This window comes from Mercenaria mercenaria, chromosome 4 (assembly GCF_021730395.1).
Source record: "Mercenaria mercenaria strain notata chromosome 4, MADL_Memer_1, whole genome shotgun sequence".
Taxonomy (NCBI): Eukaryota; Metazoa; Mollusca; class Bivalvia; order Venerida; family Veneridae; genus Mercenaria; species Mercenaria mercenaria.
In genome coordinates, this window is record NC_069364.1 from 81,344,014 (window position 1) to 81,416,102 (window position 72,089).

At 34.0% G+C, this 72,089-nt stretch overlaps 1 protein-coding gene across 2 annotated transcripts; it reads left to right on the top strand.

Annotated features, from left to right (window-relative positions):
* Positions 1-2,914: 2,914 nt before the first annotated feature.
* LOC128556483 (uncharacterized) lies at positions 2,915-50,714 on the top strand. Of its 2 annotated transcripts, XM_053541790.1 has the most exons (5): positions 26,705-26,864; positions 28,856-28,937; positions 30,527-30,672; positions 31,490-31,642; positions 49,483-50,714. In XM_053541790.1, the coding sequence occupies exons 1-5, from the start codon at positions 26,804-26,806 to the stop codon at positions 49,500-49,502; spliced, it is 462 nt and encodes a 153-aa protein (XP_053397765.1). In that variant the 5' UTR covers positions 26,705-26,803; the 3' UTR covers positions 49,503-50,714. The 2 variants fall into 2 exon arrangements, with proteins under 2 accessions (XP_053397766.1, XP_053397765.1); XM_053541791.1 differs by lacking the exons at positions 26,705-26,864; positions 28,856-28,937; positions 49,483-50,714 and adding exons at positions 2,915-3,074; positions 11,444-11,525 and having other exon boundaries at positions 31,490-33,758.
* Positions 50,715-72,089: the final 21,375 nt, after the last annotated feature.

Sequence of the window (72,089 nt, forward strand, 5' to 3'; positions counted from 1 at the left end):
TATGCACTTTTTCCAATTTTCCGCAAAGGCTGCGGAGATTTGAGCTAATGGGACTGCCCGGTTTGCATATTGTTTTGAACACTACGGATCAGCAACTTGGGAGCTTTTGGATGAGTCTAACATTGTGTGTGCACACATAAACATTTGCCTACGGGTACGATAAAAAAATGATTAATTGTTTGCCGACTGTGACAATAGGTCGTGAGATAATTGATGCCGCCAGCGTGTATTACTCAGTAAACATGTGGGATTATATGAAGACTAGATTATTGATTTCCGGGCTACTTGATATAGGGTTTTTAAGTACCCCGGCGGGCATGCTCTGAAAATATTTAGTATCCCGACAGAACTTTCTGGTAGCCTCCGGGCTCCGGACAAGGGATTTTTGAAACCCTGCTTTAGTTTAAATTTAAAACATTTGAACTTGCAAGATCCATTTTAGCGCTACACTTAGTGCAAAACAGGAATGGCAGCACACATGACGGTTGTTATATCAGGTGATATAAGATTTTTAAAACATAATTGGTTAAATTAATGTATACTTTGTTGAAATTTCTGACAATGTTAACAATGTAATATGAATTAATTAAATCATAGGGACAGTCTAGATCATTGGCTTAGTTCTGTGTCAAGGCCATATTGTGGGGGTATTATTCGTCACTCCTGTGACAACTCTAGTTTTGACTATAGACATCAACCTCGCACCCTAGCATATTCTAGCAAGGCGTCGACTGCACACCTTTGCAGATCCTAGCGCATGACCACTCTTGAGTAATACTGTCTGTATTTAATTTCTCAGGGTTTGATCAAAATATTTTATTCTGATTATTTTAAGAGTTTTATAAACTGTTTTGAAAAGAGGATTATTATAATAGGACATAAGGAATTACATGTATGTACAATTACTTTGTTTGGAATAATTACTAATAATACTATAGAAACGGTAGTTGACATGTTCAGCATAAACAACTATAGAAAAACTGCTTTCATATAATATATGCATGAACATACAGCATTTAGCACAATGTGAAGTCGTACTCGATTTGTTGATCGATGTTTATTCCGGGTGTTCGGGAAGGAAGAAGCACACGTGAATATATGTGAATAAATCTTTCCAGATATTTGTTTGTCTTAAAATTTTATAAGTCAACTTTAGATCGTAGTAAATGTACAAATAATATTGCGCCAATACATTTAGAATTAGCCTGAGACGTTGTGCTCATCCTGTTCGGTACCTGACGTCACTATAAATGAAATGCACCAGTTTTTGACAACAAAGAAATTGACGGTAGGCGACTTTAAGCTTTTCCCGGAAGTAAAGAAAATGAAAGTAAACAGGTTAAACTTGAAAGCGAAAGTCGCATTTGCATTGGTCTATAGTCAGAGATCACGCTCAGTAGTCTCCCCGTCTAAATGTATGCGCGTTGACTTCTTTTTGTTTTTGCTAATGGGAAGTCAATTTTCAGCAGTTTCTAACGACCTGAAAATACCTGGGCTTAAGCACAACATGTTAGCTGTTCATATACAAAAAAATATTCGAAACAAATTCACAGGGGTCCGAACGGAGCAAGGGAATATGGAGATTTTTGGAACTTCGTCTTATCGTTCAAAACGTCCTTTTTGTTGTTGTCTAAAAGTGACAACATATGCCTCGGATGTTAGATATTTCAGTATTTGAGAGCTGTACAGACCTAGACATTACAGAATATTTTCAAAATAAATTTCGTGTATTAAATATTGACTCTATGGAAGCATGAAAGGGCCATCAGATGCTTATACGTTTTATTACGTTAAAGTGCGAGAAGGATATATAATATTTCCACTTGCCCTTTCTAAAAAATAACATGATAAACGGTAGCAAGTATTGTAATACGAAATATCGCATTGAATGATATGATACATAAAGGTACGCGTAAAGGACTTATTTTCGTTAAATATAAAATCGTTCATAGTTGTGAGTATTTAATGAATTTGAATTTGAAGTTTCTTTGCCTATAATGCGCATTAAATGGTACTATTCAGTATCGTTTAAATCTGAGTCCGGAAAGGATCTACACAAACAGATATTCTCTTATAATTCAATGTTATGAAGCCAACTTTCGTTCTCGATAAGATAATTGTTTAAACATGAAATGATGTATTTTTTCAGACGACATAACAAATTTGCAAATCTTCAATATTATCTCTAGTACAAGTTGTAGAAATAAAAGATATACCTGTCATTTTCAAATTTGCATTTATGAGCAGCCTACAATAGCGTTAACATGCAAGCTTATTTTTGCACCTCTCCTAATATTAAAACCTTTGTACTTATGGGTTTTATTTTTCAAAATGAAACCCAACACCCACGTTTAATGGGAGAACTATCCGATTAAGCAAACAAACTTGAATGCGATCATTTTTCTTTTGACAAACTCAAACAGGTTTCAACTCATTCTATTCTTACCAGGAAGAGGACAGGTCACTAACTATTGAAAACTTGTAAATTTATGTCTCGTTTTTCAGTCCTTGCTGTGATTATCATATTATTTAGATCCCTCTATCTCTGCTTCTATGGATGGATCAAAATCTTGGTTTTCTGTCTTAAGATAACTGGTAACGCTAGATAACTGTAAACTATAATTGGAATACCTATTTAAATAAAACGTAATATACTCCTATAGAAAGCATTATCAGCTTCAGCTTATAGTTTATAATTGTATAAACGCAAGTAAAACTGATGCATTGATGTGCTTCTCGTGGAATTTTAGATTTATTGCTTTGTTTTGAGATTATCTTTTCTTTTACAATTTAGAATTATTTATGAAAACGGAAGCATCTCGAATAATGAATACTGACGGGTATAGACAGTACACCAAATACACTTGGTCTGGCCTTAAGACCATTTTGAATATTTTCAGAAAATCGCTATTTGGATCAATAAATCGTTGCCGAACGACCAACGTGTTCAGGCTTAAACTGAATTTTCTTCAAACGTTTTTAAAGAAGAATTAAGGGCGGATATTACTGCAACATGTATGCAATAATTCAAACAATATGCCTTTGCATATTCGTAATTTTATCAATCATTTCGGGTGAGTAATTTTATTTTATTTTACACCTGGCTTACATCTACACACATTTAATATTATCTAAATTATTATTGTTTGAACTCCCGACAACAGCATTTTGCTATTAATGTAACATTACTTCGTAAGTGAGGCTAACCTATCACGTCAAACAGAAATTTAGTATAGAATGGAAAAAATACATAACTACGTCAAGCAGGTTTTTGTTACTTATTCGCGTTTGAATAAGGAAAAAGTAAAAAAATGAAACCAGTTACTTCTTCCTTATTTCTCGCCGAAAACAATATGACTTAAGAAATAATTTATAGCAAAACAGTGCTTTATCAATATTTATACACGATGGGCGGTTATACGTCGGGCGTAATAATTTCACGAGGGCGCAGTCCGAGTGAAATTATTTCGGACGACGTGTAACCGCCCGAGTGTATAAATAATTTCGATTCTAATATTTTCTTATTGTAAATTTATATCAAATATGATGGAACTGTTTATTCGCGCAAGCATGGCGCCAATAGTAGGTATTTGTTAAAACACGCCGGGACGGGAAACGGTAATACGTCTTGCTGCAGAATTCACTTTGAGCGAAAATTAAAGTTATAATACTGGTAAAAATCACCGTTAAAATAAAGCAAATAACTTTGTAGATTTGTAGAAGACAGTCTAATGAACAAATTCGCCCGTTAGTTAGACTTGGATGGCCAAATATTATTGAGATACGAATGGATATAAAACCATGAAATATTTAATGACCAGCTTTACACTAATTCACTCGCCAGGCTTCGCCGAATTCCGTAACCAACGAAGACATTGTCACGTGACAAAAATTTAAATACGTCGAAAACAACAATGGCTGGTCGGCCGTGATGGATAGGATTTTGTGTAAAATGGCGGATAAATGCAGAAATTTACAAATATTTTGCTTTTCGATGCCATTTCTACAAAAAAATGCATTAATGTTATAAAATTTAGCCTGTTGTTAAATAAAAAGAAAGGCAGTTTACCAGAAAATGCGATACGAATGTGCTAGACATGTTGTTGTTTTGTTTCTTAAAATAGATTAGCGTGGCTCTTTGTACGGTCCCGTACGAACAATCATATAGCGTGGCTCGTATTACGGTCCCGTACGTTTCACAATCAATGTGTCTACATCTGCACAGTAGTCCCTAGCTAAAAGTTCAGCTCAAAGATGTTTATATAATATGCTGGATCTCTGAGCTAAAATGAATCCCGTACTGACACCTAACACCTTCGTTCCAGAAGTCTGTCGTGCTATAATTTTATCAAATGCAATGGACTCACCTTTTACTATACAATATTTCTAATCAATTTTCCTTTTGATCTGGCATAAATAATCCATGCAACAGAATTTGAACACAAGTTTCAAATTGGTACCCCTGTCTGCAATATTTTGTCCGTCATTCAGTTGTCGCCTGGTCAGGGTACTTTTCATTTTGAAAAACCAATAGACAGTAGAGAATCGTTATTTATTGACATTTTCTGAGAAATTGTATGTTGTTTTATAGATTTTATGTGATTATATAAATTCATAAATAGGTAAAATTTTGATACTAATTTTCAAGAATAACCACGTGCTCTGAACTGTTGCATGATATCATGAGTTTCTCACGAGAGACTGTGCGAGATGTTGCGGTTTGATACTGGTTAGTTAAAAAATGGGGTTTCGCCATAACTAAATGAATGCGACCATCAGAAAATAAAAAAAAGTGTCACTTAAGTTATGTTAGCCAGAACTAGATAGTCCCCATTGTCAATGACTGACTGTGACTGTGACTGGGAGGCGACTGTCTGGTCGACACCGATGAGTAATATAATCTGAAAAGTAGATCCCTCGGAAGCACTGAGAACAATACAAACAGTGAAAATTGCAGACTCGGTTTGATTGAGTCTGTTCATGAGCAGTAATGGAAAATGCAACACTGCCCACGCCTCCTAGCACCTAGATCCAGCCTTCATTGAAAACACAGTGCAATATTAAAATAAGCACTATTATATTACAAGTTACAGGTTAAAAGATGATAAAACAGATATTTCAGGTTTGAACAATCTAGGCCACTCCTTGTTGTATTTGGTGTTTATTATGTTATAGATCTAATATAGCCACAGATTGTGTGCTAGAAAGAGAACACAAACACGTGTTGATAGTTCTAAATTTTACTGACTACTGGCTATTCCAGGTATGTGTGGCGGGAAGATACTGAGCATGCGCATTATAACATTCTAAATGTATTCACATATAATTCATTCAATATACAACACTCCTGAACTCTTTAAGAGTAGCACTAGATTTAACATGATGTGGTAGGTTGTTTCAGAGTCTAATGGTTCTTGGGGGAAAAATGAGTTCTCTTGATAACGGGTACGAGAGAAGGGAATATAAAAGTGAAGGTCCTGAGAGTCTAGCCGGTACTGATCTACAAAAAAACAATGGACGAATGACGGATTTTATATAAAAGAATCAGGAATGCAAGGATGTGAAATTTCTCTTTGTTTTAACATTTGCCAGTACAGTTAACATTTCTGTGATGCTTCATCTACAGACATACTTGATTTGAACATATCTGGCGGCAGTCTTTCTTAATCTTTCAATTCCATGTGTTAGAGATTGTTGAATGCCAAACAGTTGAGCAATATCCCAATTATGGTTGAACATGTTTTATACAGAGTTTCTTAAACTTGTACATTTATCATTTGTTTGATCATTTCTTTTCATGTATTTTAGGGTCTTGTTTGTCTTTTTTGTGATCTAACACTGCTGGTTCGCCTACATATTAAGCATTTTTATAGTTTTTAATTCATGGATATGTAGCTTATAGCGAAAAGCAATGTTTTTTATTTCTTTTTATATACCCTAATCACTTCGCATTATCGGCATTCAACTCCTTTGACCGGGTCTTTTTCCACAGCTCTAAATTATGGAGGTACTGCTAGAGAGTCTCACAATCATGCATGATATTTATAGTGAGATAAACTACTGTATCATCATCATCAACAACGAGTCTTACGATGCTTTTAATTGAACCTGGCAGGTGACGGACATGATAAGAAAAGGCAAGGCCTAAGGACATACCCTTGCGGTACCCTTGATACCAAATGTGGCATATCTGATTGAAGACCTTTTGTGTTCTTATTGTATTTAAAGGTATCTGATTTTTGATCTCTCTGTCAGGGGGGGCTTTGTCTCACTCTGTCTCTCTGGTCAGATCGCTCTGTGTCTGTACTAATAGAGGATGAATTATGCGCCCTGTGTGGCTGCATTTGAACTATGTAAAGCGCCTTTGAACGTGAAATTGATCATGAAAAGGGCGCTATATAAATCTGGTATAATAATAATGATAATAATAGACCAGACGATTGTGATCGACTTTGACAAACGATTTGATAAAGTCCATTACTATTAGGTCTGTCTATTTACTAGCTTCAAGGTAATCAAAAATTCTTGACTAAAATTTAATAAAAATTGAGATTCACAACTGTGTTTTGAGCGGAAGCTATGTTGGAAGGAATTAAGCAAATTTTATTATCTAGATGATTAATAATATTTTGATACTAAAACATGCCCCATCAGTTGGAATTAAGCAATTGCAAGTAAGAGAATAGGTTTGTGATTGCTGGCTTTGCTTCTTGGGCCCTTTATGTATACAGGGACAACGATAGCCGTCCTCCAGTCTTGTGGAACACTGATGATACCAAGTGAAGACATGTAAATGTTAGTCTCATTTTTATAGAGGAGCAGTGTTTAAGGTATGGGCGGACATTGTGTTGTAAGCTGTTTTTTGTTTTTCTTTTTTGTTTATTCCCCTTCTGATGAATCTCAGTGAACTCTTTGCTTTTGATGTGATGTTATCAACATATTCTGACCAAATGAGATACATTGTGTACATTTATTTACTTAGTTTTACGCTCAGATATTTAGCAGCGTCTTTCAGTGAGAGAGAGAGAGAGGGAGAGAGAGAGAGAGAGAGAGAGAGAGAGAGAGACTTATTATTGTCAATAATTAGTTCTAGTCTTATCAACCGAAATATGAAAGAAAAAGTAAGCATATTACATGATACTCAAACGATGATGTGAACTTCTATAGATGACATTTTTATTTTTCACACTTACTGCATATGTGTCATACGATGACAACAATATTGCATGCAGACATAAAATAAGCCTTTTTCTATATTCGAAATCATTTCCTGTTTATGTGCGACTGAAAATTAAAGAAAAGTAAAGAAATCAGTTGAAAACATATCAGTTGAATGACTTCAGTACACTGTAATACAAAACTGCCGTACGAATAACCACCTGCGGTTTATTTCACTATTCATACGGGACCGTACGATTAGCCCACTTCCTTTAGCGTAGTCACGGACGTATCCGAATGATGGCGGTTGTGTCACTGAAACCGAAAGGAACATTTTTTATATCCGCCTCCATCGGTGGAATCTGTCAATTTACAGGTAAATTTATCCAGTCAATGTCTTCGTGAACGGATGTTTTATGCGTTGCTGTAGAAAAATGACCTTCCAAAAAAAATTCGCTACGTAATCTTCGCTGGCCAGTATTATAACTTTAATGCGAATTATTCAGCAAATCGAATAACTAACTCAGTATGTGTAAAAATTGATCAAAACATTTGTGCAATGTGACATTTCGTTTAAAACATGTTATTAAGTAAAATATTTTATGAAATTTGAAAGCGCTATTTCTCGATGCGTACATGGCGCTAAATATCACGTTGACGTGACGTCAACATAACATCGTTGTGATGATTAAATCATTGTTAGCCATATTAGAAATGTGTTTAGAACACATTTAGTAGGTCTTATAGTGAGTAATTAAATCATGTTGAAGAAATGATGAATGAGATGGAACTTTGTATGGTATAAATTTGTCTATTTGTTTTCATGTAACGTGTTACTTTTTCGCGTTTGAATAAGGAAGAAGTAACAAAATGAAACCAGTTACTTATTCCTTATTCGACTTTTATCATTTCTTTGCCGAATAGATATGTGTTTACAACACGTTTTATAGGAGATGAGACTTATTCCGGTGTTAATGTGCCTGTTACTTATTCGCATTTGAATAAGGAATAAAATGTGTGTAGTTACTTATTAATAAGTAACAAACTTTCTCGTCATTTTTATATGCCATATGAATATTTTGCACAACGAAACCTAACACGTTTCTCTTTGCGCTTCCCTTTGTTGAAAGAGGTACATCTTCCAATCAACATCAGGATCCCATAAATAAATAAATAAATAAATAAATGAATAAATAAATTTGAAAGGGGTGCACCTTAGAATCAACGCCAGGATTTCAAAAATAAATAAATAAATAAATAGACGTGTATAACAACCTCTTTAACATCAAATAAAACTCAATCATGATGAGACTTTAACTTAATGTCGAACATGAAGACAAATATTGAAGTGAATTCCTTTCAAAGGAGAAAATTCACGCTACCATTTATTTTTTAGTTAAACAAAACAATATAACAGAACGTACTCCATTTTTTTTTATAAAAAGAAACCTACACATTTAAAAAAATAAATAAATAAAAAAAAAAAAAAGCAATAAACCTCCATAAAATGAAGTATTCTTTTTTCTTATAGCATTATGTCTTGGTGAAATATGATTTAAATTTTAAGTCACGATTTTAACAAGTTTGGAGCACCAAAACTAATCCAATTATCAAATTAGCTTAAACTTGCAAGTTTTACCTTTACCTTAAGTGTAATTCAAATAAAGCTTCAGTGTCAAGATCGTAAGGTGAAATAAAATATGACATATATATATAATAAAAACGAACTTCTCACAAGTATTTTGTGGGGCAGTTTGGGGTGGCATGCAGTGATTTTTTTCTTAAAACCCTAACAATTTTTGTGTTTGTCCTATATCATATTTTTCGTGTTTCTTTAGCGGAATAGGTACCGAAGCAGTAAACATGGACTAAATTGTTTTTGGTTCTTGTAACATCTGTATAAATATTGAGTTCTGCTCAACCCGGGGCTAGAGGGTATGGACGGCGGCATGTATTTCCACTACCATTCACGAACAGACTCAAATAAATCAAGCCTGCAACATTACTGTTTTGATCGTGTTTGGTGAACTGTTGACAGTGGAGCTTCTATTTTAAGACTGGTGAACATAAAATCATTTATAGAAAGATCAACAACTGCTGATACTGACAACACAAATTTATTTCATGCGCAGTTCAGATAGTTCCATTATGTATAGCAGTTTTATCCTGGATTTGTTTGAATTGATCTGTTTAAGCCATCTTAAAATCAGGATTTCTTTTAAAGGGAAATATGAAAATAAAAACAGATGTTTTTAAAGGCGTTGATAACTACATATTCAACCTTTCCGTAGTTTCAGTACTTTGTTTTCTACTTTACTATCACAGCAGCGTTTGTTGTGCCGCTTGGCGGCCGTAAAAAAGTCTCCATGTACATTCAGTCAGAGTTGCTTTGTTCCGATCTTTTCAGTTTGTTCAGCACGACATTAACGTTCTGTTAGTGGTACTGTTTAGTTTTCCACCTTGAACATTTTGACTTGGGGTAATTTCAACACTCCGCTTTAAGGTGAATTTTTGTGATCGCTCGATGTCCGGCGTCCGTCGTCTGTCTGTCGTCCGTCGTCTTTCAACATTTAGCTAGTGTATGCGATAGAGGCTGTATTTTTCAACTGATCGTCATGAATAATTACCTTGATGAAATCTAGGCCAAGTTCGAAAATGGGTCATCTGGGGTAAAAAACTAGGTCACTAGGTCAAATCAAAGAAAATCGTTGTGTATGGAATAGAGGCTGTATTTTTTAATTGATCTTCATGAATATTGGTCAGAATGATTACCTTGATGAAATTTAGGTCAAGTTCAAAATGGGTCATCTGGGGTCAAAAGCTAGGTCACAAGGTCAAATCAAAGAAAAACTTTGTGCATGCGATAGAAGCTGTATTTTTCAACTGATTTTCATGAAATATGGTGAGAATGATTACCTTGATGAAATCTAGGTCAAATTTGAAAATGACTTATCTGGGGTAAAAAACTAGGTCACTAGGTCAAATCAAAGAAAAACGTTGTGTATGCGATAGGGGCTGTATTTTTCATTTGATCTACATAAATACTGGTCAAAATAATTGCCTTTATAAAGTCTAGGCCAAGATTAAAAATGGATTATCTGGAGTCAAAAACTAGGTCACTAGGTCAAATAAAATAATAACTTTGTGTATGCGATAGAGGATGTATTTTTCAATTGATCTTCATGAATTGTTGTTAAAATGCTCGCTTTAATAAAATCTAGGCCACATTTAAATACGGGTTATCTGGGATCAAAAACGAGGTCACTAGGTCAAATAAAAAAAAAGCATTATGTATGTAATAGAGGCTGCATTTTTCAATTGATCTTTAAGAATTTTAGTCAGAATGATTGCCTTGGTATAATTAAGGTCAAGTTTGAAAATGGGTCATCTGGAGTTAAAAACTAGGTCACTAGATCATTTCAAATAAAAAATTTGTGTTTGCAATAGGTGTTGCATTTTGTACCAGAAGTTCATGAAATTTGATCAGAATGATTGCCTTGATAAAGTCCAGGTTTACTTCGAATATGGGTCATCTAGGTTTAAACACTAGGTCATCCGGTCAAATTAAATGAACAATCTTGTGTACGCAATAGTGGCTGCATTTTACACTGGATATTCAAAACAATTAATCAGAATGATAGCCTTGATGACATTAATGTAAAGTTTGAATATGGGTCATTTGGGGCCAAAAACTACGTCGCTAGGACAAATCAAAGAAAACAGTTTTGTATATGATAGAAGCTGTATTTTTCAATGAGGTTCATGAAATTTGGTCAGAATGATTGCCTTGATCAAACCTAGGTTAAGATCGAATGTATGTCATCTTGGCTCAAAAACTAGGTCAAATGGAAGAAAATACTTGTTTACATATTTTTAGTCCAGTCTTACTGAAAATTGGTCAGAATATTTGTTTCCATGAAATTACTAGGTCAAACATGTTTACACTATTATGGTGTGTTTCTCAGATGAGCGACCATCTTGGCCCTCTTGTTTTCATAGCTTTGCGTATTGTCTAATCACCCGTTTGATATTGTGCCAGTATTTTAATTTTGTCTTTTTTGGTAGTTTCTGTGATATACAGACTCCATAACCCCAGATCCGCTCTATAAATTCTAGTTTGTCTCGTTCTGCCCATTGTTTTCTTGTTTAGCACAAGCCCAATATTTCAACTTGGGACCATCGCGTTGCATAAAATATTGGTATGACATAAACAAAACAAATCAATCAAACACATTATGTTTGATTTGATAATGCATTTTATATGTTAACTATATCTGTTTTGCAGATGTACATGCAGTGGACTATTGCAATGCCTTTTACTACTGTGAAGACGGATACCATTGTTGTGACAATGATACCCGATGTTGGTAAATAATTTTAGATTTGAAAAATCTTTAGATTTTAAACTTGATTCCCAGTATTGATAGACAGGAAAGAGCCAATATTAGCAAGTTTTATAATGTTATATTGATTGGTCAGAAACAAAGCATAATAAAAATAATGTATATACTATTTAGATTTTTAGGCTCCCTCCATTAGAAATGGGGTTTGAGAAGATAGTGTTACCTTTGTCCGTTTTTGAGTGCGTGTGCGCGCGCGCGCGCGTGTGTGTGTGTGTGTGTGTGTGTGCGCGCGCATGGTGTTACAATGCAAAGCAAACGCTGTTACTTGTTCAGTTCGTTTCGTAAAATCTTAACGTATATCACAGTGATCCACAACCCACAATGGTCTCTATGTTTCTTTCTTTTATATTTTAGCTCTGACTCACTTTTAACGATTGGTGCAATCGTTGGTATAGTGATAGGATGTATCGTTTTTATCATCGGCTGCTGTGTTGCTGTAATATGCTGTGTTAAAAAGCAAGGTCACCGACCTGGTCAGATCGTCCAGCCAGCACAGCAACCTGGTATTTGAACATTTTCACTCTTATTTGCCCAGTAGAACAATAGATTGCAAATACTCTGCGCATATATTACAGGTTCAGACTTCAAAGGTAAAAGTCCTAATTTGCTGTGTCATGTTACAAAACATAGTCCTGACATTGACAAACATCACAACAACTTGGTGTTTCAACAATTCTTAGGCTATTCATCTCTCAAGGAGAGACTCTCTATGGTCAAATATTAGATAAAATATTTTTGTAAAGAGAATTTTTACTGTAGGCATTATTATGTAGAGTAATAGAAGTCATATAATAAGTAATCAGGCATTCTTAATTAGAATGACAAAGAAATGTTTTCGTTTTCGTTTTTTTTTTCTTTGCAAAGGTTTGGTTAACACAATGGAATAGGTTAGATTGTGTAGATAAGCACCATTTACATTTGAATTCTCTTGATTTACAAGACTTACGCGTTTTATCAAAGTTTTAGCCATTCTAGTATATTTAAATATGTAGATTATGTGTAATGAAGCGCAGAGGGAAATCAGAGTTTATGTTCTAATTTCGTTAAGAATTTGTCTAATTATATTCTTCTAACTCGTTCGCCTGACAAATCATCTAGTAACTCGTTCGCTTGACAAATCATCTAGTAACTCGTTCGCCTGACAAATCATCGAGAAACCTTATCTTAGGATTTTGTTGGAAAACGTTACGTAAAGATAAGAACGAGATTAAAATATAAACTTAAGGTATGTCATAGAAAATAATTGCGGGTACTATATATGTCATGCAATGAGAAAAAAGAGACATTATCTTTAATATCATACGAGTACATGTATTAGTTTAACTATTTTGACTGAACAGACGTTATTTAAATTGCTTCTAAAATTACCACACCCGAAGGAGTCAAACTATTTTGTAATGTTATTTTATAAAATTAGGTGTCGCGATAATCTCAACTGGACAGCCACAAGGTCAGCCGATGTACGGACAACCTGTGTATGGACATCAACCATACGGTCAACAACAACATGGTGTGTAGAAGTAACAAAGCAGGAACAAGCGACCCAGTATATCCACCTCCGCCGCCGAGTTATTAGTGCAAAAAGAAGTGTTTGTGTGCGAATTGTGATACGTTATGCTATGTACTTTTTACCATTATTTTAAACACTTTGCATATAATCTTTCTGTTTTAGATAGATACAGTTCAATATCAACATTATATTAACTGTTAATGAAATGATACGAAAAGTCTCGGTATCGTGATTTTGCCCTCACTTTGTCGTACAGAAGTGACTCTCTAGTGTGTCCTTTATCTATAACACATCCTGATTAAAGTTATAATAATATTTTGCTCATCATTAAAACCCAGTTATTTACTATTTGAAATCATTAAATACTGTTTTTTTTTCCGCCAGTATTGCACACATGACTCTTATTACATACACTTGTAGTTAATAGGGTATTTTTTAATTTCTTCAACTCATCTGTACATTTTAATCTTGTTTGATCTAATTTTAATCTGTTTGACATAACTACAGTAATGATTTCATCTACCCTAAAATTAACGCAAAATTATAAGAATAATTAAAAACAACACTTGAGAATTTAAACCGGTTAACTGGTTAATTGCGCGTAAATCCACAGTCCTTACCCTGCTAAATTTCTATGATAAACTTGTCCATTTTTCAATATGGACATTATCATTAACCGTTAAAAGGTATGCTTACCACATATATTCTGATTGAATGGCAAACAGTGCAGATCATGATCAGACTGCACAGATCTAAACTTGTCGCAAAGGTAAAACCAATCGTGCGTTAACACCACCGTGTTCTAAACACGTAGTTTTTCAACTAGACGATTTTTACACTGGATAACCGGCTATCCTGACGCCCACTGGAAATGTAACCCAGCTGGAAATGTAACCCAGCTGTAAGTCGATAGGTAAAGTTTTTCATTTATTTCTATTAAAAGGAAGCCAGTTCTTGCAAATCAACTTGACAGTTTTGCATTTACAATTTCTGGGCCAAATACGATCGTTACGTTTTGAGATATTCGCTAACAATTTCTTCAGTTTGAAAAAATCGAGCAAAAATCCAAAGTTTTGCGCAAATTGTTTTGTTTATGAACAACCTGTGAAAACTTTTATCATCTGATCGAACAGATGTGTCCTTTCGGAACACCTGTGTAAAGTTTCCGGGTTCTACGTTATTCCTGAAAAAGTATATTAGCCGTTAAATAGGCATGGTCGAGAAAAAATGACTGTCGAAAACGGCCGCTAGTGACAGCTAGTTGAACTCGGATGTTAACATTTATAGACTATTAATTAACTCCGACGATTTTGAATATTTTTGTATGTAAAAAGTATTACTGGCAGTGATTTGACGGAAACGTAATTATTTTTAAAAATGGCACTTTCATTTCAAGAGGCTTTAGGACTATATTCCTTCACACACAGGCTGAATTTTAACCTAGTTCACGCGTTCTTGCCATTTTTTCCGCCATGCGAAAGCCAACATAATTTTTGCAGTGTTCACCGAAGCAATAGTAAAATGCCATTTTGCCAGCTTTTGATGGTGAAGGAAAACCGCTACAGGTGCCTCCGGGCTACTACAGAAAGTAATTTCACCTTGGGTTTTGCAAGTGTAAATGATTGCTTCTGGTCGTCAGTCCTTTGAATTTCGTTTGAAGAATTCAGTATCTTTAATGAATCTCAAATGCCCGTTTTTGTTTTGAAAAGTGTTGTTAGTGTGGTGCTTGATAGGTGTATAATCTTATTTGCTTATACATAATTATTTAACTGCTCCTAATGTAAATCTGCCATTTTGTTAGCTCACCTGAGCACTACTCAGGTGAGTTTTTTGTGACCGCTCGATGTCCGGCGTCTGTCTGTCTGTCGTCTGTCGTCTGTCAACATTTAGCTTGTGAATGCGATAGAGGCTGTATTTTTCAATTGATCTTCATGAAATTTTGTCAGAATAATTGCCTTGATGGAGTGTAGGTCAAGTATGAATATTGGTCATCTGGGTTCAAGAAACTAGGTCACTAGGTCGTCAAAGGAAAACCTTGTGTATGCGATAAAAGCCGTATTTTTCAATTGATCTTCATGAATTTTGGTCAGAATGATTATCTTGATAAAATCTAGGAAAAATTCAAAAATGGGTCATCTGGGGTCAAAAATTAGGTCACTAGGTCAAATAAAAGAAAAAAACCTTGTGTATATGATAGAGGCTGTATTTTTCAATGGATCTTTATGAAATTTGGTCAGAATGATTGCCTCGATGGAATCTAGGTCGCGTTTGAATATGGGTCATCTGGGGTAAAAAACTAGGTCACTAGTTCAAATCAAAGAAAACCTTGTGCATGCGATAGAGGCTGTATTTTTCAATTGATCTTCATAAATTTATGTCAGAATGATTGCCCTGATGACATCTAGGTCGAGCTTGAATATGGGTCATCTGGAGTCAAAAACTAGGTCAAATCAAAGAAAAACCTTGTGTATGCGATAGAGACTGTATTCAGTTGATCTTCATGGAAACTGGTCAGAATGCTTACCTTGATAAAATCTAGGTCAAGTTTGAATATGGGTCATCTTAGGTCAAAAACAAGGTCACTAGGTCATATCTAAGAAAATACTTGTTTAAACTCAAGATACCACATTTTTTTGGTCCAGTTGTAATGAAAATTGGCCAGAATATTTGTTTCCATGAAATCACCAGGTCAAACATGTTTACACTGTTATGGTGTGTTTCTCAGGTGAGCGACCTAGGGCCATCTTATTCATAAATACCTTTTCAACAAATACAAGTTTATTCATGGTCTAAAACTGCAAGTTGTTGATTTATAGAGGCAAACGATTGAAAACGATTGTTTCAAATCTAAATAAGCAGAACTTTGCAATATGTCACATGACTGTTAATCAGTTATTTCTAAACATGGCAGCCACATGTAGCTTTAATCAACATATAACAAGGTAGATCGGAACTCTTCTTTGCTTGTTTACAATCTTACACAGTCAGCTATCAAATAAAACCGCATGGAATTAGAAGTTCTACTATACGACACAATATATTTGAAATTTTGTCTATGCATGTAGGAATTGCCAGTCTGACACAAAATACTTATTAATAGCTCTGCGTTAAAGTTTTTTTTTGTTATACTGACATTGGAGGTGGTCATTAATGAATGGGCCTCACTAACACTTGTATCATCGGTAACTCATGTTTGAAGTTTAAAAATCAATACTTAAAAATCAGTCCATGCATGTAGAATCAGAGCCCGTACAAGACACAGCGGGCGGACGGACGGACGAAAGGAACAAAGCAACTTCTAGACCCTAAACCAAAAGGACAATGATAATGAAATCAACCAGAATTACTCGACATGGCAATAAGGACCATACATAAGTATATACAAACTGTTTACTGACTGCAAGTATACACATTTTACACAAATGAAAGACGAAAGAAATCGCAAAAACACAGACAGACTAAACAGATAAAAAATATACATAAAGAAGTGACACTATGGGGTATATAACATGTCTACAAGGCAGTTTTTTTTTTTACTTTTATACAGCTGTATTCTCGATAGCCGACAGCTGACTTCAACGACTGCCTATTTCAAATACAGCGGCCGTTTTCGACAGTCTTTTTTTCTCGACCATGCCTTTTTCAAGAATAACGTAGAACCTGGAAACTTCACACAGGTGTTCCGAAAGGACACGTCTGTTAAACCAGATGATAAAAGTTTTCACATGTTGTTCATAAACAAAACAATTTGCGCAAAACTTTGGATTTTTGCTCGATTTTTCAAACTGAAGAAATTGTTAGCGAATATCTCAAAACGTAACGATCGTTTTTGGCCCAGAAATTGTAAATGTAAGCCATGGTCATTCCTTGACAAAACTGTCAAGTTGATTTGCAAGAACTGGCTTCGTTTTAATAGAAATAAATGAAAAACTTTACCTACCGATTTACAGCTGGGTTACATTTCCAGCTGGGTAACATTTCCAGCGGGCGTCAGGATAGCCGGTTATCCAGTGTGATTTTGGACTCATGTTAATTAATCAATCTTAATATGAATACACAGCATTCTTTCATTGTTTTTCTTTCTTTTTTATCTATATTTTTTCATTTAATCCTACTTTGTATTTTCATTGATATAATGTACATTAAGTTGTATGCAATGTATATATTTTCTCTGTTTGTGTATATGTTTAAATTTATCAATATTGGAGGAAAAATAAAGATCTATCTATTTATCTGCCTGTCTCATCATGTCCCAAATTTTCAATATTTGAGGAAAAATAAAGATCTATATTCATTGAAATCTTAAACATGACTACCCGCCCAACCAAATAATCCTTAAATTCCTTATGTACAAAATATTAACACCCACGGTTTTATACCGAGTCAAGGTACTATAAATTATTTATACTACCGTTTCTGACAAGCACTGCTTTCAATTCTATTTTTACGAAAATCAAAAGAATGCCTGGTCATTTTCAGAAATTTAAATTTCCTATTTGATATACCGTATTTTAATTATATCCGCACTTAAACCATTATTGGCACAATCTGTTAATCGCCTACGACAACAAGCATTGTGTAAATGACCGTGTCAACCTTTATAAAGTTCATTCAATGTACACCAAAAAAGTTGATTGTAACCATTGCCACGTTAAAGGCGTCGTATGTCAATAGGAACGCGTTCTTTAATGCAATTTAAACCGCGCCATGGGAAAACCAACAAAGTGCGTTTCCGACCAGTATGGATCCAAACCAGCCTGCGCATTCGCGCAGTCTAGTCAGGATCTTTGCTGTTCGCTAACAGTTTCTCTAATTGCAATAGGCTTTGAAAGCGAAAAACATGGATCCTTACAAGACTGCGCGGATGTGCAGGCTGGTCTGGATCCATGCTGGTCGCAAACGCACTATGTTGGTTTTCTCATGGTGCGGCTCATACATGGTTTTTGAAAAATAATAATCTGTGAAAAGCTTTTTAAATAAGCCTTTAGTTATTTTTTTCTAAAAAATATATTTGCTACTACCGTCGGATCAAAGTGTTTATTACTTTGCAATTATTTGGCTGATGAACAAATTCCGTTATAAAGCACCGTTGTTGTTGTTGTTGTTGTTTTAGTTTTCATCTGTGCAAGATAGATCATTTAAAAAGTTATGGGAATGTGGCAATCTATGCAGCTTTAGTAAATGTGTAGAAATATAATTATCCCGGACAACGATGGGTATATATTCTGTAACATGTTTGATATATTTAATAGGTAGTGTTAAATGCAAACAGTTTAATACATTGCTGTACTGATTTGAATATCATATTGAAACCCAAATATACCCAATTAATACTAACGGTTAAAAGTCGTTTCTATAGGTAGGCATGATATGGCATGAAATCAGACTACAATGAAAATACTTTAGTATCATTTCTTCTCCGACTCATTTTCTGTTTAACAGTAGATTCATAACCAAAAACGGAAAATCCTTTCGTTCAAAATATACTTCTCATGGTGCATGCAAAGTCTGTTATATTTATTTGGATTCCACATCATGTTGGTTTTATGGGAAACATAGATGCTGAAATCCCTTTCATTACCGCAGTCTTATTAGAAACGAACATATACTGAATTTAAACTGAATGCAAATGCTTATATTTCATATATATCGTCACGGAACAATGCTTAGTTTAATAAGTTTAGTGACATCAAACATACTTTAGGTGAGTAGCAATTGTTGGCAGGGAGGGGCGGATGGGGTGCAGAGTTGTTCTCGCTGTCGACATTTGTCTCTTTCTTGTCTTCACAAGAAAATCAACCTGAATGTATACTATGTAAAGCACCACCTACTATTATAGCTACTTTCCATAGAATCGCAAGCAATCTTATCATTTGTTTATATTTTCTTTATGGTTTCAGACGACTATTATACATATAAACAATAGTTGTATGTTGTATCAGAATGATATCTAGTGCACGTACTAGCATAATCTTTAGATAGATTTATATGTAAATATATATGTCATGAATACAAATATTACAAATATCACATTATGAGCAAACACCATTACAAACAAACATTCATTTATATCACAGAAATACCGATATGTTATATCTCGAATTGATTTAAAAGAAAAATAAACTAACCCTTTATTTTGAAAAGGAACTTCTGTTTAAGGTGTTAGGCCCATAATAGAGTACCTCATTTATGAAGAGTATTCAATTCCTACCATATACCTACTTTGACTGCAATTTTCAGCGGTGCGTAGGTTCAAGCCCCACTGCGAACACATTTATTTTCCGTATTTTCCTTTCTTTTTAGTAAGTTTTTACTTACTTCAAGACTTGTTATTAATTTATTATACAAAAGTGGGGGGGAAATTCATTTGATAAACGATTTCTTGCTGTTCAAAGTGAATTTACCCTTGAAACAGAAGGGGTAGAGTTAGACATCTTTAAAAATACTGAGTTACATGCTGTAAAAGTTCTCTATTTTGCCTTCACTGTTAAGACAGCATATTATGGAAGAAATGTAGGTAGGTTTTACTTCTGCCCCAAGGTTATTTTTGAATGAAGAGAGCAAAATTCGAAACAGACCAGCAGGATTCGACTTTAATTTTTCAATATTTGAGTTGGAATTCTGTCTCATTAAATCCGTTTACTCGAGACACCCTAGAAAAAATGATCTTGACAGGTTTTATTTTAAGTTTTATGATCGTTTACCAATAGTTTGATGTTTCTTTCATGAAAAATAATGAAATAATAAATTCTCTGCAAACGTTTTAGATAAAGGCCAGCACTTTGAAATTTGTCTCTACTTGAGCTTGAGGAAATACCACAAAACACAAATTTGTAAAAAAACGGTACGGTAAAAGATTTTAAAAATTTGCAACTAAGTGCGAAGCACGGTCAACTGTAGGAATATACCAAGCAAATGCCATTTTTTAAAACATTATTATTAGGGGCCTTATACCTTAATTCCTATTATGTTTTGTTCTGTTCTTATTTCCAGCGGGGTACTTGTGAAAACTTATCAAGGCAAACTTTGGTCTAAGAAAGACAACTCATACTAGCATGAATGGTAATCTTAACAAGAGTTACATTTTTCATTTTCCTTCTCATCAAGTGATATTGTACTATTTGGTGGCAGGGGAGTGCAGATTTGCGAATTCCACATTGACGTGTGGGTACCAGTGTTGAAATATCCATAGAAATCTCGTTTTTGCTTATTTTTCTTTGAAACTACTATGGACCATTGCAGATACTATAGACTACATAAAGACGACTCTTCGGTCCTATACACCTGTCGCTTTCCACGCCAGATGTAGTGAAAATCGGCCAAATCACCCGAATTTTATAGACCAAAAATAGCCTAACCGGGCCTCACTTTGAACTCTACCATTCACCCATTTTGTATTTTTAAATCCAATTTCGTAGCATATATGTATAGTACGAACATAGATGCATACCCAGGTGGTGTGGAATGTGTCTGCCAACCACCACTTTATTTCCCTAATTTTCACTTGAAAAAAAGTGGATGGATGACAGCCGCGCGTCTGGCCCACTTTTTGTTCTGATATTTATGTTTAAGCCTCAACCGGACGTACGGAGCTAGGAATTTTAAAACACCCGCCATGTAGAATCATTAACCGTTCCTCATTCCCCAGATATATTAAAGAATTAATAATGATAAATAACCAGTAAGATAGATATGCCTTTATATCTACCCTGTCATGTTCATACAGAAAATCGACCGGGCCAAAACTACGAAACCGCTCCCCTGCCACCTTAAATTTGACCTGTCAAAACATGTTTCCGGCTTTCATCATATTCTGTTCACGCCTAAATAAGATTAAAATGAAAGCCAGAAACATGTTTTGACTGTTCAAATAAATAGTGAAATAAAGATGTGTACAGCAATACCAACAGAGTTTGGAGAGAATTTTGTTTGCTAAAAGAGGGCAGGACATCGGGAGATAAATGACCAATAAGCACAAAGGGAAAGCAAGTAATCCCTTTAACGGTAACACACTAATCCTGTTTATAAAGAGCTTAACGGCTCAATACAGTGACCGATAGAGAGATATTGTATGCAATCATTTTTCGGTGTTTTTCTATTTATTTAGACTATATCTTGCACCTTCTCAAGTTTGAATTGTGCTTAAATTCTAATTTACCTTTTGTTTACGGGTGTAATTTTGAATTTAGAAATTCGATTATATATTAGACTTATTTTTTGAAAATCGAAGAAACTGTTATAGAGTAACTACGTTTCCGTAATAATTAAGTCGACATATATGCCTATGATTATGAATTTTGTAATTACCTGTAAAAGAAATTAGGACCACACCTTTAGGATATGTAAAAATATATATCATGTCACATGCCCTGGCGCTGCAATAAACATTATTTTATGCAACATGTATTTTAATGTCATACTGGCAATCTGAGTGGAGTGTAAGAGTTAGGCAAGTCAGTAGTGATCTTGAAACAATTTTCAAAGCACCTCTTTTTATCTTAACCTTGTAAGAAGGTTGAAACATGACAGGTAGCGAACAAACAGCAAGAGAGCATCTCCTATGGTTGCTGAATGTTGAAATAGGGTTGATCAGTGTCACGATCAAGTTTCAACGTTGATTCATGTGCATGAGCTTAGCCAGAGTAGTCAGAGTTTCTAGAATTTTAACATGTTAGGATTTCATTTGCTCTGGTTATTCTGGCTGGCCAGAGTGGCCAGAGTGGTCTAGGATTTTAACATGTTCTGACTACTCTGGTCAGCCAGAGTTACCAGGATTACATTTGCTGTGGTTACTCTGGCTGGCCAGAGTAGCCAGAAATTCTAGAGTTTTAATATGTTCTGGTTACTCTGGCTGGCCAGAGTAGCTAGAGTTTTTAGGATTGTAACATGTTCTGGCTACTCTGGTCAGCCAGAGTAGCCAGAGCAAATGAAATCCTATCATGTTAAAATCCGGCTACTCTGGCCAGCCAGAGTAACCGGAGCAAATGAAATCTTGGTTACTTTGGCTACTCTCACTGACCAGAGTAGCCTGAACATGTTAAAATCCTAGAAACTCTGGCTACTCTGGCCAGCCAGAGTAACCAGAACATGTATAAATCCTAGAAACTCTAGCTACTCTGGCCAGCCAGAGTAACCAGAACATGTATAAATCCTAGAAACCCTGGCTACTCTGGCAAGCCAGAGTAACCAGAGCAAATGAATCCTGGTTACTCTGGCAACTCTGACTGACCAGAGTAGCCAGAACGTGTTAAAATCCTAAAAACTTTGGCTACTCTGGCTGCTCTAGCTAAGTTCATGCACATTGTTGATTCAACGTTGTGCCTGCTGGGAATATATCGAAGTTTATTTCTGAAGTTCCAGTTTTAATCTAGTCAGATTTGTTCAGTCTGTATTTTTTCCTTCGTCAGATCACGTAATAAGATCAAGTTTTCTTAAATACGGAAAATGTTTTGCTCAAACAATGTTCTGCATATTTTATACTTCACCGAAATCATATAAAAGTTATATAGAAAGTCTAATCGAGGGATAGTCAAACATAACTATAAACAAGTTAACGGCCAAGGATTCTGTAGTCGATAAAAAATAAAATCAGTATCATGCTGATTTAGCCTGCAATTGGACTCCTGTCGTAATATCGTCCCGTCAAGACGGAATAAAGTAATTTGATAGAAAAGGAAATAATAATTTTAATATAAGAAACATAATTTAGTAATCTGAGTATAAAATACATTCATTTGATAAGCGACCCGATTGTTTCATGTTCAGATTGTAAATAAGTACTTGCGCATTTGTTCATCTGTATCGGAATGCATTTATTTAACCACTTATCATTTGTTTATGGTATTTAGTTTCATGTCACTTTTGTTTACATTGCATTTGAGCACAAACTTCAAAGTTGTACACACTTGTCTCGTTGAAACCGTTCACTCAATTATAATACAATATAAAGTGTATTTGTTTAGAAAATATACGTATAATGCAGGTTTGGTTGTAAACAGAATGCTACCCAGAATGTCTCAGCACAGTTTCTGGCCTCCATGGCCTCGCTGACTTCAATAACTTGCCTCCTATCGATGTAGGTTCGAGCCTCACTTGGGGCGTTAAATTCTTCAAGTGAGGAAGCCATCCAGCTGGCTTACGGAAGGTCGGTAGTTCTACCCAGGTGCCCGCTCGTGATGAAATAATGCACGGAGGGGCACCTGGGGTCTTCCTACACAATCAAAGCTGAAAAGTCGCCATATGACATATAATTGTGTCGGTGTGACGTTTAACTTAACAAAACAAAACAGCACAGTTTCAGGTACCAGAGGACACGTCGGCAATCAGCAAACTATCAAGCCAACATGATACCTTTCTTAATGAATGGTTGAATTCTACATCCCATACAGGGAACAAGCAAACGTACTTACTTGTCAACCAACCTTTCTTGTCTATTTTACTCTTTCTAACCTAAATCTCCACAAATTTTCAAATACGATCAGAAAATATAAAATTGAGGGTGGATATAGGCATCAGTACCCAAGAAAGTAATCAAGTTTCTTGATTTTGTCTACATATTCTTAACGTTTACTTCATTCTTACTTTTTATTGCTTACTATGCAGCAAATTCCTGTTTGTCTACTTTTTGCTGACGATTGATAAAAGATATTTGTCTAAAATCATTCTCCACCATTGATTCATGTGGGGATGTTGTCAGTTACTTGTGGAGAAGGAAATCAAAGGAAAAGCTTGTAAACACTCTAGAGATCACAATTTTGCCCAGTCGTAATGAAACTTGGTCAGAATATTAACCTCAATAACATCTTGGACAAGTTTGATATTGGGTCATATGGGAATAAAAACTAGGTCACCAGGTCAAATCAAAGGAAATGCTTGTTTACATTCTAGAGGTCAAATCTTTGGCCAAATCTTAATGAAGTTTGGTCAGAATGGAACTCTCAATAAAATCTTGGACGAGTTTGACACTGGTTTATCTGGGGTCAAAATATTGGGGTCAAAATCTACGTCACCAGTTCAAATTAAAGGAAAATCTTGTTTACACTCCAGAGGTCACAATTTGGGCCCAATCTAAATGAAACTTGGCCAGTATGTTACCCTCAACAAAATCTTGGTCGAATTTGATATTGGGTCATCTTGGGTCAAAAACTAGGTCACCAAGTCAAATTAAATGAAAAGCTTGTTAACACTGTAGAGGCCACATCTGTGACTGTTTATTCATGAAACTTAGCCAGAATGTTAATATTGATGATCTCAAGGTTTATTTTGAGTCTGGGTCATGTAGGATAAAAAAAACTAGGTCACCAGGTCAAATCAAAGGAAAGGTAATTTACACTGTAGAGGCCACATTTATGACCATATCTTAATGAAACTTGATCAGAATAGGTCACTAGGCCAATTCAAAGGAAAAGTTTGTAAACACACTAGAGGCCACATCTATGACTGTATCCTCATGAAACTTGGCCAGAATGTTAATCATGACGAGTTTTAGGTTAAGTTTGAACATGGATCATGTCGGGTCAAAAACTGGGTCACCGTGTCAAATCAAAGGAAAGGCTAGTTTACACTTTAGAGGCCACATTTATGGCCATATCTTAATAAAACTTGGTCAGAATGTTAATCTTGTTGATCTTTAGGTCAATAGGTCAGGTGAGCGATACAGTGCCTTCATGGCCATTTGTATTTTCTCTGACTCGCTTAATAAATCTAAATTTATATGACAGTAACCTAATATTCTCTATTTATTACATGTTTGACGTTGCAGGAGTGTAATACAGCCATTAAATAAAAAGGATACTACACTAGTGTAATAAAGCTTTGACATTGACGTCATTTATAGTATAGGCAACGTCGGTCAAATTGACTAGTTTATTTAGCAGAAGAAAGTTTATTTTTGGTGTTTCGACAAGAAAAGCTAAAATGTGATATGTGATAAAAAAGAATTCATCTTACATTTGTGACTATCCACATTGAATTATTAAACTCGTTGAATAAAATTGATAAAAGTGCTGTGTGCAGTGTATTAAAGATTTACTACTATAAATCCGTTTTAGCTAAGTACAAAGTTATACAATCTCGTCAGGCATACGTATGCTTTTGACAACAAAGAAAGTGACGGCAGACGATTTCAGCTTTTTCCGGAAGTAAAGAAAATAAAATGAAAGTAAACAGGCTAAACTTGAAAGCGAAAGTCGCATTTGCATTGGTCTATAGTCAGAGGTCATGCTCAGGAGTCTCCCTGTCTAAATGTATGCGCGTGGACTTCTTTTTGTTTTTGCTAATGAATGGGGAGTCAATTTTCAGCAGTTTCTAACGATCTGAAAATACTTAGGCTTAAGCACGTTCATATACAAAAATATTCGAAACAAATTCACAGGGATCCGAACGGAGCAAGTGTATATGGAGATTTTTGAACTTCGTCTAATCGTTCAAAAGGTCTTTTTTGATGTTGTCTAAAAGTGACAGCATATGCCTCCGATGTTAGATATTTCAGTATTTGAGAGCTGTACAGACCTAGACATTACAGAATATTTTCAAAATGAATTTCGTGTGATAAATATTGACTCTACGGAAGCGTGAAAGGGCCATCAGACGCTTATACCTTTTATTACGTGAAAGCGCGGGAAGGACATATAATATTTTCACTTGCCCTTACTCAAAAATAAAATAAGAATTGCAATACGAAATATCGCATTGACTGGCATGATAAAAAGGTACGCGGGGTTTATATTCGTTAAATATAAAATCAGTCATAGTTGTGGGTATGAATTTTCTTTGTCTATATTGCGTTTTAATGGCACTATTCAGTACCGTTTACATCTGAGTCCGGAAAGGATCTACACGAACTGATATTCTCTTATAATCCAGTTTTATGAAGCAAACTTTTATTCTCGATAAGATAATTGTTTAAACATGAAATGATGTAATTTTTTAGACGACATAACAAATTTGCAAATCTTCAACAGTATCTCTAGCACAAGGTGTAGAAATAAAAGATATGGAATTTGTTTCATTAAAAACTAAGAGTCAAATTTCAAATTGGCATTTATGAGCAGCCTAACATAGCGTTAACATGTAGGTTTAAACCAACCGCAATGTTAGCTAAGATTATTTTGCACCTCTCCTATCATTAAAACCTTTGTACTTATTTATTTACTTACGTTTTATTTTTCAAAATGAAACCGAACACCGATGTTTAATGGGAGAAAGATCCGATTGAGTAACAAACTGGAATGCGATTATTTTTCTTTTGACAAACTCTAACAGGTTTCAACTCATTCTTTATCTTACCAGGAAGAGGACAGGTCACAAACCATTGAGAACTTGTAAATTTATGTTTCGTTTTTCAGTCCTTGCTGTGATAGGTTATCAACATATTCCTATAGAAAGCATTATCAGCTTTAGCTTATAGTTTATAATTGTATAAACGTAAGTAAAAATGATGCATTGCTTTGCTTCTCGTGGAATTTGAGATTTATTTCCTTTGTTTTTATATTTTCTTTTCTTTTACAATTTAGAATTATTTATAAAACGGAAACATCTCGAATAATGAATACTGACGGGTATAGACAGTACACTAAATGCACTTGGTCTGGCCTAAAGACCATATTGAATATTTTCAGAAAATCGCTATTTGGATCAATAAATCGTTGCCGAACGACCAACGTGTTCAGGCTTAAACTGAATTTTCTTCAAACGTTTATAAGGTAGAATTAAGGGCGGATATTACTGCAACATGGATGCAATATTTCAAACAATATGCCTTTGCATATTCGTAATTTCATCAATCACTTCGGGTGAGTAATTTTATTTTATTTCACACCTGGCTTACATCTATACACATTTAATATTATATCTAAATTATTATTGTTAGTACTCCCGACGAAGAATTTTGCTATTAATGTAACATTACTTCGTGAGTCTAGCCTAATACGCCAAACAGAAATTTAGTATAGAACGGAAAAAAACCAAACAGAATTACGTTCAAGCACTTTTTATATGTCATATGTATATTTTGCACGACGAAAACATAACATATTTCTCTTTGCGCTTCCCTTTGTTGAAAGAGGGATAACTTCGAATCAACGCCAGGATCCCAAAAATAAATAAATAAATAAATAAATAAATTTGAAAGCTTCGAATCAACGTCAGGATTTCCAAAAATAAATAAATTAATTAATTAATAAGTAAATTTGAAAGGGGTACACCTTCGAAGCAACATCAGGATCTCAAAAATAGATAGATAAATAATAAATAAAATTGAAAGGGGTACACGAATCAACCGAAGGATCTCAAAAATAAAACTCAATCATGATTAGACTCTAACTTAATGTCGAAAATGAAGACAAATATTGAAGCGAATTCCTTCCAAAGGTGAAAAAACTGCGCTACCATTTATTTTCAGTTAAACAAAACAATAGAACAGGACGTGCTCCATTTTTTATAAAAAGAAACGTATACATTTAAAAAAAAAATAAAGCAATAAACCTCCGTAAAATGCATATGCTTTTATCTTATAGCATAATGTCTTGGTGAAATATGGTTTGAACCATTTAGACACGATTTTATCGAGTTTGGACCAAAACTAATCCAATTATCAAATTAGCTTAAACTTGCATGTTTTACCTTTACCTTAAGTGTAATTCAAATAAAGCTTACATCGTGATGTGCAGAACGCACCCTTCAGTGCCAAGGTCGTAAGGTGAAATAAAATATGACATATAAATAATATATACGAACTTCTCACAAGTATTTTGTGGGGCGGTTTGGGTTGGCATGCAGTGATGTTTTTCCTAAAACCCTAACAATTGTTGTGTTTGTCCTATATCATATTTTTCGTGTTTCTTTAGCAAATAGGTACCGAAGCAATAAACATGGACTAAATTGTTTTTGCTTCTCGTATCATGCATAAATATTGAGTTCTGCTCAACCCGGGGTGTGGGACGGCAGCATGTATTTCCACTACCATTCACGAACAGACCCAAATAAATCAAACTTGCAACATTTCTGTTTTAATCGTGTTTGATGATCTGTAGACAGTGGAGCTTCCATTTAAAGACCGGCGAACATAAAATTATTTATAGAAAGATCAGCAACTGCTGATACTGACAACACAAATTTATTTCATGCAGAAATCAGACAGTTCCGTATGTATAGCAGTTTAAGCATGGATTTGTTTAAATTCATCTGTTTCAGCTATCTTATAATCAGGATTTCTTTTAAAGAAAAAATATGAAAATAAAAACAGATGTTTATAAAGGCGTTGATAATTACATATTCAGTCTTTCTGTACTTTCAGTAATTTGTTTTCTATCACAGTAGCGTTTGTTGTGCCGCGTGGCGGCCGTAAAAATGTCTCCCTGTACATTCAGTAAGAATTGTTATGTTTCGTTATTTTCAGATTGGTCAGCACGACATTAACGTTCTGTTAGTGGTACTGTTTAGTTTTCCACCTTGAACATTTTGACTTGGGGTGATTTCAACACTCCGTTTTTTCATAGCTTTGGGTATTGTCTAATCACCCCATGGATATGGTGCCTGTATTTTAATTTTGTCCTTTTGGCAGTTTCTGTGATAATACAGGCTCTATAACTTCTGATCCGCTCTATAAATTCTAGTTTGTCTTTTCTTGTTTAGCACAAGCCCATTATTTTAACTGGGGACCATACACCGGTTTTCATCGCATTGCATAAATTATATTGTTATGACATAAACCAAACAAATCAATCAAACACATTATGTTTGATCTGATAATGCATTTTATATGTTAACTATATCTGTTTTGCAGATGTACATGCAGTGGAATATTGCAATGCCTTTTACTACTGTGAAGACGGATACTATTGTTGTGACAATGATACCAGATGTTGGTAAATAGTTTAGATTTGATTTGCTGCTATTAACAAATTTTATAATGTTATATTGAATATTGATCGGTCAGAAACAAAGCATAATTTGTATATACTATCTGGTTTTTTAATGCTCCCGCTATTAGAAATGGGGTTTGAGAATATAGTGTTACCTTTGTCTGTGTTTGTGTGCGTGTGTGTGCTTGTAAACGCGCGCGTACGTGTGTGTGTGTGTGTGCGCGCATACGCGTGTGCGTGCATGTATGTGTGTATATGTTCGCGCGCCCGTGAGTCCGTGCGTGCCGGCCCCATAACTCTGTAAGTATATTGAGATAACTTGGCATAAAATGTCACCGTAAAAAGGACGACGACAGGCAACATCAAGTCTCCTTGCTAAAAGGTCAAGGTCACACTTAAAGATCAAATATTACGGTTTTCCTTTATTACTTTTTACGCATGTTGGAATATTCAAATACCTTTGGCACGAATATTCACCGTATTTACCATAATAGGATCTGTTGCGTTTAAGACCAATAACCTACAATAAAGGTAAAGGTCAAACAAAGAAGTCAAAGCTTTTTAGATACATTTTTCTTTTCAACGCTGTAACTTTTTCATGCAGGCATTTGCATTCAAACATTTACCATAACAAGAGGATGTTCAAAACTTAAAGGTCGAGATCACATTCAGATCTATGTCCAAAAAATTAAGATATCTTTTCTTGTCCATTATTTTACTTATAATGCATGCATGAATATTCAAATAGCTTGGAACAAAAATACACCAGAACAATACAACATGTTCAGTTTAAGAAACATGGTTAAAGCAAAACTTAAAAGTGAAGTGAAAACACCCCATATTATTTTCGTGTTTGGTCTATAATTTCTGCATGAATGGTTGGATAGTCAAGTAACTAGTCACAAACTCTCAACATAACTAGACACTGTGTAGTGCACAGGACCTATCCGTGTACCCCAAACTAAACCATCAATGTCACTCTTATTAGAGGTAAAAAAATTTACGTCTTTAACTTTTGTCTGCATGGATTATTATTCATAGAACTTGGCAAAAACATTCACCAGTATAAGATGTTGAGTGCAAGATTTAGACCCCAAACTCAAACGACAAAAGTGACATTTGACCACAAAAGGTAAACTAAAGATACAATTGGTCAATATGTACTATCATATTTCTATACCATCTTCAGTGTACACATCGCATACTGAAAGCAGTCATGCCCTATGGACATTTTTCTCATCTTCAACTAAATCAGTTTTTAGAAATATCAAAATATTTTTTTACACTGTAAAGACTCAAGATACTTTAACCACATTGATACAAAATCCCTATCACATGAGGACAGCGACATAAATACACGTACTAGTATTTGCTTTTTGCAAGATCTGCTTTTTGGCAAATTTTCTTCCGTAGCTCGCATTGATTTGTTCTCAATCAAAAGCTTAATTGGTATCAATTATTTCTTAGCTAAATCAGAGATCTTAAAAGCAAACGCTGTTACTTTTCAGCTAGGTTGGTAAGCTGCTCTTAACGTTGATCATAATGACCCGCAACCAACAATGGTCACTATATTTCTTTCTTTTATATTTTAGCTCTGACTCACTTTTGACGATTGGTGCAATCGTTGGTATAGTGATAGGATGTCTCGTTTTCATCGGCTGCTGTGTTGCTGTAATATGCTGTGTTACAAAGCAAGGTCACCGACCTGGTCAGATCGTCCAACCAGCACAACAACCTGGTATTTGAACATTTTTCACTCTTATTTGCCCAGTAGAACAATAGATTGCAAACACTCTGTGCATATATTACATGTTCAGACTTCAATAATAAAACTTCTGAGAGGCTTTGTCATGTTACAAAGCATAGTGCTGACATTGACAAACATCACAACAACTTGGTGTTTCGACAATTCTTAGGCTATTCATCTGTCAAGGAGAGACTTTCTATGGTGAAATATTAGACAAAAATAATTTTTGTAAAGAAAATTGTTACTGTTCTTAATTAGGATGACGAAGACACGTTTTTTAAAGGTTTGGTAAACTCACTTAAATGGAATAAGTCAGTGTGTGTAGATAAGCACCATTTGCATATGAATGTTCTTGATTTACAAAACTTGTCAGATTTACGCGTTTTATCATAGTTTTAGCCATTCTAGTATATTTCAATAAGTAGTCTACTTAGAAGATCATGTGTAATGAAGCGCGTAGGAAAAATCACAGTTTATGTTCTAATTTCGTTAAGACTTTGTTTAATTATATTTTTCAATCTCGTTCGCCTGACAAATCATCGAGAAACCTTATCTTAGTACTTTGTTGGAAAACGTTACGTAAAGATAAGAGCGAGATTAAAATATAAACTTTAGGTATGTCAAAGAAAATAATTGTGTGTACTATATATGTCATGCAATGAGAAAAAATGATACATCATCTTTAATATCATACGAGTACATGAATTAGTTTTACTATTTATAGTGAGCAGACGTTATTTAAATTGCTTCTAAAATTACCACACCCGAAGGAGTCAAATTATTTTGTAATGTTATTTTATAAAATTAGGTGTCGCGATAATCTCAACTGGACAGCCACAAGGTCAACCGATGTACGGACAACCTGTGTATGGACATCAACCATACGGTCAACAACAACAATATGGTGTGCAGCAGCCACCAAGCAGTAACAAAGCAGGAACAAGCGACCCAGCATATCCACCTCCGCCGCCGAGTTATTAGTGCAAAAAGAAGTGTTTGTGTGCGAATTGTGATACGTTATGCTATGTACTTTTTACCATTATTTTAAAACTTTGCATATAATCTTTTTATTATGACACAGATACAGTTCAATATCAACATCATATAAGGTCTAAAAATTCTTTGTTTCCGGTAACATGCTCAAAAAATTAGGGTATGTAGGTCGGATTATTTTTTTTTTAATTTATTTTTTTTATTAAGAGAGACTTTTCTAAGATTATTTTGTGTCAAAAATGAATACAAATAAGGGGGTTATGCCTTTAGAGCATCAGTAAGTTAATTTCTAACATCACTGACCATGTTTAAAGCATAAAAAGTGCAGTTTTGTAACTTTTTGTCAAAAAGTTGAAAAAAATATTCTCAAACGCCATAAAAACATTAAGGGTCGGACCAAAAATTTAGAGTAGTTAGGGATAACGGAAACAAACAATATTTTACGCCTAAATTATTAATGAAATGATACGAAAAGTCTCGGTATCGTGTTTTGCCCTCACTTTGTCAGACAGAAGTGACTCTCTTTTGTGTCCTTTATCTGTAACACATCCTGATAAAACTTAAAATAAAATTTTGCTCATCATGAAAGCCCAGTTATTTACTATTTGAAATCATTAAATACTCATGTTTCCGCCAGTACTGCACACATGACTATTATTACATACACTAGTAGTTAATAGGGTATTTTTGAATTTCTTCATCTTATCTGTACATTTTAATCTTGTTTAATTTAATTCTACTTTGTTTGGCATAACTACAGTAATGATTTCATCTATCCTATAATTAACGCAAAATAATAAGCATAATTGAAAACATCGCTAGGGAGTTTAAACCGGTTAACTGGTTAATTATCCTCAGTCCTCATCCTGCTAAATTTCTATAATAAACTGGCCCATCTTTCAATATTGACATTACCATTAACTGTTAAAAGGGATGCTTACCAATTATATCCTGATTGAATGGCGAACAGTGCAGAACATGATCAGACTGCACATATCTACACTGGTCGCAAAGGTAAAACCAATCGTACGTTAACATCACAGTATTCTAAACACGTAGTTTTTCAACTAGACGATTTTGGACTCGTGTTAATTAATCAATCTTAATATGAATAGACGGCATTCTTTCATTGTTTGTTTTTCTTTATTTTTAATCTATATTTTTTCATTTAATGTTATTTTGTATCCTCATTTATATATGTACATTAAGGTATTAGGTCACTAATAGTAATGTTTACAAAATGGCCTTTGCTTGGTATATTCTGAAAGGTAACCATGTTTTGCACTATTTTGCAATTTTTAAACAACTTTTACCGTGCCGTTTTTTATAAATTTTGTATAACTTATGGTATCTCCTCAAGCTCAAGTAGAGAAAAATTTCAAAGTGATAGCCACTACCCAAAACGTTTGCAGAGAACTCATTTTACCATTAATTTTAATAAAAGAAACATCAAACTATTGGTAAACAATTATAAAACACAAAATAAAAATGTCAATATCATTTCTTCTATGGTGCCTCAAGTAAACGGATTTAATGAGACAGAATTCATACTTCAACATTGAAAAAATAAGGTCGAATGCTGTGTTTCTGTTGTGAAATTTGCTTACTCCATTTAAAAATAACCTTAGGGCACACGTAAAACCTACCTAAATTTCTTACACAATATATAATCTAAGTGTGAAAGCAAAATAGAGAACTTTCACCGCGTGTTACTCGATATTTGTAAAGATGTGTAACTCTACCCCTTCTGTTTAAGTAGTAAATTCACTTTAAAAACCAAGAAATCGCTTATAAGATTCATCTTTTTTCATTTTTTTACAAGAAATCAATAATAAGTCTTAAAAGAAGTAAAAACATACTAGAAAAAAGGAAAATAAGGAAAAAAAATTTGGTCCCAGTAGTGCTTGAACCTACGCCCCCCTAAAAATTGCAGTAAAAGTAGGTTTATGGTAAGAATTGAATACTCTTCAAAAAGGAGGTTCTCTATTAGTGATCTAATACCTTAAGTTGTATGCAATGTATATATTTTCTCTGTTTGTGTTCAAATTTTCAATTTTGGAGGAAAATAAAGATCTATCTATTTATCTACCCGTCCCATCATATCCCAAATTTTCAATATTGGAGGAAAAATAAAGATCTATCTATTTATCTACGTGTCCCATCATGCACAACCAAATACCCGGGGAAAGCGTAGCAATGCTGAACAACAAATATACGGTGTGTCTAAAATCAGTAAGGCCATAACCTATTTTTATAAAATATTTATGACCAAGAATCTACAACTAAAGCCACACAAAGATTGCGAATGACATTGATATATTTCATATTGCACTATACACTATATGCGGCTTTTGACAGCAAAAGTCTACGTTATTTTTTTAAGACCTCGTATATTGGTTACATGCATTGAAATCTTCAACATGACTACACGCCCAACCAAATAATCCTTAAATTCCTTATGTACAAAATATTATCACCCACGGTTTTATACCGTGTCAATGTACTATTATTTATACTACCGTTTGGGAGAAGCACTGCTTTCAAATTCTATTTTTATGAAAATCAAAGAATGCCTGGTCATTTTCAGAAATTGGAATGCTTCCTATTTGATATACGGTATTTTAATGTATCTACACTTAAACCATTATTGGAACAATCTGTTCAGTCACCTAAGACAAAAAGCATTGTGTAAATGACCGAATCAACCTTTATAAAGTCCATTAAGTGTATAGTCCGTTTTATTTGACCTGGCGGGGCGGAGTTAATCTCTGACTTATGTAGGCATAGGAAATAGAGATCAATATAATTGCACCTTTACTAATCTTCTAATCCTACCAGGTGTTCTGTATTACAAAAGTGCTTCTATTGTGACATTTTGATACAAGCAAAACTGTATTATCTGCACTATTAATTACTTTATTAATTACTTACTGGTATTTCATTTTATTATTGGCTTGATAAAAGTTAATTTTTTACCATATGTAAGTTGACAGAATCATAGGAACCATGTTTTGAGGGGTAAATCAAACACAAATGAATAAATCCTAAATTTTTTTGTTGTGCAAAATAGTATGATATTGTGTCTAAAACAGTTTTCATTTTCCACTCAGTTGTGTAATTGCAAGGGAAGTAAACTAATAGATATCTCTGCTTATAAGTACTAGCCCAAGGCAAGAGTTGTCATTTTTTTCGTGGATCACAAATTTAAATTAAAAGTTAAAATTTCTGTTATTGATATTAACAAAACTATCATAAACTTCACATTTGTGAAATCATTTTTGGTTATTTCAAGGACTTGGAAATAAATTTCTAGACTTTATTTCATTGAAAAGTTTAGGGTCTATCTCTAACTTATGCAAATAATGGTAATCTAAAACAATGAGCAAAATAGGTTGAGCAATATCACTGTTTAATTCCGTAATCTTCGATAACTAACGACTAACATTCAACGCTACATTGGTTACATGTACTACATACCATGCACAATAATGTAGTGGACCGTCGCGAAACCAAGCCCCGCCAGGTCAAATAAAATGCACTATAACACTACCAGGTATACCCAAATAGTTGATTGAAACCAGTGACACGTTAAAGGTGTCGTATGTCAACAGGAACTCGTCCTTCAAAGCAATTTGAGCCGCGCCATGAGAAATCAAACAGTTCGTTTGCGACCAGTATGTATCCAAACCAGCCTGCGCATTACCAGACTGTGCGGATGAGCAAGCTGGTCTAGATCCATGCTGGTCGCAAACGCACTTTGTTGGTTTTCTCATGGTGCGGCTCATACATTGATTTTGATAAATAATAATCTGTTAAAAGCTTTCTAAATTGGCCTTTAGTTAATTTTTTAAAAAATGTTTGCTACTACCGTCGGATCAAATTGTTTGTAATTTTTCAATTATTTTGAACAAACTCCGTTTTAAAGCAATACCATAATGTTTTGTTGATATTTTTTTATTTTCTATCTGTGAAAGATAGAACATTTAGAAATTTTATGAGGCTGTGGCAATCTAAGACAGCTTTAGTAAATGCGTAGTAATGTAAATCATGTAAATGATTATGTGGCTGGAACTAAAAGTTACTTATTGGTTAACATGCAAGAAGAATGTAAGCTAAATTTTCTGCATTATTTCAGAAGCGTTTCAAAGGTTTACTACTTTTTGCACAATATTTTTTGGTTTCTTATTTTTTTTAATATATTGCAAAAATCTAATGTCAATAAGTTTGTAGTCACTTTCAGAGTACTCATTTTTTACGGAAGTTTTAGAGAAATTACTTTTCGCCTAAATGGGTTAATCCCTTTAAACGTGACGCTACTAAGCTTTCAAGCGAACAAAAATATAGCGAAGATACTCAAACGTAAATATTATTTCGCGGAAAAGGTTAAGTCTATATACATACCGCTTCAAATGGTATCACAACAAGCAGGTTCTAGTTTCTCTTTTCAAACAGAGCTGTGTGCAGGGCATTAAAGACTTACTACTATAAATCCGTACTTATTAGCTAAGTACAAAGTTATACAATCTCGCCAGGCATACGCATGTTTTTGACAACAAAGAAAGTGACGACAGGCGACTTTCAGCTTTTCTCGGAAGTAAAAGAAATGAAAGTAAACAGGCTAAACTTGAAGGCGAAAGTCGCATTTGCATTGGTCTATAGTCAGAGGTCACGTTCTGGGGTCTCCCCGTCTAAATGTATGCGCGTGGACTTCTTTTTGTTTTTGCTAATCGGGAGTCAATTTTCAGCAGTTTCGAACGATTTAAAAATACCTTGGCTTTAGCACAACATGTCAGCTTTTCATATACAAAAATAAATTTGAAACAAATTTATAGGGGTCCGTAACGTAGCAAGGGTATATGGAGATTTTTGGAACTTCGTCTAATCGTTCAACAAGTCTTTTTTGATGTTGTCTAAAAGTGACAGCATATGCTTCGGAAGTTCGATTTTTCAGTATTTGGAAGCTGTACACATACACATTACAGAAATATTTTCAAAATGAATTTCGTGTAACAAATGTTGACTCTACGGAGGCGAGAAAGGGCCATCAGACGCTAATACGTTTTATTACGTTAAGGTGCGGGAAGGATATTTTCACTTGCCCTTTCTCAAATATAACATGATAAACGGTAGCAAGTATTGTAATACGAAATATCGCATTGAATGGCATGATACAAAGGTACGCTTAAAGCCGGGGTTTATATTCGTTTAATATAAAATCGGTCATAGTTGTGAGTATTAATTAAATGAATTTTCTTTGTCCATATTACTTATAAAATTGCACTATTCTGTACCGTTTACATTTGAGTCTGGAAAGGGTCTACACGAAGGATATTCTCTTATAATCCAATTTTATGAAACCAGCATTCATTCTCGATAATTTTCTAACATGTTGAAACATGAAATGATGTAATTTTTCAGAGGACATTTCAAATTTGCAAATCTTCAACATAATCTCTAGTACAAGGGGTAGAATAAAAGATATGGAATTTGATTAATTAAAAACTATGTGTCATTTTCAATTTTGCATTTATGAGCAGCCTAACACAGCGTAAACTAAAGTGCTCATTTAACATTTTAGAGAAGAAATGTAACTTTAAACCACCTCTTCTATCATTAAAACCTTTGTACTTATGTTTTTATTTTTAAAAATGAAAGCGAACACCAACGTTTAATGGGAGAACGATCCGATTGAATAAACAAACAGTAATGCGGTTATTTTTCTTTTGTCAAACTCAAACAGGTTTTAACTCATTCTTTATCTTACCAGGAAGAGGACAGGTCACAAACTTTTGAAAACTTGTAAATTTATGTTTCGTTTTTCAGTCCTTGCTGTGATAGGTTATCATATTTAGACACCTCTATCTCTGTTTCTGTCGATGGATCAAAATCCTGGTTTTCTACCTTAACACTAGATAACTGTAAACTATAGTTGGAATACCTAATAAATAAAACATAACATATTCCTATATAGAAAGCATTATCAGCTTTAGCTTATAGTTTATCATTGCATAAACGTAAGTGAAAATGATGCATTGCTGTGCTTCTCGTGGAATTTGAGATTTATTGCTTTGTTTTGAGATTTTCTCTTCTTTTACAATTTAGAATTATTTATGAAAACGGAAACATCTCGAATAATGAATACTGACGGGTATAGACAGTACACTAAATATACTTGGTCTGGCCTTAAGACCATTTTGAATATTTTCAGAAAATCGCTATTTGGATCAATAAATCGTTGCCGAACGACCAACGTGTTCAGGCTTAAACTGAATTTTCTTCAAACGTTTTTAAAGTAGAATTAAGGGCGGATATTACTGCAACATGGATGCAATAATTCAAATAATATGCCTTTGCATACTCGTAATTTCATCAATCATTTCGGGTGAGTAATTTTATTTTATTTTACACCTGGCTTACATCTATACACATTTAATATTATATCTAAATTATTATTGTTTGAACTCCCGACAACTGCATTTTGCTATTTATGTAACATTACTTCGTAAGTGAGGCTAGCCTATCACGCCAAACAGAAATTTATTATAGAATGGAAAAAAAAACAACAACAGAATTACGTTAAAGCATTTTTTATATGCCATATGAATATTTTGCACGACGAAAACATAACACGTTTCTCTTTGCGCTTCCCTTTGTTGAAAGAGGTACAACTTCGAATCAACGTCAGGATCCCAAAAATAAATAAATAAATAAATAAATTTGAAAGGGGTACACATTTGAATCAACGTCAGGATCTCCAAAATAAATTAATTAATCTCCAAAATAAATAAATGAATGAATTAATTAATAAATAAGTAAATTTGAAAGGGGTACACCTTCGAATCAACGTCAGGATCTCAAATATAAATAAATAAATAAATAAGTAAATTTGAAAGGGGTACACCTTCAAATCAACGCAAGGATCTCAAAAATAATAAATAAATAAATAAAAAGACGTGTAAAACAATCATCTTCACATAAAATAAAACTCATTCATGATTAGACTTTAATTTAATGTCGAACATGAAGACAAATATTGAAGCGAATTCCTTTCGGAGGCGAAAAACCGCGCTTCCAGTTATTTTTAGTCAAACAAAACAATAGAATAGAACGTACTCCATTTTTTTATAAAAAGAACGTACACATTTAAAATAAAAAAATAAAGCAATAAACATCCGTAAAATGCATTATGTTATAGCATAATGTCCTGGTGAAATATGATCTAAACCATAAGTCACGATTTAATCAAGTTTGGAGCACAAAAACTAATCCAATAGCCTAAACTTGCATGTTTTACCTTTACCTTAAGTGTTATTCAAATAAAGCTTACATCGTGATGTGCAGAAAGCACCCTTCAATTCCAAGGTCGTAAGGTGAAATAAAATATGACAAATATAATAATAAATACGAACTTCTCACAAGTATTTTGTGGGTTGGTTTTGGGTGGCAAGCAGTGATATTTTTCTTAAAACCCCAATAATTGTTGTATTTGTCCTATGTCATATTTTTCGTGTTTCTTTAGCGGAATAGGTACCGAAACAGTAAACATGGACTAAATTGTTTTTGGTTCTTGTAACATGTATAAATATTGAGTTCTGCTCAACCCGGGACTATAGGGCGTGGACGGCAGCATGTATTTCCACTACCATTCACGAACAGACTCAAATAAATCGAACTTGCAACATTTCTGTTTTGATCGTGTTTGGTGATTTGAAGACAGTGGAACTTCCATTTTAAGACTGGCGAACATAAAATCATTTATAGAAAGATCAGCAACTGCTGATACTGACAACACAATTTTTTTTTTATGCGCAATTCAGATAGTTCCGTTATGTATAGCAGTTTTATCACGGATTTGTTTAAATGTATCTGTTTCAGTCATCTTCTAATCAGGATTTCTTTTAAAGGAAAACAATGAAAATAAAAACAGATGTTTATAAAGGCGTTGATAATTACATATTCAGCCTTTCTGTACTTTCAGTACTTTTTTTCTATTTTACTATCACAGCAGCGTTTGTTGTGCCGCGTGGCGGCCGTAAAAAGTCTCCCTGTACATTCAGTCAGAGTTGCTTTGTTTCGATATTTTATGATTGTTAAGCATGACATTAACGTTCTCTTAGTGGTACTGTTTAGTTTTCCACCTTGAATAGTTTTACCTGGGGTGATTTCAACACTCCGTTTTTTCATAGCTTTGGGTATTGTCTAATCACCCCTTGGATAGGGTGCCTGAATTTTAATTTTGTCTTTTGTGTTTCTATTTCAGTTTCTGTGATATACAGGCTCTATAACCTCTGATCCGCTCTATAAATTCTAGTTTGTCTACTTCTGCATATTGTTTTCTTGTTTAGCACAAGCCCATTGATTTAACTGGGGACCACACGCCGCTTTTCATTGCACTGCATAAATCATATTGGTATGACATAAACCAAACAAATCAATCAAACACATTATGTTTGATTTGATAATGCATTTTATATGTTAACTATATCTGTTTTACAGATGTACATGCAGTAGACTATTGCAATGCCTTTTACTACTGTGAAGACGGATACTATTGTTGTGACAATGATACCCGATGTTGGTAAATAGTTTAGATTTGAAAAATCTTTAGATTTTAAACTTGATTCCCAATATCGATAGACAGGAAAGAGCCACTATTAGCAAATTTTATAATGTTATATTGATCGGTCAGAAACAAAGCATAATTTGTATATACTATTTGGATTGTTATGCTCCCGGGGTTTAAGAATATAGTGTTACCTTTGTCCGTGTGTGTGTGTGTGTGTGTGTGTGTGTGTGTGTGTGTGCGTGTGAGCGCGCGCGTGCGTGCGTGCGTGTGTGTGCGTGTGTGTATGTGTGTGCATGCCCGTGTGCGTGCATGTGTGTGTGTATATATATGTGTATATAGTTCGCGCCCGTGAGTCCGTGCGTGCCGGTGTAATGAAGTATTTCGACCCCCATAGAATAATGACCCCCCGGTCATTATTCTATAGAAAAAGTGACCCCCTGGTCATAGTATTATGACCTCCAGATCATAGTACTATGACTCCCCCACGTGAAGTAAACTGAACCTCACGAAGAATATTGACTCCCATAAAAAAACGACCCCCGTCATTTGGTCAAATTTAGTGAAACTCATGTATCTAAGGCCTAATTGCTGCATTTTTTGCCCTCACTCGGGGAGGGGGGCATATAGATTTGCCCTTGTCCGTCCGTCCGTCCGTCCTTCCGTTTGACCATTAGCCCCAGATACCACCACTTTTACATAGAAATCAGAGCATTCCGCAACGGGAAAAGGGATTCTATTTCTAGACGCTGTATCTTGGTGTATACATTTTTTTTCAGGAAAATAACAATTCACAATACGTTCACAAAACACACCAGTGTCAATAATCCCTGCAAACTTCGGTATGAAGTAATTCTTCAGAAGAAAACTGCACAAGAAACTGCTAGCATAGAACTTAGTATTAATAGAAGTTGCAATACTTAGCAGTGGCAGTAAAGTACTGTAGCGGCAACAATAGAAAGTAGTAGTAGTAGTAGTAGTAGTGAGAGTGGTAGTAGCAGTGGTAGTGGCAGTGGCAGTGGCAGTAGCAGCAGCAGGAGAAGAAGAGGTAGATGTACAAGACGTATTAGTGGAAGCAGGTATAGTAGTATCAGTAGTAGCAGTTGTAGTAGTAGTAGTAGAAGTAGTAGTAGTAGTAGTAGTAAAAAGAAGAAGAATACATGTAGTAATAGCAATAGAAGTAGCGGCACCAGTAGTAGTAGTACAACAAAATGTTAACTATTGGCAATGGAGGGTATTAGAGTTGTAGATCTAGTAAAATTGTCCGTTAGGTTTGGTGGGGATCACTTTTTAATAGATATTATCGTCGAAAGTCTTTTTAGGAGCCGGTCTTTTACACGGAAAGAGTAACTTTTTTAAATAGAATAATGTCGGGAATCGATATTGTATGAGAGTTCGAATGTAGTAATTTCGGCAGTGAGTATTTTACATGGAAGGAGTCACTTTTTCTATAGAATAATAACCGGGGTCGTTATTCTATGAGATTCGAAGGGAGTCATCTTTAGGGAGTCAGTATTTTACTTGGAGGGGTCAGTTTTTCTATAGAATAATGACCGGGGGTCGTTATTCTATAGAGTTTTCAAGGGAGTCAGTTTTTATAAGGGAGTCAATATTTTACAGGAAAGGAGTCACATTTTCTATAGAATAATGACTGGGGGGTCGTTATTCTATGGGGGTCGAAATACTTCATTACACCGGCCCCACAACTCTGTAAGTATATTGAGATAACTTGGCGTAAAATGTCACCGTAGTAAGGCGACAGGCAACATCAAGTCTCCTTGCTCAAAGGTCAAGGTCACACTTAAAGGTCAAATATTACGGTTTTCCTCAAATACATTTTATGCATGTTGAGATATTCAAATACTTTGGCACAAATATTCACCACATTCACCATAATAAGATCTGTTGCGTTTAGGACCAATAACCTACAATAAAGGTAAAGGTCAAACTAAGAAGTCAAAGCTTTTTAGAGGTAATTTTTTTGTCAACGCTATAACTTTTTCATGCAGGCATTTGGCATTTGCATTCAAACATTCATTTTAACAAGGGTTTTTCCAAAACTTAAAGGTCGAGGTCCATCAGACAGGTCAAAATTTAGAACTTTTTTTGTGCTATAAATGCATGCATAAATTTTTCAAATACTTGGACAAAAAACACCATAACAAACAACGTCCCGTTTAAAAAACATCCCCCAACCTAAAGGGTTTAAAGCAGAACTTAAAAATAATTTTGTTTGTTTGTTTGTTTTGGGTTTAACCCCCTTTTTTAAAGTATTTCAGTCAAAACGGCGGGTAGTTAACCTAACCATTTTCCTGGATTCTGTACCAGTATAAACCTTTCTCCGCAAGTAACCCCCCAAACCCCCAACATGAATCAAGGTGGGGACAAAATGTTTCAGACACAATGTCTTTTACAAATATCACGGAGAACATACGCCCACCCCAGGTCGAACCACGACCCCCGAATCCTAACCAACCTCTACCTACAGAGCTAACCGGGGGGGCTTAAAAATAAGTGGAAAAAACGCACATTTTTTTTCGGTTTGGTCTATAATTTCTGCATGAATAATGGAACAATTTTACTATTTCACAAACGCTCAAAATAACAGACCCCTGTTTGTGCACAGGACCTATCCGGTACCCCAAGCTAAAAAATAATGTCACCCTTTTTAGGGGGCAAATTTTACGTTTTTAACTTTGTCTGCATGGATTATCATTCATAGAATTTGGCAAAAACTTTCACCATTATAAGAGAGAAGTTGGTGAAAATTTTTAACCCCAACTAAATACAAAGTGACATTTGACCACAAAAGGTATACTAAAGATACAATTGGTCAATATGTACGGTCGTATTTCTATTCCATCTTCAGTGTATACATCTCATACTGAAAGCAGCCATTCTCTATGGATATTTTTTCTCATTTTCAACTAAATCAGTTTTTAGAAGTATAAAATTTTTTTTGTACACGTAAAATTTCATGAACCTTTAAACCCATTTGATACAAAATCTTTTCACAGAGGACAGCGAAAGAAATACATGTATTTTTTTTTTTGAAAAATCTGTTTTTTTGGAAAAATTTTTTCTTCCGTACCTCGCATTGATTTCTCTCAACAAAAGTTAAATCAATTATTTTCATAGCTAAATCAAGATTTTAAAAAGCAAACGCTTTTATTTTTTCATTAAAGTTGGGTAAGCTCTTAACGTTGCATAATGACCCGCAACCCAAAAAGGTCTTTATATTTCTTTTTTAATTTAGCTCTGCTCATTTTTGACGATTGGTGCAATCGTTGGTATATGAAGGAGCCGTTTTCATCGGCCTGGTTGCTGTAATATGCTGTTTTTACAAACAAGGTCACCGCCGGTCAATCGCCCCCAGCACAACAACCTGTATTTGAACATTTTTCACTTTTTTTGCCCAGTAGAATAATAGATTGCAACACACTGTCCTTTTTTTTAAACAGTTCAAACTTCAAAGGTAAAAGTCTTATTTGCTTTTTTAGTTCAAGCAAGTCACTGACCTTAAAAAACATCACACAACTTTGTTTTTCCAACATCTAGGCTTTTCCTGTAAAGGGGAGACTTTCTATGGAAAAATATTAGAAAAAATCAAGTTTATTTCATTTCGTAAGAATTTGTCTAATTATATTTTTCTATCTCGTTCGCCTGACAAACACGGAAACCCTTTTACTTAGGATTTTTTTGGGAAAACTTACTAAAGATAAGAACGAGATTAAACAAAAACAAGGGTATGTCATAGAAAATAATTGGGGGTACTATAATGCAGAAATTTAGAAAAAAGAGACTTTTTCTTTAAAAATACGATACATGTATTAGTTTTACTTTTTTGGGTGAACAACAAAAATTTTAAATTGCTTCTAAAATTACTAAAACCCAAGGGAGTCAAACTTTTGTAATCTATTTTATAAAATTAGGTGTCGCGAAAATCTAACTGGCCCCACCAAAGGGTCAACCGATGTAGGGACAACCTGTGAAAGGAAACACCAAACGGTCAACAAAAACATGGTTGCAGCAGCCCCCCAAGCATAACAAAGCAAACAAGCGACCCAGCATATCCTTTCGATACCCCTATCGTACACCGACGCACACCTGAGACCCAAAATCAAAAACTATTTTTTGGGGGTTCTCCATTACCGCTACTGTTTGCAGGGGGGCTACCGCAACACTAATACGTACCAAAAAATGGGGGTCTCATTTCCATAGCGCAAAAATTTGCATATTTTTAAAAATTGTTTTTTTTTTCCAAAATTGAAAATAAAAATTTAAAACAAAAATAACTCATTTTTTTTCCCGTAATTTCATGAAAAACGGGCTACACTATGGTAGTTTGTCATTGTGGGGTTATTGTAAACAAACTGTGGCACAACTTATAGTTTCTTTTTTCCCCTGAAATATCTCTATGGTATTTATATCAGATAAAACAAACATTTTAATTTTATTTATTAAAAGTCACATATTTAAAGGGCCACTCCCCATGTGGCAGTACATGCTATTTTGTTGAATATTTTTAATACACTGGGGCATTTTTTTGGTTTCGCTTCCCTGCATTAATCACGGGGGTAATTTTGGGGAATAAATAATGCCACGGGATAATTTTGATTACATAAACCCCCTTTTCGCGGGGTAACTTTCCCAACTGGGGAATGCACTTAATTTCTTTTAATATGTAAACTACACTATGGAACCCCTTTAAAATCAAGTTTTCACAAAAGTCACTATAGTCTTATAACAGGACGATTAAACTACACTGGGGTACTAATTAAAATTTTCGTTCTTCCTGAAACGCTACTTGGAATTTTTGCAGAGTGGTTTGGTTGCTGACCATTTCCTCCATATGCCCCCCTCCCCCCCCCCAACCCGTCTAACAAAAAAATTTGCCCCCACTCCTAACTAATCCTCATCCCTGTAATTACTATAAGACTCTTTTCTAGGCCCCTTTAATGTTTTTGGAATTCCCTTCCAGACAACTTGTGCAAGCACCACCCCTGAACCAGTTTTAGGCAGGGTGAAACCCCAAACTTGCACACAATGCTTATTAATAACAGAAGACCTGTTTTTTTTTAAACGTTTTTTAACTGTAATCCTTTTTGTTTTTAACACTATCAACTGATTCATGTTTGCAATACACACGGAATTATTTTTTATTCCCCCGTCCATTCATTTTTGAAATTCTTGTACAGGCGCGCACTGCACGTAAAAATCGAATGGGGAGTGAGCAGTATAAAAAGAAATAGATAAACATTATTAATACTAGTATTAAAAAGGCTTTAAAATTTTCTTTTTTTAAGCAATGCAGTTTCTGCAAATTTTTGGGAATTTAAAAGATTTATTAGAGGAAAAAAAGAAGTAGAACTAACGGGGAAGGTTTTGAACACCTGGTTGAACCGTATAGGGGTTTTAGACACACCCTTGGGGCCAGGCTTCCCTTCCCCCAAACCCATCTTTGTGGTCTTTTAGTAAGGGGCAAAAATTCTTGCCAATGATTTGAAACCACAGAAATTAGTCCGACAAAAAGGAAAATTTTCGGCATGAATAATATAATCATTTATTTTTCCTGGTTTCGGTTAGTACAATTAACCAAAGGGCACATATGACACGTCAAATCAAAAATGGAAAAAGGGAGCTAGAGTTGGAAGGGGTTTCCCTTCAGGAATTAGGGAAACCCCAAAAAAAGCAGGGGATTGATACCATTACCGAGAGTTTGCAGACTCACATGAAATTATCTCAAAGTCAGGGGGAACAAATGCTTGTCAGTTTTTGCTATGAAGAAAAAAAGCCGCCGGGGGCCCGAACAAAAACGTCATCATTTTTTTGTAACATGAAAGACAATTTTTACAGGGAAAACAAAAATCTTCTTATTAAAAGTTTTTTTGATCTAATGAGTATTTTTAAAGATTTTTGGTATTATGGTCATTGCTATGTTACTGAAATACTTTCTTTTACTCCTTAATAAATTGGGTCTGAGTCAACAGTCGCTCAAACAAAAATGTACCAAAATTTTCGCCTTTGGGCAAAATTTTTCAAATATTTTAAGCATGTCAAAAGGAAAAGTCTGTTTTTGCATTAAAATTCACGCTCTAACAGGTTTTAAACTTTTTAAAACGAATAAAATGTTTTGAAAATCCACCATTAATAAAAACCAGTTCCAGAGAATTGTGCAATAATTGAGTTGAAAATCAAAAATTCTTGCTTACAAAAAATATTTTTCACTATTTCAGGGGTTAATCCTCGTGATCTTTTAAAAAAACTTTCAGGGAATGCTTTCTTTGTTCATGCTCCAGAAATGGGATTGGCAAAATAAAGACAAGTCCATACGACCTCCAACCAAAACGTCCGTAAAACTTATGGCAACAAAGCAAAAATTGGGAAAACCCCGAAAATCGATTTTATAAATAAACCATTGCAAAACACTAAATGTTATAATTTGTACTTTTTTTATGCTTTTTACACATTTAATAAACATCCTTCCCTTTTAAATTTTGCTACATAACGTTTTCAAAAAATCACCCAGGGAAAGGTCATAAAACACCCCAAAATGCCAAAAATTATCTTTAAACGACGAAAAGAATGACTGTCTGACAGCGGAAATTAACACAAACTGGGGAAAAGAAACAGACAGTTTCTAAGATTTGTGACCCATTACATTGTACACATTTTTAATGTGTCGGGATATTTCGTTATGTTTTTAGTACGAAGGAAAGTTTAATTTATTCTCTTTTGAAAAAAATTTCACCCGCAATTACTTTTCTAATATGACTTCTCAAGGGAAAAAATGTTTTGATTAAAGTTTGAATCAAGAAAAACATGTTTCATAAAATTGGGTTTTTGTGAATTTTGATACTTGAATAGGTATAAAAAAATAATCAACAACCGGGGATATTCAAATAACACATAACTAACTTATTAAAAATTCTAACCCAGACATGTTTAAACACAGTGAATTTTTTGGCATTTTATCTTTCTAGGGGCATTAACAAAGCAAATTTTCCCTACCCCCCCCCCCCTTTGCCTTTAACGCTATTTAAAAAAACAGTATAAAAAATTAACGGTTATTGTCGTAAATTGTTGACAAAATGTCTCAGTTTAAAACGACTACAGACAAATTCAAAAAAAAAACAGGGAAATTAATTCATGACTTTTAGTGAACTTTTTGTTAACATTTTCATATGTTCTATGTTTCCTTTTTTCGATATTTTTAATAAGAAGATCCCCATCGTTTTAGCTTTTTCAAAATGCTTTTGTTTAAATATATTTTTTTTATTTTCTGTCAAAAAGTTTTTGTTTGCTTTTAATGTTTACTTTTAGTCTCCTACCCGTTTCTCCGGATCGGACAAAGGAGCTACCCTGAAATTTAGTCCAAAAACTTTTTCAGGGTTTTTAGCATTTTAAAAAGATTCTTTTTACTCATATCCGTTTATAGGAATTGCGTACGTAGGTTTTTTATTTAGTTTTAATTTTATTGTTTTTTATTTTTTTTCGTTATAAAAATGTTTTTGTTGCATTTTTACTTTTAGTCACCTACCATTTTTTCAGCGATCGACCATGTAAGCGCGCCCAAATAACGTTATTAAGGTTTATTTTAAAATTTTCATATTTATAATCGTTTTTTTTGGTGTATACGATGCCAAAATGCAAAAAAAAAACCAAAAAAAATCGAATACACTCGTGGTAAACTTATAATGTAGCTAAAATGCTTTTTTTCTTTGTTGTTATGCCTTACGACTTTCAAACAATTTTAAAATAACGAATTTATTAAAGCATTATATCTAAATTTGAGCGTAATCCCCTTGCGAGCTTAAACCGTTGAAATTTTCTTTAAAGCACAATTTAAAATATCAATTTTTAACCATATAATGAAGAATTAAAGATCTCATTTCACCGAAAGCACATTCATGTATGGTTTTGGGAAAAAATCATTTTAGAGTCTTAATGTTTGAATTTTTGGCCCTTTTCAAAAATTATTCCGGTTTTTAAAAAGCAGCCATTTAAAATAACCACGTTCCTGGGAAAGACCAGTACAAACCAAAGTCCGAAGCAACTGCACTTTCCACAAAAAAATCCAGCTAGCACAGCTCGAACCTGCGACCCTCCGTAATGAGAGGATTTTAAGATTACAATGCACAAGTGTCTCCACATTTCGGACCCGGACTATAAAAAAATTAAAAGACTATACAAAGGGACATTGAAATACTGAAACGTACCATTTTAAACATTCCCAATATCCATCTTTTTAAAATGCAAACATGGAGCTCAAAGTCAAAATTTCCATTGTTACTTTGGGAAAAATTTAAAAATCATTCTTACCCAAAGTTTGAGTTTTAAATTTGAAAAGTACAATTCTTTTTATAGTATAAATTTTCACACTCTAGTATGCAAATGGAAGAAGCGATGTTGCAAATGTATTACCGTTGCGGCGTAAAAAAAATGAAGCTTCTGAGAAAACCAGTGTATATAGTATTTTCCATGTGCAATAACAATTTAAAAATTTCTGCCGATGTAAAAATTTCACTATTTTTTGAATACCACAGTGAAATTTTGTAAATTTTTCGGAAAAAGTTCAGAACTACCCTAGTGCCACAGTAAAGTAACGTGAAAAGCTACAAAACGCATCAGTGGCAGACCCTGGTTTTTATACTTCTAGAATGCCGGGGCCGCAAACAGCGTAGTAAAATAGCTTTAAAAACCGGCGTAGAAATGAGTAATTAATTAATTTTAAAAACTGGTTCGGTAATTACCGCGACGACAACCACAAAACAAAAAGGGTGTTTTGGAGGGTAATGATCCCTTAATTGTCTGAAAAGGATTTTCTTACAAAAAATTTAACGATAACAATGATTTTAGAACATTATTGCGCACTAGACGTTTGGTTTGTTTTTAAATTTTGTGGAGACCTGTAATTTGTAGCGTAATATTATTTAGTATGTCATATAAAATGATTAACTTATTATTTAACTGATTTTATACCGTTTTGTTAATAACATAAATGAAAGTTTACACTTCAGACAAATTCTGCAATAAATAAAAAGCATTCAAATTCCCCCCCAGATACAAAGAAAAATTTAAAAAATCCGGTAGTCCTACGCTGTACGATGTCGGTAATCTGGACCCTCGTTTTGATGGTACGTTTTAGGCGTCTGCGGTAGTCAGTCGGTGTATGATAGCGGTAATAGCGACCCCCGTTTTTATGGTACGTATAAGTCTGCTATGGTAGCCGAAAGGATATCCACCTCCGCCGCCGAATTATTAGTGCAAAAAGAAGTGTCTGAGTGCGAATTGTGATACGTTATGTGATACGTTATGCTATGTACTTTTTACCATTATTTTTAAGCACTTTGCATTTAATCTTTTTATTTTTGCATAGGTACAGTTCAATATCAACATCATATAAATTGTTAATGAAACGATACGAAAAGTCACGGTATCGTGTTTTTGCCCTCACTTTGTCAGACAGAAGTGACTCTCTAGTGTGTCGTTTATCTGTAACACATCCTGATTAAACTTATAACATTTTGTTCTTCATGAAAGCCCAGTTATTTACTATTTGAAATCATTAAATACTCGTGTTTTTTTTCAGCCAGCATTTCACACATGACTCTTATTACACGAACTTGTAGTTAATAGGGTATTTGAAATTCTTCAACCTATCTGTACATTTTAATCTTGTTTAATCTAATTCTATTTTGTTTGACATAACTACAGTAATAAAGAAGTATTGTAAATTGTATTGTAGTAATGATTTCATCTACGCTAAAAATAACGCAAAGTTATGAGCATAATTAAAAACAACACTTGAGAGTTTAAACCTGTTAACTGGTTAATTGCGCGTAAATTTCTTCATCTTATCTGTACATTTTAATCTTGTTTAATCTAATTCTATTTTGTTTGACATAACTACAGTAATGATTTCATCTACCCTAAAATTAACGCAAAATTATAAGCATAATTAAAATCAACGCTTGAGAGTTTAAACCGGTTAACTGGTTAATTGCGCGTAAACCCTCAGTCCTTACCCTGCTAAATTTCTATAATAAACTTGTCCATCTTTCAATATGTACATTACAATTAACTGTTAAAAGGGATGCTTACCAAATATATTCTGATTGAATGGCGTACAGTGCAGATCATGATCAGATTGCACGGATCTAAACTTGTCGCAAATGTAAAACCAATCGTGTCCGGCATGGTAAGGGTTAACACCACCGTATTCTAAACACGTAGTTTTTCAACTAGACGATTTTGGACTCGTGTTAATTAATCAATCTGAATATGAATAGACAGCAATCTTTCATTGTTTGTTTTTCTTTCTTTTTTCTTTATACTTTTTCATTTAATGCTACTTTGTATTTTCATTGATATATGTACATTAAGTTGTATGCAATGTATATATTTTCTCTGTTTGTGCATATGTTCAAATTTTCAATATTGGAGGAAAAAAATAAAATAAAGATCTATCTATTTATCTACGTGTCCCATCATGCACAACCAAATACCCGGGGAAAGCGTAGCAATGCTGAACAACAAATATACGGTGTGTCTAAAATCAGTAAGGCCATAACCTATTTTTATAAAATATTTATGACCAAGAATCTACAACTAAAGCCACACAAAGATTGCGGTTACAATGACATGTTTCATATTGCACAATACACTATATGCGGCTTTTGACAGCAGAAGTCTACGTTATTTTTAATAGACCTCGTATATTGGTCACATTCATTGAAATCTTCAACCTGACTACCCGCCGAACCAAATAATCCTTAAATTCCTATGTACAAAATATTAACACCCACGGTTTTATACCGTGTCAATGTACTATATATTATTCATACTACCGTTTCTGAGAAGCACTGCTTTCAAATTCTATTTTTCCGAAAATCAAAAGAATGCCTTGTGATTTTCAGAAATTTAAATGCTTCCTATTTGATATACGGTATTTTAATTTTATTTACACTTAAACCATTACTGGCACAATCTGTTAATCACCTTCGACAACAAGCATTGTGTTAATGACTGAGTCAACCTTTATAAAGTCCATTTAGTGTAACATTACCAGATACACCCAAATAGCTGATTGTGACCATTGACACGTTAAAGGTGTCGTTTGTCAACAGGAACGCGTTCTTTAATGCAATTTGAGCCGTGCCATGTGAAAACCAACAAAGTGCGTTTCCGACCAGTATGGATCCAAACCAGCCTGCACATTCGCGCAGTCTGGTCAGGAATTATGCTGTTCGCTAACAGTTTCTCTAATTGCAATAGACTTTGAAACCGAACAGCATGGATCCTCACCAGACGGCGCGGATGCGCAGCTGGTCTGGATCCATGCTGGTCGCAAACGCAATATGTTGGTTTTCTCATGGTGCGGCTCATACATTGTTTTTGATAAATAATAATCTGTTAAAAGCTTTCTAAATTGGCCTTTAGTTATTTGTTTTTAAAAAATGTTTGCTACTACCGTCGGATCAAAGTGTTTGTTACTTTGCAATTATTTTGGCTGATGAACAAATTCCGTTATAAAGCAATACCATTGTTGTTGTTTTTTCAGTATTCATCTGTGCAAGATAGAACATTAAACATTTTTATGGGGATGTGGCAATCTATGCAGCTTTAGTAAATGTGTAGTAATGTAAATATCGCGGACGACGATGGGTATTCTGTAACATGTTTGAAATATATAATAGGTAGTGTTAAATGTACATGTTTCTTACTGTGCTGCACTGATTTGAATATTATATTGAAACCCAAATATACCCAATTTATACTGACTGTTCAAAAGACGTTTTATAGGTAGGTTTATCGAATAAAATTACGTTTGCCAAATAACGCAACATTTTCAGTCTAGGCAAAAGCTAATGAGTTAGCACTACAGTTTTATTATTATATCTTCTTCGACTCATTTCTGTATAACAGTGGATTTATAACCGAAATATGGAAAATCCTTTCGTTCAAAATATACTTCTCATGGTGCATGCAAAGTCTGTTATATTTATTTGGATTCCACATCATGTTGGTTTTATGGGAAACAAAGACGCTGAAATCCCTTTCATTACCACAGTCTACTCAGAAACGAGCATATATGAAATTTAAACCGAATGCAAATGCATATATTTCATATATATCGTCACGGAACAATGCTTAGTTGAAAAGTTTAGTGATATCAACCATACTTTTGGTGAGTGGCAATAGCTGGCAGGGAGGGGCGGATGGGGTGCAGAGTTGTTCTTTCTCGCTATCGACATTTGTCTCTTTCTTGTTCTTAGAAGAAAATCAACCTGATTGTATACCATGTCAAGCACCACCTACTATTAAGCATATTTTAATAGTTTGTAGGCATAGGAAATAGAGATCAATATAATTGCACCTTTACTAATCTTCTAATCCTACCAGGTGTTCTGTATTACAAAAGTGCTTCTATTGTGACATTTTGATACAAGCAAAACTGTATTATCTGCACTATTAATTACTTACTGGTATTTCATTTTATTGTTGGCTTGTTAAAAGTTATTTTTTTACCATATGCAAGTTGACAGAATCATACGAACCATGTTTTGAGGGGTAAATCAAACACGAATGAATAAATCCTAAATGTTTTTGTTGTGCAAAAAAGTATGATATTGTGTCTAAAACAGTTTTCATTTTCCACTCAATTGTATAATTGCAAGGGAAGTAAACTAATAGATATCTTTGCTTATAAGTACTAGCCCAAGGCAAGAGTTGTCATTCTTTGTGGATCACAACTTTAAATTAAAAATTAAAACTTCTGTTATTAATATTAACAAAACTATCATAAACTTCACATTTGTGAAATCATTTTTGGTTATTTCAAGGACTTGGAAATAAATTTCTAGACTTTATTTAATGTATAACTATCATTGAAAATTTTAAGGGCTATCTCTATAGTTTGTATACACTGCATAGCTTAGTAAACATTATGAAGTTCAATCTTTGAAGGAGTTGTTTTAAACAGTTTCTATTCACGATATTTTATCCGACAGAGATTGTTTCGTATAAAATGATTGCAACATTCATGTTATACCTGCAAAAGAATATGTTTCTTACCTTAGTTTAACTATTGATAGATAAATTTTTAACATGTTGGGCATTTGCTGATGACATTATTAAAAAGGTTAAATCCCAAGTAAAATATTTGTATAGAATTAGCCAGTACTTCAGTTAAAAAAGATAAACGAAAATGACCCTAGCGTCTGCCCTTGTTCAATGCCATTTAGATTTGATATTCCGGTCTGAATAAGAAACTGAAATCATAACTACAAGCTTCACAAAACTGAATAACTAGACTTGTTTTTGACTTACCTACTAGAACCAGTATTAATTATGGTGTTTTAGAAAAAAAAAGTACTTTCAAAGTATGTGACAGAGCGAAGCAACTCCGTCTGAATAATGTATTCAGTATTTTTTAAGATAAATGCACAAACTATTTGAGAAAAAACTCTAGGAAAGTGTCTGAGATTTATTCAAAGACAAGATTCAGTAAAAACAATTTTGTAGTTCCTAAAAATTCATCCTCTCAGTCAAGGACATTCTTCTGTCAGCCAATTTCAGGTTGGAATGCTCTGCCAAGCCGCCTAAAAGATATAAAAAATAAATGAAGTTTCAAATTTGCTTTTTAAAGCACATCTTTGTAAAGAAGGTAAATCACTAGTGGAAATCGAGAACATATGATATCAATATGTAGCTCGTAAATCAAGTTGTAATTAGTTGTTATTACTGGGGCATTTACTATAATTACACTCTCTTTAATATTTCTTTTTTTTGTTTATTCTTCATTTGCTTGTTAATTTTTCATTGTTTGTTTTTTCTTTGTTTTTCTTTTTTTACTTTATAATATTTCATTTAATCAGTATCGTAATGAATTTGTACGAGTTGAAGACCCCACTGGAAATAAATGCTTTTCAAACTATATTTATGTGTTATCTTTAGTATAAGGTCCGCAGAGAACATTTCTGAAACAGAACTAAACTTGAAATAACTTTATTATTATTAAAGCATAGTCAATTTTTATCATCACTTCTATTAAAACTATTAATTTATGGTTTTTATCTATGTTATGCAATACTATGAAAATGTAAGTCACATGTTAGTTTAAGGAAATGTTTGCATAGTTTTATATATCTAAAAACCATATATTACTTAATGTGATAGCTGTATTTTTAAATTGTGTTATGATCTTATACCTCAATCCATAAATCTATCGAAGTTTGTACGCAACGTCTTGTTTGAAACATTTAATACCAAAACAGGGTTTTTCTTTATTTAAATCACTTAAAAGGACAAGACATCTCGAAGAACTATCATGAAGACGAACGTAATCATGTAATATTTATATTTGTAATAATTTGTACACCTATAAATGTGTTGTTTTATGATTTCCAGATTTTAGAAATCGCACGAAAATTGTCTAGAAGAAAAATCAATGTGTTTTAACTTTTATAATTATTATTCCTCACTTCTCCTTCCGACTTGAATCAGAAGATAAATTGTACAAATACTCAGTACAGTACAATCCAATACAAATAATGTTAAAATAAAGTCAGATATTGTATCAGTTTCAGATAATTGGACTGTTCGTTAAAATAAAGCCATGGTATTTCAAACTTTAAGCTTCTTGGTCGTGACAGTATTAAGGCGTAAATAGTTTGTTTCAGGTATCCCGAACTACCCTAAATTTTTGGCCCAAACCTAAATCTTTTTGGATTTTTTTCCAACTTTTTAACAAAGGAGGTTCATGTACAAGGTCTCATAATTCTGACATTTATTTTGACAAAATCATTTCCACTTTTTGACTTGAGAAATCTATCCTTACCTATTATCTTTTTAAGGTACTGGCAAGATGATTATTTTCCTTAAATGGCTCTGAAAAAATGAAGGTATTTCATAGGCCATTACATAAACCCGTTTGTAGCGAAGTGACATAACAACAACTATAACACTGACAGTTCATTTTATACAAAATTGTTTTCATCTCTCGTTGCACTCAGTTTTTCACAATTTTGATATTTAAAAGAACAAGAGTTCGTAGAACATGAAATGCCCACAGCCACCTTGATGCATCCAGTAATTGCACAAGGAACAGAAATTATTTTGTCACTGTACACAAAAGTTCTACTGATTTGGGTCAATGTGACATTGACATTGAGTCACATTGACCTTTGACTTATTGACCTCAAAATCAATAGGGGTCATATGCTGGTCATAATCAATCTCCCTATTAATTTTCGTAATCCTATGACCAAGAAGTCTTAAGTTATCGTCCAGAAACAGTTTAACTATTCCGGGTCAATGTGACCTTGACCTTTGACCTACTAATCAATAGGGGCCATCTACTGGATATGATAAACCTCCTTATCAACTTTCATGGTCCTAGACCAAAGTGTTCTTGAGTTATCATCCGGAAACCGTTGTTCCGGGTCACTGTGATTTTGACCTTTGACCTCAACATCAGTAGGGGTCACCTGTTGATCATGAACAATCTCCCTATCAAGTTACTTGATCCTAAGCCCAAGCGTTCTCAAGTTATTGTCCAGAAACTGTTTCACTGTTCCAGGTCACTGTGACCTTGACCTCTGATCTACTAATCTCAAAATCAGTAAGGGTTATCTACTGGTCATGACTAACCTCTTATAAAATTTCATGATCCTAGGCCCAAGTGTTCTTGAGTTATAATCCAAAATCTGTTTAATAATTTTGGGTCATCGTGACCTTGAACTCTGACCCACTAATCTCAAATTCAATACGGATCATCTGTTGGTCATGACCAACCTCCCTATCAAGTTTCATGATCCTGGGCCTAAACATTCTTGAGTTATCATCCGGAAACCGTTTAACTGTTCCGGGTCACTTTGACCTTGACTTTTGACCTACTTATTTCAAAATCGATAGCCTAGTGGTAGAGCGTCCGCTTCGAGTGCGGGAGGTCGTGGGTTCGATCCCCGGCCGCGTCATACCAAAGACGTGAAAAATGGTACCAGAAGCCCTCTTGCTTGGCGCTCAGCATTAAAAGGGTAAACTGGCCTCTTCTCTCATACCCTCGTGGCGATGGATTCCATCAGGAATGAGGTGTCGAGAGTGATTAATATAAGTTGTAGAACTTCCTTCACAATCGACCTAAAATAAATTATGTATAAACTAAAATCAATAGGGGTCATCCGCTGGTCATCACTAATCTCCCTGTCAACCTTCGTGATCCTAGGAAGGGAGGGAGGGAGGGGGGGGGGGAACATAATTACGATAACTTTTGACTGCCGCTGTCCTGTCACGTCCAACTTATTCTGCATATTTCTGTTATCAAATCCCCAATGAAATCAATTGGGAACATTTCCTGGTACATGTTCAATGTATTTTAAAGATTACATATCTAATTATGAATTTATGTTGACATTAAAGCATAAAATTGCCACGCTGACATTTTTTGAATGTATATTTTGTGTTTAGTGTCGTGTATTAAAACCGGTGTCGATTCACATCATATTTCCGAAAATTGAAGTCTCTTGTCATATTTAACCCATTTGAAGTTTCTACATGAATATTTAAGTATAATTTATTGGAGCAAGTAAGTCCAACCAGTACTTTTTGACTTTTGGGGATTGTTTGATGTCTTCTTTTCTAACAGTAAAATGCAGATACGGGTAAGGCTTAGAGGGATAAAAACTATGAAATATATATATATATATATATATATATATATATATATATATATATATATATATATATATATATATATATATATATATATATATATATAAAAGTGCTGGGAGATCGACCACCGCGATCAGAGTATTCACACAAGAAGTCGGCCCATCGGCAATTATCCCAACAAAGTTCAACAGTTATTATCCAAAAAAGCACCGAATCGCCAATACAATGTTTATCCTCCGCGGCAGAAAGCGTCGAACGCTAGCTCAATCCTTCCAGCGTGGAGTGCAGCCGTGCTGTAAAACGCCGACGAACGCGGATAACCACTGTGGTGATTCTGAAAGTAGAATGTTTCTTTCAGAAACGTATGTCAAGTACAAACTTGAAGTGTGCATTCGTCATGCATATATTGCGTAACCACAAAGAGTCGTACTCATAAAATCACAACAACAGTGAAAAGATAACAATGAAATTATGGAAGAACAAAAGAATTATACTCTGTCATAAAAATGTATTAGATTATTGTTATTGTTGCAAAAAAAACCAAAACCTTCTGCATTTCCCTTTTCAGGGTATAGTTTAAAGACAACAACTTCAAAAAACAGGATAAATATCCAACAGGGAAAGCCACATTCCCAAACCCAGCTTTCCCAAACCACAACACAACCAAAACACGAAAAAAAAAGCCGATGGAGGGAATTACATATTGACACATTAATAGATAAAAGACATTTACTGAAAAAGCACAAGGTCATAATTCCTTCTTGAATAAATATTAAATCAAATCAAGATTTAAAATCAAATATACAGTGAGCAGTATTCAAAAGGATACAGGAGGTATTAATTATTACCGTTATAACATTTTTCCAAACAAGGTTTTTGTTGGGGTTTGGATCACATCTAGTTTTATTGTATATTAATCTTGTACAGTAACACCCCTTGCTGAAGATCCATTACATTTGTGTTTAGGACATTAGTCTATGTCTTATTCTTAATAGGGGGGGGGGTGGGGGGCGTGGGGATAGAATAAATTCTTACATTATTATAATAGAAACGACAAAAAATGTCCTCGTTTATTTCAATTCTTTTAAATATACTAACCGAGTTAAGTTTATTATTCATTTATCATCAAGTGGTATCTGTTACACTTTTTGCACGTCATTGTTAATAGAAACAGTAGGAATTTGAAAGGAGTCAGGGAATATTTTAATAAAAGAAAAAAGTACCAGTTAATTTATAAAACATATAGAATTACAAGACAACTCTTAACCACGTTAGTAACGGGGGGGGGGGGGGGGGGGGGGGGGGGGACACGCACTGTTGCAAGCAATTTTGAACGATCAGCTTAAAACATACTGTTTTGTAATTGCCCTGTGTACTGATGTTTTTCAATTTTTTTTTCATAGTAAAGGTAGTATGTTGAGTCCACTTTCTAGAACAAGAATGCAGGGAAAACCAAGCTCAGCATACTTTTACTCCTTCGAATTAGCTGTCAGAATGACAACATTCTAGCAAAGTTTCAGAGATAAGGTGGAAATTTGACATCTAGAGTGTCAACAGTCAATGTTTATTTGACAAGTTAAATACTGTTTGACCTCAAATAACCCAGTTTTGAACTTGACCTAGATTTTTTCATGTAGACAAACGTTTTGTTTCAAGACGATCATTTAGAACATATGACGTTAACATTAATTGTTCTTCTATCATGATTTAACTTAATGACCTATCTTTTCACCTCTGATACCTCTGTCCGAACATGATCTTGCTGGCATAAACATGCACATTCTGATAAAGTTTTATGATGGTAATGTAGAAATTGTGTCCTTTTGGAGTGTTAAAGAGCCACCACAACCTAGTGATCTACTATTCCCTCCCGCACGAACTTCGTGAAAATCATGCTGATAATACTGGAATAATACAGCTGTAAAACAAAATGGCAGGTGGACAATTTAGACCTTCCCTAAAGTTATGAGTTTTATCTCATATGCAAACTCATTCAGCATATTACTTTTCCAAATAGTATTATAAACATAAATAAATCACTATTTTACCCGATAGAAACAAATTGTGGTATAATCCCAACTTTATACATCAGTTATTCTGTGGGCGCGTCTTTAACGTAAATTTCATAAATACAAACAATTTGGCCATGTTTCATATAGAGCACGTAGAAAGTTTGCCCGCTTGAGAGTTAACAATTATTTTCTTTATGATTTGACTTAGTGGCCTTCTTTTTGAAAAGAGATTATCCACTTTCAACTAAACCAAGACAAATATTCTGCTAATATTTTATGTAGATCAGGTAGAAAGCATGGCTTCAGTGGTGTTAACGAAGATTTATTTTTATAATTTGACCTAGTGATCGTGTATATGTACCAAGATGGCCTATTTGCAAACTTTTTGAAGACGTTTCGTTATATTGACAAAATTGTGATCTCTGGAGTGTTAACAGTAAAGTGTAAAATGACGGACGGTAGATGAAAGACACAAGGGTAACACAATAGCTTTGGTTCGGATGGGCTAAATCCAATTTGTAGATTGCCAGATCAGCTATATAATAAGTATTTACCTATTACTTTACCCAAATAAAAAATCAACAGTTACTTGAGATATTATGCTAGTGGGTTAATTATGGGTCATTCTGACCCAACACGAAATTATTTTAGAATCAGCACAGGACGTCAAATCATTTCGACCTTCTATCACTAAAAGGATCATTTACATTTGTTGCTTAGTTGAAATATTTGCAAATGAATAATGTGTTCATATATGCATATCCGAATTTTTTCTGTCTTAATTCTGATAATTCCATGCGCCAAACACTATTACCTCTACGCCGTTTGTCTTTTTAAAGGCATTTCTTGTTTCTTTTTATATTTACTTGTGATATATAAGCAGTATTTTTTCAACAAAATTAAATTGGTTTAAAAAACAAAACAAACAATATTGCACAAGGGAAAGAATAAGTACAACGTTTAAAAAGGGAGGGAATATAAACAGTATTTAACAAGAAACGGAAATAGGTCTGTAATTAACAAGGGATGAAATACTTAAATCGTGCAACAAATATGAATAGCTAAAACAAATGCATGAACAGGTTTTTGAGTACTTGTGTTATCATTTTCCAAATTTATCTCACGGTCATTATTGATCAAAAATCAATATACTGTTTACATTTGCAGACACTCTTAAAACAATAAAATTGAAAACACTTACATATGATATACTTCCTGATTTGAGATATTCATACCTCTACTATAGTTGAACCTGCTTTGAAGTACATGAGCAAATATTTGCGTTTACGGAGAACATGCATCATGTTTTGTACTACATTGTTATGTACAATACGAGATATATTTGGACTCGTACCCAGCTGAGAAAACCATATTGAACGAGCCGCTAGGCGAGTCCAATATGGTTTTCCCAGCTGGGAGCGGCTGGTCCAATATGGTTTTCTCAGCTGGGTACGAGTCCAAATATATCTCGTATTGTACAGTTCAATGTTGAATAACCTTTTTATTCTATATCTATTTTATTTAAGTTTAAATTAAAATGATTCACTGAATATTGTTTTCTCTGCCTTCCTCATTTCAAGACGCAAATCTAACTCTGTACATAGAACGCCTACTTCACCCGATTTACATTTGGAACATTTTCACGCGTTTCGGGCTTTATCGTATGTTTAACTTGGGACTTTTTTTAACCGTCCAAATACGGAAAAAATACAGGTTTTTTTGTACGCACGTGCGTCCAATAAGGTAATATATTGTACGGTCACGTGTTGCAAATGAACTTTCACGATTGATTAGATAAAATAGATATAGGATAATACTTATATTCATGATGAAATTCAATTTGCACATTGTTGTTGTTTGCATAGTCATTGTTTTCATTAAATTAAAGATTTCTCAGCTGACCTTTTGGCCAACATTGGTGTTTCTATTGTTTTCGTCTGCACTTACCGAAGCGAAGCCCAGTGGGGAACGACCTCGGTTTCAAATAGTGTAAGGAATAACTCAATTTCGTGAAATTACAACATAGAATTATTAACTTTTCTGCTTTAATTTCACAAAGAACATAAATTTTATACAGCTACGCTATATCCGTATTGTACCTTTTGTATTATCTATTGCCGGACTATATTTTCATTTAATGTGTATGACCTGACACAGTTCTATAAATAGCGTACACACAAACTTAACGTTTGATAACAAAACTAGAAACAAAAAAAAAGGTGAATGAATATAATAAAAGTGTCAAAACAGTAGCTCGATCTGGGATACTGTATTCGGCTCGGATTTTGGAAGGACGGATCAGAGCATCCCAGATCGATGTACTATTCTAATTACCCTATTTTATCCCCTTGTGAAATATTGTATTTATTCCCGTTCCTTCCTTGTTAAAAATTGTATTTATTCCCACCCTTGCTTGTTAAATATTGTATTCATTCCCGTCATTGCTTGTTAAATATTGTATTTATTCCCGTCCTTGCTTGTTAAACATTGTATTTATACCCGTTCCTTGCTTGTTGAATATTGTATTCATTCCCGTCCTTGCTTGATGGATATTGTTTTTATCCCCGTCCCTTGCTTGTTGAATATTGTATTTATTCCCACGTTTGATTGTTAAATATTGTATTCATTTCCGTCCTTGCTTGTTTGATATTGCATTTATTCAAACCTTTGCTTGTTAAACATTGTATTTATGCACGTACTTACTTGTTAGATATTGTATTTTTTCCTGTCCTTGCTTGTTTTCAAAATATTGTATTCATTTCCTCCCTCGTTAATTATTGATGGCATTCCCTTTCTTGTTAAATATTGCATATTTTCTCCGTTGTAAGATATTGTATACATTATCTTCTTTGATGAATATTGTAAGTATTGTATATATTTCTTGTCTTATTAAAGTGAAATTATGCGCATTTTTCAAGTAAAAATCCAGCTGAAATAGATGTGTTTGTAAAAAGGGTGGAGGAAATTATAGCTTATAACCCAATATACCAAACTCTTCATGTTACCAGTACGAAATAATAAGTTTCAAAAATATGCCTTTTCTTATTTTGACTGGGTCAGTCTTTTTAAGAAAACTTTAGAAAAGTCAAACTGCACGCAGGAGTTGCTTCCCTTCAACTTCAGAAATCTCTATTTATATGTATGGGAGATCACTGCATAGAAGATTGCAGAAAAGAACTATTATTTTATTAGTCTAATTTCTTTATTTCTAAAGCATCAGCTTCAAATACTTATGCTGCATTATCGTTAATTTAACACATTTAAATGCACAGCAACCGAAAATTGCTTTCATCAAACATTCAGCAAAAACACTCTATGTGCAGTAAGATGCGCAGAATGCGCCATTCTCTTTGACATATCTGTTTAATATATATCTTTTTCCTTCTTTCTTGATATCGAGAACATATAAATGCTACAATTTGTTAGATACGATAAATGAATTTTTGCCTCAATTTTGTAATAATATCATAAATGAATGGTTTTGATTACCTTTACCTTTAGCCTGCTAAATTTCTTAAATGAACTATATATAATTCAGTTTGGACAGTACCGTTTACTATCTGAAGGTATGTTTGACTAATAGCGAACAGTGCAGACCATGATCAGACGGATGTGCAGTCTGATATTGGTCTGCACTGGTCGCAAGCTGCCAGCAGGCTAAGGGTTAAAAACGACTCAGTTGTTTTGATCTTTAAGTCCTACAGATTAACAAAACGTATTTTACATATATTTATTTTTTATTATTTTCATAATTATACAACTGCTGAAACTGTAATCACAAATAACGACAATTCTTGTACAGATAGGAAGTACAAAGCCAACTTTCAATAATGCATGTATTGGTTTTGGGTAAAGGTCGAAAGGAGACCCAAATTGAGAAAATAAAACAAAAAACTGATTACGCCATAATATAAGTTTATTGACACAACTAAGGCAAATAGGATATTGTCTTCTGTTTATGACCAATGGCGGAATTCTTTCTGATCAAGACAACAGTTCATGAATTTCAAATTAATCAGAGGACCACTTATGATTAGAAGTTTTAACAGATGTGTTTAATCGATACGGTATCATTTTTAATTCACATCGAAAAGTAAAGGCCTCCTTGGCTAGCGGTAAAGGTAGCTGACTTCAAATCAATAACCCCTCACCGACGTACGTGGGTTTGAAACCTCGATTGGGTTTTAGAATTCTTCTGTGTGTGTGTGTGTGTTTGTGCGTGTGTGTGCGCGTGCGTGCTCGCGTGCGTGCTCGTGTGCGTGCGTACGTGCGTTCTTAGTAATATTATTTGCCAGAGTCGGGGCTAGAGCTCCTATCCCCTGGATTTAAAGTTAAACAGTGTTACCGATGTACCATTGCGTCTGCTCTTAATTAATGTAACATGCTACGCAGGCTTTTGTAGAAGGGGAAACACGCTTACCCAAGGACCTAAACGCACTAAGGCATTCGGATAACTGTACCTTCAGAGTCACTATAAAGCTTATGATCAAACATTGATTGTGTTAAACAACTGAAACGTCATTGTCTTTTACACGTCATGTTTTAGTATTTACATACGTGAATAGGAAAAACGTGAATACTGTGTAATTATTTAACTTCGTTGGTATGGCATTTCGTGGCCTGGGCCAGAAAAATACTGTTTTATGGACATATAATTAATTGGTGTCTGTTTTGGAATATGGAATAACTCGGACTTTTACATGTTACTAGTGATTTAATTTTGTTTAAGAAAATAAATCCTCAATGAATATTAGTGAGAATGTTAGTGATTTTACAGTGTATCAAGTATATCAAATGTTCGAGAACAAACATAGCGGAGGATAGAGATAGACGACGACTTTACACGCGGTGGCGCTGTAGTGAGATTATGTTGTAACGAGGTATTTCAGGGCATGATTACGGTTGATCACTTTAGTTAAATATAGCATGGCAGGGATATCATATTAAATTATCTTCCGGGCATGTCTGTAGCTAATTTTGGTAGTTGAGTAAGCTTGTACTTTGAAGAGCAAGGGCAAAAGTCTTACTGGAACAGCCACAACAACCACGCGGAAATATGGGTATGTGAAACTGTATACACATTGATAGTGGCTGAGCACATGTACACATTACCATAAACGGATGCTATAGTAGCATAGAAGGAGCAGATCTTGGTAGGTTCCATCATTAAAAAAATAGAATTTGAGTTAAAAGCTTACAGCTTTATTGTGTCATATTTCATAAATATACGTGTGATGTTCAAATATGTTTAATGATTGAATTTTAAATGGCTTAATTCTTAATTGTTACAGCAATATATTCAAGAAAGATGAAAGTTGATAAGAACGACACAAAAGAATACAAAAACAAAAAACAAAAAACAACTAAATTTTCAAATAAATGTAATGTACAGTGATGATATTTCTCACATGTTTCAAATATACTATCTCCATAAAATGTCGTAATGCATACTATTTTCCATTTGTTCTGATTATTGACATATCTTCTATGGACAAGTAGACAATTGTTTTGAAAAGAAAAATTGGTCAAATGAAAGAACATTGATTAGCCTACACAGTATTACAATACATAATGTTTTTCTATATAGTTTTGAAGTTTATTCAATACAGTCATCATAATAATACATATTAAGTGATATATTTGATGTAGGTCAACATGACCCTTGATCAAATGAAAAATTGACAATTAATACAAATTCTGATAAGGATTGTCAATATATTAGATATATGTCATTTTGATGAAGAATCTAAAATCAAGCAAAACTTAATATGATCATTAACTTGAAGTTTACTTTTTTCTGTGCTACATATATCGACATATACAATTTTCACTCTTTAAAAATCGGTATACCGGCGATTTATTTTGGGTTTTCATTGTTGAACGAAGGGTGTTCTAAAAGTTATGATTCTAGTCTCATAATTTTATAATAACTGTCCGAAATAGTGTGGAAGATATTTCAATAGAAAGATATGCATTGAACTTTTGAAATGATATCATTTACATGTATATTGCGTTTTGCTGTATAAACGTATATAGATACAGCAGAATGCACCAACCTCTTTTTTGAAAAAGCGGATATGTGACTTAACAAAAAGCAGTATAGTAGTCACATTTTCTTATTTATTTATTTATTTTGAAAATTTACATGCACTTCAATCAGGTTATGCTTTATCCAGAATATAAAACCGGAATGTTTTAAAATATTTACTTTTTAAATTAAATTTTACGACGTCACCGTAAAACGACGTCAATTTCAAAACTGCTGAATCAAAAAGTTCCATGTTGGTCACAAATTAAGTCAGTCATAAACATACGTTAGTAATTATTCATTCTGATAATTCAGGCCTATCAAAATGTAGTTTTAAGTGATTCAAAAGTTACAACATACAAGTTTAAGTAAAACACGTTGACCATGCAAACATATTTTTTGTCAGAGATTTAAGTAATTCAGTATTACAACTGACACGCTAATCTGACACTGTACATGTGCTGATGACCATCTTTACCACAAGCTATTTAAAAAAGGGGAAGAATATTGAACTCTTTTGTGAATTCGTAGTGTATTCGACTGTGCTACATTTATTCCTTTGCAAGTTCAAATAACATCGAGATACATTTTTATATACCTGCATATTCCGAACAGTTAAAACATGAGGCTAAAATCAAACGTTTTAAAACACCCTTCGTATGTAACAATGTTCTATATAGGTTTATGAATCATGACAATGTCTTTAGGGAAGTAGTGGAAATATGAAAATGTACAATGCATGTATAAAATGAAAAGACAACAATTAATAACAACATAACTGGCATTTTAAAACAAAATCAATTTTGTGGTAGAACATTTTCTTTTTAATTGAAATTGTTTTGAATTCCGATCATGGGTTCCCGAGGAGACTATGATTGTATCTTTTTTTTCACAAATACACTTCGCAAACACACTTATAGCTTTTAAATTGGCCAAATATGACTGATTTTAGTATTTAAGCTGTAAATTAAGTTATAGTATAAAAATAAATAAGACCAAGATATGATCAAATGCAAGAGAAATGAATGCCAAGTTTTTGGTATTTTAACCTTTAGCTTGCGGACGGCAAGTGATTCTGCTTTTGCGACCAATGCAGACCAAGATCAGCCTGCACATTCGTGCAGTCTGATCTTGGTCTACACTCTTCGCTATTCAGTCAATAATTTTCAGTGAGCAACCCTTTGAATGATAAATTGTATTGCCGAAATTAAATGACAGACCAGTCCATTTTAGAAAATTAGCAGCTTATAGGTTCCGAAACTCAGTATAATCAAGAACAAGAATCAGTTAAGTTATCTTAACACATGTCCACTGTACAAATACATATACATGTATACTAGAGTACTTGTTATTGTTCATTAAAAATTCCAAGTACCGTATGGCTGGCCACGGATATTTTTGAATTTTTTCACTTTTCTTTAAGAAATTCCGTGTTTACGACGGATAAATTCATTTCATTTTGGTAATTGTGATAGTTAGCTGTCATTAATATTTTTCTATGCTAGTTTGATTCATTTTGTATTCCTTTCAAAAGACAGTTTCCACTGACTGACAACGTCACTGACAATAGCAAAAGAAAAATACCAGTTACACAAAAAATGTAATGTATAGAGGGATGTGTAGAGAAAAAGAATGAACCTAAAGTGAAAACTGAAATAGCTGCACATGCCAGAATGTTGGTAAGGCAAAGGAATACAAGTTGCTCCCAAAGTCCGGCTCCGCTGACATGCCTTCTATATCTTATCAGGCATGCTAATGATACAATATTTATTGCGAGGGTCAGCCAACCCAAATCAAACGATATACTATCAAAAACTTCCTTGTCATCTAAATCTAAGATTTCGCATCCATTTTTCTGTGCACTAGAGTTAGTTGCCGGCATTCCTGATACTGATGTTAATCCGCCTTGTTCCATTTCAGTATATCTTCAATTTTGTATCTAAAATTAAAAAAAGTTCATCAGTTAAATTGAGTTTCACTAGACTTCTAAACAATAAACATATTATATAGTTGTATTATTTAAACGTTATATTGATAAGATATATTGTTTAAATGAAGTTTGAAATGGAAATGCAAATGCATGTACACTGACTGCATTATTTCATAGTACCACTATATATAATAGCGTCCTTTAATAATAAATCTGCACTCCAGTGTTCGCATTGAATCGCTTTAAAAACGCAGCTGTATGTAAGTCTTAATATTTTAGGCATAGGTTTTGAATCTTCGAAGAACATTGTATTACATAAATCTTATACGTAACAAGAATTACATCACGGAGAATACCTATTCCCATACCTGTGTGCTTTACAAGGAATACACTGCAGAAATGAAAGTCACAATTTGACGAAAAATCTCATTAAATAAATAATCCAATCAGTGAAAATATTATCATCAAAATAACTTTTAGGGTAATCCCATTGTTTTAGATCAAAACAGTCTGCAGCAGTTGTGTTACCAACTATTGGTGAGTTTCAGAATTAAACCAAAGAGCTATTTCGTTATAAGTGTTAAAAACAAGCAAACAAGCAAACAAGCCAAACATTTCAAATTTTTCAGTATTTTAGCAAAACATTTTTTTTGTTTCCAGGTAAGCTTCACAAGATGTGTTCAAACCTACTACAACATGGTACTTCGAATTTCTATTTATGTCATAAAATTATCCCCGATGTACCTTGAGATGGAATATGTCGACATAGTCCATGTCTACATAATGTTTCTATTTTTATCACTATTTACCTCATATATTGCTCCGAATTTTCCGCAGACCGGAAAGTGTGCCCTAAATAATTTACCCAGTTTCATGCATGGATTATTTTAAAAGAAGTTTTATGTTTATTTTGTAAAAATATTGCATCATTTTTTTCACGATACACGAAATGTTAAAAGTGTTGCGTCTTTAAAGCGGTTGAGTATAATAAACTTATGTGTATGCAAGCATTCAAAACAAATATCCCGAACTACAGTTCGTTTTCTTTAAGCATCATGTTTGTAAAAATTAAACAAATGCGTTTTGTAACCTTAACTCGAATTTCATATTTTAGTGCGTCTTGTATAAGAAAAACGTGAACTAAAGCTAAAACAGTACATAATTAAAAAGTAGAACGGTCATTTTGTAAGTAGAGCAATTTTGGTTTGAAAACGTGTAAACACGTATGTTCTTGTAATCGAACTGTAAGTATATTTTTCATCATTATCAATACTCGTTAACTTTTGTTTAAATATACATGTTTGTATATTGTGGTGAGACGAATTGTGTGTTTCTTCATTTTTCATTGTTTAAGAAATCAATAATGAAAAATAAAAACTGTATGGATACTTGTCGTAAAGTTTAACGTTTGCTAAATTGTCTGGAAAAGACACTGGTGCTGTTCCTAGTAATTGTTTATAAATAATCACAATATCTTACACGATTTTGACGTCAGTGACTAGATTCAACAGATCTTGGGAATAGTAGAAAAAAAAACGACCTTTGTTCTTAACGCTCTCGCTGTATGATGTTGTTACAATCTCTATTCGTCACTTCCTTCTTGAAACGTCGGTTCTGAAATTACAAGTAGGCTTCTTTTAAAAAAGAAACCTAGGAGAGGTCCAGGGTTGCTCCTTTTAAAGTTATATCAGAGACAGTGTTACACTCTATTTTTTTTTTTAAACGAACAATTATTTTCGTCTTAGAGGATTTCAAAACTTACTTGTGCGCAAGCGCAGTGGGCCATTTTAGACTGACTCACCGTAATTTGCGCTAGAAAGTGAAATCTAATGCCGTAAAATTAATAGATTAGTTTAAGTCCTCCTAGTTTGAAAGCCAACACTATGGAGAGGTCTTGATAGACATCTCTAATAATTATATAGGTATTAGAACAAATTAAAATAAAGGCATCATTTAATCTTTTTATCTGCACTTGATGCCATTGCTCCTGTCAAATTAGTGCGTATTAAACAAAGATTGAAGAATGGGCTCTGAAATGTATTAAGGCTAGAGATAAGGCTTTTCGCAATTTCAGGAGAGAAAAAAATTAGGAAAATTTACTTCACTTCAGTGCTATGAGAAATAAAACTAGCTATGTTATCGTTATAGCAAACAAGAACTTTTTTCAAATCTTCTGTTGAAAATAATCAAAATGACTCTAAGTGTCTTTGGAAGTGCCTTAAAAACCTAGGCTTACTAAATAAACATTCTCAGTGCTAAAAACATAGGGTTGAACATAGATGGTAGCATTTGTTTTGATAAATTGAAAGTTGCAGATTTTTTTAAATACTTTTTATTCTTCTGTTGCTGATAATCTAGTAAGTAAATTATCAAATATTGTTAATAATTTTGGTATTTTGGTAGGAGCTTCGTTTTCAATTAGTTTTGTTCTTCAAAAGGTATTCAGCCGAATGGTTTTTCATTTTCTATAGTACCTGAAAGCAAAGTTTTTAAGCATTTAAACAATCTGTGTCCAAGTAAGGCAACAGGGTTGGATGGGATCCCCTCTCATTTTAAAGGACTCGGCCTCAATTATTGCTGATCCTAGTTGACATATTATTAACCTTTCTATTGTACAGGGTGTGGTTCCCGAAGACCTTAAGTCTGCACCCCATTATACAAGAAGAATGACAACACGGATGTTGGAAATTACCGTCCAGTCTCCATATTAAATGTTGTCTATAAAGTCACAGAGAGGATCATATATGATCAATTAGAGGAATACCTAATCCTAAATAGGCTCTTGTATGAGTTTCAGTCAGGTTTCAGGCATGGGTTTTCCGTAGATACTTGTCTTATTAATCTCACTGATTATATCCGTTTTTAAATGGACAAAGATGACCTTGTTGGCATGGTCCTTTTGGATCTCTAAAAGGCATTTGACACAGTTAATCACTCCAATCTCTTAATGAAATGAAAGCTACAGGTATCTCTGAAACTTCCTTGCAATAATTTTCTTCTTATCTGTCAGACAGACACAAACTAGTGGAGCTCTCAGGTGTTCTGTCCTCAACAGCTAATGTACCCTGTGGTGTCCCAAAAAAGTCAATTTTAGGCCCTTTCTTATCTACGTACATGAAATGTCTGCCGCTATAAAGAACAAACTTTTACTTTACGTGGATGATTCAGCAAACCTTGTCTCGGCCAAAAACAAGCCAGACATCGAAGAGATTTTGAGTCATGACTTGCATATTGTCAGTCAGTGGCTTGTCTGGCAAGACAGAATCTATTTTAGTTGCCCCCCCCCCCCCCCCCACCCCCACCCTTGAAAAAGTAAATATCCCAGTCTAGTCTTGATATAAACTGCAATGGTCAAACAATCGAATCCAAAAAATCAGTTAAGTATCTTGGTGCCACCCTTGATCAGTGTTTGTCCTTTGATGCTATGGCTAGATCTGTAATCAAGAAATCCAACGCTAGGTTACAATTTTTGTATCGTACAAGTGAATTTCTCACCAGACACACACAAAACATTTTAGTATCTTCCCTTATACAGTGTCATTTTGACTATGCTTCATCTGTTTGGTTCAACAGTTTAGCTCAAGAGTTTAAAATCAAGTTACATGTCACTCAAAATAAGCTCATTTGATAAGATTTGTATTAAGATTACACTCTAGGTCTTATATAGATAAAGAGCATTTTTTTAAATATTAACTAGTTGCCTATCGCAGATAGACTGTACCAAAATACTCTTTGTCATGTTTTCAAAATTAATTCAAACCTTGCTCCCTCATATATGAGTGATAATTTTACCCCTGTCAGTGCTGTCCATAATTACTCTACTAGGTTTAGGGTAAAGGTTGGTTCCAACTACAAATATCAATGTGATTTAATGCCAGATAGCAAGAGATATGCAATTCTATTGTAAAAGGCTTTGGCAAAAAGTCTTTTGCCTATATGGGGTGCACCTTGTGGAACAGTTTGCCTCAATATATCAGGGGTTCTAGAACTATCTCTTCTTTTAAATCCAGGGTCAAGGAACATTTTTTAAATTCCATTTAACTTTTACAATATGAGCTGCGCCATGAGAAAAACAACATAGTGGGTTTGCGACCAGCATGGATCCAGACCAGCCTGCGCATCCGCGCAGTCTGTTCAGGATCCATGCTGTTCGCTAACGGTTTCTCTGATTGCAATAGGCTTTGAAAGCGAACAGCATGTATCCTGACCAGACTGCGCGGATGCGCAGGCTGGTCTGGATCCATGCTGCTCGCAAACCCACTAAGGTGGTTTTCTCATGATACGGCTCATATGTGCTATAATAGTTTTTCATTTTCTTCTAGTAAGAAACTGTTTTCAACTTGTTCAGATAGATAGTCTAGTCATTTAAATGTTTGATTTTTACACGTGCTTTAAACATTTTTAGAATAGCCTAGTCATATCCTAGTCATTTGAATGTCTCACGGCAACTCAGAATAATTCTCATTCATTGACTCTTCCTATGTCATACAACACTACATCTGAAGGATCACAATGGAAATAAGAGTTTATTTAATCATTGTTATCCTTGACATATAATGTGGATTGACACGCCTATATTAATTCATACGTTGCCTGTTGTATGTATTGATTTCATACTTGCCATATAATTGGACATTTTATGTTGAAATAAATCTAATTATGTTTTTGCTGCTAAACTTTTTTTAAAACGCTACATCAAAAGTTAAAACATATCTTAGTCGGGATCGAGCACGGGCTGCCTCGGCAAAAAAAAGTTTCTATCATCTTGAACAGTACGTTACAGAGAAAATTTGTACTTAACGACCGTTTTATAAGTGTGTTTCTATCACATATATATCTGACAGCAACTAAATGTCAAAGCCTTCTTAATAAATATAACAATAATTTCCCGATATCTAAACATTTTCTTTTTTCGTTGATGTCGTACGATATTGCGATCAGTCCATTTAAGAATAAGTTGGTTTCACGTCTATTTCTTTGATATTTGATGACCAACCATGTTTGATATCTATGCAAAACATTTTGCTTAAATGACTTACAATGTACTTGCGGTATTTTGTGTCTCTGATCTACAAAAGACTGGTACTTATTAATAAATGCATGTTTAGGAATATTGAACAGTTTTCTTCTTTATTCCACAAACGTAATATGTAAAATTTCTGGGTTTTATAGTTGGATTTTCATTAAACGATTTGTAACAAGTAACAT

Excerpts from the sequence above, each read along its gene's own strand:
- LOC128556483 (XM_053541791.1), top strand. The coding sequence starts at position 3,014 with ATGTATGCAATAATTCAAACAATATGCCTTTGCATATTCGTAATTTTA. Across the intron at positions 3,075-11,443 it reads AATTTTATCAATCATTTCGG|ATGTACATGCAGTGGACTAT; the intron begins GTGAGTAATTTT and ends TCTGTTTTGCAG. Across the intron at positions 11,526-30,526 it reads GACAATGATACCCGATGTTG|CTCTGACTCACTTTTGACGA; the intron begins GTAAATAATTTT and ends TTTATATTTTAG.